Raw genomic sequence first — 68,046 nt, forward strand, 5'->3', positions numbered from 1 at the left:
CTCTCCCCATGCCTGCCCCGGTCGGAGGCTCCCTTCCTCCAGGCCTTTACTCAGGCCGACCCTGCACTTGAAGTGCCCTTTCGTTTCGTCACTGTCTGAAACATCAAGGTTCAGCTGTGACCCCACCCCTTTAACAGCTCTGTGAGCATCCGCCTTCCTGCAGATGGCTTCTTGTACACGTGCTCATGCAGGCTTGTGAGAGAGCTAGCCCTGTGCCCATTTCACAGATAGGAAGCAGACTCAGAGACATTCAAAGGCAAGTTCAAGTTCACACTGCTGATCAAATCCAGGGCCTGTGCTGTCTACATTTTACCAGTTGCCAGAGACATGGTCCTTCTCCCAGCCACATCTGAGGAACAAGCAGGAAGATTTGCATTTGATGGAATTTTTACTGACAGTAAAAGTTAACATTCAACCCAGGGCAGTGGCTGTTCCTGGGCAGAAGGTTCCTGCTCTGGCCCCTGAGGCCAGTGCTGGGAGCTCTCCCGGCTGGGCATTTATAGCTCTCTGTATTACAGGTCACAAAATGCTTCTTGAAAAGCTGGTTTTCTTCTTGGGAGAGGCTGACTCTACCCTTTGGGAGAATTCCAAGTCTGTTGGTGCCCTGCCCATTGGGAAAACCTCTCATCACTCTATAAATGTCCAAGGTGGCCTCAAGGGAGGACTTCTGCACACAGCTCCCTCCTCAGAACACGAGGTTCCAGATTCTGCCACCTTGCCATGAGGCTTCTAGTGCTTTCCAGCCTGCTCTGCATCCTGCTTCTCTGCTTCTCCGTCTTCTCCGCAGAAGGTAGGGCTTCCCCCGGGGTGTCGGGCCTGAGCAGGGATTCCAGCACCTGGGAAGGTTCCATTCCTGACCTGTGGGGGGACGGGTCCCTGTAGGCAGTGCTGGGCCCTGGAGAGACGGGGATCTTGTTCCCGAACTTCCGTAGCATCTCTAACCACAGCGGCAGCTCCAGCGGGTGGCTCGGGGGCGTTAGGCCCCACAGTCTCCATCCACAGCCCCTGCTCCGCCAAACACACTCACACACTAAGGAAAGCAGGGTGCTTACCACAGTGGCACACACACACACAACCAGCAGAAGTTTCCTGCTCTGACCATGGAGTCCGAGTCAGTGCTGGGAGTTCTCCAGGCCGGGCGTTTGCATCTGGGTTGCTATGCCTACGTCCTACCTGTCTAGAAATTCTGGATCCACTCTGTTGTGCTTGTACCATGCTTGGAACAGAGCACATTAGTGCTGGGTGACCATCCGAGTCTGAACATGCCCAAACCTCGTGCACAGAAAACAACCGCGGCAGGTGGGATGAGGGTGTCTGTGGTGGGGGGTGGAGTATCTTTGTGGGTGTTCCGAAGTGGGGGACATGGTCTTTTTACCTCTATGGATAGGAAGATTTAGTTCTCCGGCCTCTCTCGATTCAGATAGCTGAGTATTTTGAGCTTTTCCTTTTGCCTAACCCTCTAGAAACTGCCTACTTTTATTTTTTGTTGTAGTGGTTATGGTTATTTTAACATTTTTTGGAGCCAGGGATATAAAAATATATAAAGAGGGGAAACACCCATAGTTTCATGATTCAAGAATAGCCATGTTCAACACGGTGTTTATTCCTTTCCATCTTGCGTGCAGCATTTTAAAATTTAATTGGTGCATCTCTGTATGTTGACTATGTGTTCAACATGTCGTCTTTTTTAAATTTATCATTGTGTTATTGTAATCACCCAAAATACTTATGATTGAAGTTATTCTGGAAGCATTTATACCAGAATGTCAGCAGCTGCCATCTCTGAGCAGGGGGATTATAGGAGGTGTTTGTTTTCTAAAGTTTCTGCAATGAAAATGTGCCACGTATATAATAAGAAAAACAGTGCATAGAATTCCTCAGAAACACAGCCCGTGGCATGCATTTTATCAGACCCATATATTTGGACATGTTAGAGGTTGCCAATGTTTCCCTAATGACAATCCAGCGAGGATGAAGATTTTTGCCCATAAAGTTTCCTATCCATTCAGGACTATCTCTGGCACATTTCTGAAGTGGTGTCATTCAACTAATATTTTTTGGTATAACTTGCCATCCAGTGAGTGTGTTATCATAAATATACGTGCTTAGACATTTACATGGTTCGCACTTTGCACTATTTTAAGTATGTAGTAAAAGACAAATGTGTACATAAAATATTTTTCATATTCAGGCATATTTTCTTAGGCTAGGTCACCAAGGGGAGAATGACTGTGTCAAAGGGCATGGACATTTCCAAGTCACCCTGCTGAACTGTTTCGGGGACAGGAACATGAGGAGAATGTGTTCCGGGGACAGAAAATCTGCCAACGTTCTTATTTCTGAAAAGTAAATTACAACAAGGCTACCCCTTCCCCTGGGTCCGGACGCAACTGTAGCCTGGCTCAATCTGCATTTCCTTGAATAACTATTTCTGAGCCCTGGGCCTGAGGACTGGAAGCTCACTCAGGTCGTTCCTGCACAAACAAGCTTGCTAAGGGAGGGTCTCTGCTCCTTTGTGGCTACACTCAGGGAGAAGGCGTCCTGCCAAGCCCTGGAGAGTCAGGCCCTGCTGCCAGCGAGTTCCGAGCCACAACCTGACAGCCCTGAAAGGTAAGCACCCACCCTGCCCAGACTGGGCTTGGGAAGTTCTGTAGTGGCACGGGCAGGCCCCACATGCCAAGCAGCCCCCACTCGGACCTGAGATTGGGCACGAGCCCAGAGGGGGCCCCATCAGGTGTGCTCTCAGCCCCACGGAGCTTACAATCAATGGGGGAAATTAATCCCCCCAAAAGGGGCAACAAATTAGTCATTTTGAACTGGATATATCTGCCAAGGAAAAGAACAGGATGCAATTAGAATGGTGTGGGTGAGCGCCCCTACCTTGGGTGGAGGTATCAGAGGAGGGGGCATCTCTGAGAGCTGAGGAAAGGCCAGGAGCCCACCTGGGGATCACAGAGGTGGGAGTGCAGGTGGAACAGGCCACAGGGGCAAAGGCCCGGGTAGGCAAGAGGGGACATGGAAGACAGAGAGGACCTGGGTCGGAAGGTGCTCACAGGAGCCACAAACCAAAGCTGCCTGTGAGTCTCATGGGCCTGGAACACAGCCAGCAGCTCAGGTCACCAGCAGGTGGGGGGCACATGGGTCCAGAGGGCCCCAGCTTGGCAGGGGGGTGTTACAGCCCCCAGAGGTACAGCCAGGCGGCCTGCAGGCTCCACACCCAGGGGTGAGGCCCAGAAGAGCAAGGCCGTCCTCTCCCCCAAGGCCTGAGTGGCACCAGCAGTGAGGGGGACAGGCCCAGGCCCAGGGAGGGCTTTAGGCATCCAGCTCCCAGCGTGGGGGCTCCAGGCCTGGGGCAGACCAAGGCACTGCAGTCGCCTGGCCCAGGTGGGAGATTAGAGCTGTCGACCTCTGCTGCCTTTGGTAGGAGGGTCCCAGAGCTTGGGACAGACAGGGCTCCACTGGAGGCTGCAGAGCCTGAGCCAGACAGCCTGACACCAACCTAGGGCTGCTGTCTGGACTCTCCGCAGCCTCAGTGCCCTCCCAGGAGACCGAGAGAGCCCCTCCCCGCCCTACTCTCTGGGGCCATGGCAGCAGAGCCTCCAAGCCCTTCCCAGCCACCCACAGTCCTGTCCACAGAAGGGGGAGCTCAGATGTAAAGGAGGGGGTGGGTAGAGGGAGGGAGCGAGACAGGATGGCTCTAGCCGCAGACCTTTTCTCCCGGAGAAGCTGACAGCCCCTCCTTCCAAACTGGCATCACACCCAGCTGGCCAGGGTAAAAATAGCCAGTTCTCACACCCCCCCTCACTGAAGCGGAGTGTGAGGCACCCACCCAGGCGAGTGGGGGTGAGGCTGGCTGGCTGCAGCTCTGCTCCCCCAGGCCTGGTGGAGGAGGGCGGTTCTGTGAAAGAAGGTGAAAACCTTCCAAAGACAGAGATGGGGGAGGCTCCAGGGAGGGCTCATCCCCTCCCCTCTGCCCTTCCTCTCTGCAGCAGGGGTGCTCAGAGGAGGTAAAGAGAAGCAGAGAGGGTGTGTGCACCCACTATACACACAGAGACACACACACACACCCCACACGACTACACACAGGTGCACACTACACACACAAACACATACACAAACGCCACACACACATATATACCCATTACACACAGAGAGACACATGCACACAGCACGTACATACACACACACTCATGCACAAACAGTTCCTAGCAAACAGAGTCAGGTTAACTCCTTGTGCACAGTGCAAGGGTACTTAAGTAAACTGCTGTGGGAGAAGAATCTAGGTCTGTGGCTCCTGTGGCAAGACTGGATTTCTTTTCACGTGTATATTTAAAAAATTCCACTGTAGAGAGCTATAAACAACTTAGAACAGGAAGAGCGAAATAAATGTATTTATTGGCTCCTTACCCTGTGATTTCATTTAAATCCTTGGAACCACCCTAGAGAAGCCTTGTCACTATTGCACAGATTGAGAAACTGAGGCAGAGCCAGAAACCAGGATCTGTTCTCCTTTTTCCGCTACAACAAAGTGCCTCCCCCCGAGAAGGAAAGTTTCCCGCAGAATGTGTATGAAGACGGGGCGTGCCCAAGTGGGCGGAACGGCAGACTTCCCAGAAGGCAGTGCCATCTGGGCTGGATCCGAGCTCCACCACCCGCTAGCTGTGTGCCCTTGAGCAGGTCACCCAGCGCTGTTAAGCCTCAGCCCCCTTCTCTGTTAAAAGGATATGGAAAGGGGATGATGATAGAATTGACCTTAGCGGGCTGCAGTGATGAGTCAGTGGGGTCATGTCCGTATAGCACTTGGTACCCAGCCTGCCACATGGTGCCCTGTCATCATGCCCTGCTGTTGCTGTGGAGGGTGGCCGGGCCCTGCCAGGGCTGCTGGTGCGAGAGACCAGCAATTCCAGCACAGAAAACCAAAGCCTGTGCATTCTCGCCTGGGACTGATGGCTCCGCCTGCCATCTCATGGGGCTGACTCCCGGATTCAGAGAGAAGGAGGGGGAGACGAATCAGTGTTCCTAGCGTATTATCTAAGCAGCAGCAGGACTGCTGCTGTGCCGGGTTCCAGGATGGGCCTGTGCGCTCCAGTTCGCTGACACGGGAGAGTGCCCTGCGTCTGCCCACGGAAAGAGAAACACACCCTGGCAGCCTCGAGGATGTCCGTGAGCTGACGACCCCAGCTGTGACACACGCATGCCAAATAGCGACTGGTCCTTGTTCTGAAGTGTCTTCCTTGGACACTGCTCCATGCCGGGCCCATGGGGACAAGACGTGGAAGGGCCAGGGCTCTGGGTCAATGTGACAAAACCATCTTCAAAAATTAATGTGCTAAATGGCTGATTTGTTGAATTTATTACATTCGCCAATTTACTAAAAAAAAAACAAAAAAGGCTTTGTCTAAAGTATTTAGAAAGCTTATAGCAATCTGTGTAGCAGCATTGTCACAGCAGCAGTCATTCTAAAGGAATGTGCACTCTGCACACTCTGTTGGCTCTTGAGGGGCATCGGGCACTGCCCCAACTCCAGGCTGCTCAGCTTACGCTGGGGTCAGGCTGACGGCCATGTGGGCCCCTCCGGCCAGGAAGGCTGTGACCCAGGAGCCTTCGTCAGGCCTTTGGATGAGTTACGACAATTCAACTTCCTTTTTTTGGCGTGTAAGCTAGTGCTTACATATCAGTTACTAGGTGTAGCACTTATGTCTGCTAATTTATTTAATGCTCAGAATACTCCTGAGAGTTAGATACGGTTACCATCCTCATTCTCACAGATGAGGGACTAAAGCACAGAGAGGTTAAGTAACTTGTTGAAAGTCATTCAACTAGTAAGTGGCAGGGCTGCGTTCTAAATAATCTGGCTCCAGATTCTATGTTCTTAACTACCACACCATGTTGCATATAGTAAGAATTTGGAAAAACGAGGAGAAAAAAAGAATAATCTCATTATCATAACTTAGTAATCCTTCTCATTCATATATGCCCCTTTTTTTATACAAACATGTTTTTTTTTAAATATTTTAACAGCTTTATTGAGGTGTAACTGATATACAAAAAACTACACGTATTTAATGTTTACAATTTGATGGATTTGAACATAGGCACACAGCCATGAAACGAACACCACAAACAAAATAATAAACATGTCCATCACCTCCAAAAGTTTCCCCGCGCTACTTTGTGTGTGTGGGAGGGACAAGAACACTTAACTTGAAATCTGCTCTCTTAAATGTTTCAGTGTAAAATATAGTACTGTAAACTAAAGGTGCTGTGTTCAGAAGATCTCTAGGACTAATGAGTCTTGCATAACTGAAGGTTTCTACCAGTTGAACAACTCCCCATTTCTCCCTTCCCCCCAGTCCCAGGCAACCACCATTCTATTCTCTGTTTCTACGAGTCTGAGTATTTTAGAGACCTCATGTAAGTGGGATCATGCAGTATTTGTCCTTCTTATACAAACGTGTTTACCTGGTTTTATTTTTATTATACCCTGTTTTTTAATTTTTAATACTAGCATTAGGTCATAAGCATTTTTCTTTGTGCTGCTACACAGTCTTCACAACCATAGGGTTTTTGTCCCCATGAAACATTTCTAGCCCCATGAGGCATCATTACAAATTAAGGATTTCTCTATCATAGGATATTCAGATTGCTTCCAGAAGTTTTTTTCTGTAGTTAAAAACAAAACTATGAAGAATAGCTTAATGCATGCAGTTTTTCCTTTCCTGTGGATTATTCCTCCCATAAATGGGACTGGTTTATCAAAAGATGCAAATGTGGCTTTGGGGCGCACATTGCCCGGCACATGCTGTCTGGGAGGAGATAGCGGGGTGGGGGGAGTGTCTGAGGTTCTGCACATCCGGGTGGCACTGTCCACATGGCAGCCCCTCCTACCAAGGCCATCAGAAACAGGCCTCTCAGACCCCGGTCAACTCAGGCGGGTTCTGCTTAGAATGAGCCACCTTCTGTCCATCTTCTGCCAGGAAATTAGGTTTCCCCCCGCTGAGACTGAAATAGTCTGGGATGGTCGTGTTTGCCATGAAAGGCCCCTTCTGGGCCTCCAGGAAGGAGTGTAAGATCTAATTCTTCTTTTGATTTTTAAAAAATCTTTGTATTTGAAAATGAATCTTAATTGTGTTTTTCTCCCTCCCTCCACCCCCGGCTCTTGTCCGCCCCTCTGCCTTCCTGTCCTCGTCCCTCTTATCTGCCCATTGCTCTTCCCAGGACACCTCCCAGGACACCGCGCAAGGCTCTGCAGACTGTGCAAGCTCAACCCAGGGACCAGCTCATGGGTGGTTCCTGGGGCACTCCCGCAGGTTTAGCGCTCCCGAAGCCAGTCTCTGGACAGCCGAGACCCTCATGCCCAGCGCTTGAGCCACCCAGCAGCCTCAAGTTGCCCCTTTCAACTTTCAGGGCAATGAGCTGTGATGTTGGAGGGCTTCATCTCAGGCACAGGGGCCCTGGGAAGGTTCTAGAACTCCTGGTCCCAGTCCCCAGTCTCTGGTAGTTGAGGATTCCACCATGACCCGTGGCAGCTACCAATCCAGAGATACCACCACTGCCGGCTGGACTGCAGGGTGGCCAGCACCCAAGGGTGGCCAGCCAAGCCTGCAGAGCCTCGGCCGTCCTCCAGATCCATGTGACCTCCTGGCATTTAACCACCCAGCATGCAATGGCCCGTGAGGGACTCCCATCCTGACTTCCTGACATGAGTCTGCAGGAAAGAACATCCAATCCAAACACACAAATGATAAATAAATTATCCAACAAAATGCGGGGAGCATCCTTGTATGAGCAAGTCAATGATAGGGCCTGAGCCCAACTTTCTGCTAAAAGAAACGTGTCCCTGAAGCCTTCCCTGCAGACCCCTTCCTCACAGCACAGTCTGACCGTGTGGGGCAGGGAGAGGACCAAGGGGTCGGGTCCAACACGCCAGGACTCAATGCCCAGCCCTGCCCAGGATTTGCTGTGTGACCTGAGCAGGTCAGTTCCCTTTTCTATAAAATGGAGATTCAGGGCCTGTCCAGGGCGAGAGCAGACAGATGTAAAGTGCCCACAAAGGGCCTGGCACCAGAGGGGCTTGGTTCAAGGGAGTCCCTGCCTCCCCTGCCCCATCCTGGGGCAGCGATTATGCCTGCAGTGAGCACAGAGCGGCAGAGCTGAGGCTCTAAGGGGACAGATGGCTCGGGCCTAAGAGGTTTATCTCTCGGTAAAGCTCCCTTCTAATCCAGGGCTCACAGCAAGGTGAGAAGCTCCTTCTCGCACCATCCTCAGCCGTGCCTGAGAACACCAGGCCCGTGGGGCTGATGGGCGGAGGCTCCCGGTCCAGGGCTCTGGGGCGGCAGAGTCTTTATCTTGTCACAGGCCACACCCTTCACGTCCCTTCCAAGTGCTTCACTCCCCGCTCACTCACCCACCGCCCACTCGCTGTCGTCCACTCCGGGGCAGCAATTGCCAGACTCTGTGCTGGGTCCTGGGCTCAGAGATGAGCAAATGCGGCCCTTGGTGTCAGAGAGACAATCGCTGCTCCACAACACGGTGACCACGGAGGTAAGGACAGAGTGCCAGGGGTGAGGAGAGAGGCAGCTGCTCGAACCGAGTCAACGGAGGAGTTCCAGCCAGGGCAGGGGTGTGGTGTGTGTGGTGTGTGATGTGGGAGGGTGTGGTGTGTGTGTGTGTGTGTGTGTGTGTGGTGAATGTGGTCCTTGGTGTGTGTGGTGTGTATGGCATGTGTGGTTTGCATGTAGTGTATGGTGTGGTATGTGTGGAGTGTGATGTGTGTGAGGATTTGGGGTTTGCATGTGATGGTCTGCGTGGTGTGTCATGTGAGGGAATGTGGGGAGTGTGGGTGGTGCGGGGGTTGTGTGTGGTCTGTAATGTGTGTGTGTGATGCATGTGGTATCTGGTATGTGTTTGTGAGGTGTGTGCGTGTGCGAGGGTGTGGAGTTTGTGTGTGGTGTGTGGAGTTTGTGTGTGCTGTGTGGTGCATGTTCTTGTGATGTGTGCGTAATGTGGTGTGTGTGTGTGGTTTGTGTTCTTATGATGTGTGGTGTATGTGTGTGGTATGTGGAGTTTGTATGTGCTGTGTGGTTGCATGTTCTTGTGATGTGTGTGTAGTGTGTGGTGTGTGCGTGTGGTGTGTGGTGGGGGGATGTGTGTGCATAGTGTGTGTGTGGTGTGGTGTGTGTGTGTTGGGGTGAAGCAGGGGCACAGCGAGGGCCAGGCAGGAAGACTTTGGTATCTGAGGAGAACTCAGCAACTGGACAGACACAGCAGGGACTGAGGGAAAACAGAGGGTTCAGTGTGGGGCCATGGAAGGCCCTAGAACATCGTCAGGTATTTGGGGTCTTTCTTGAGAGCAGTGAAGAGCCAGAGGTGCGTATGAGCAGCAGAGAATGCCGGTGGAAAGGGCCATCCCGGGACAGAACGAACTCGGCCTGAGGCAGGGCGGAGGGCCGGGGGTTTCTGAACAACAGCGAGACAACTTAGCTGGAGGCCTGCGGGGGACACGCCCCGGTAACTGCTCCCGGCGCGGCAGACCCTCACCAGGAGCGCCCTTGGCGAGGTGGACGCCTCACCCACCAGCAGCGGGAGAGCCGGCTGCTCCTGTGTCCCTCTCCTCTCCCTTCTCCTCCCTCTCTGCACACCTCCCCCCAAAAAGGAAAAGAAAAAAACACAAAACTAAATGCATGTGCTTGCGAGTCACCAGGAGGAACAATTCAAAGGCCACGTGCTTGACCACTGCTCCTGCTGGGAACAGTGGAGAGCAAAGGACAGAACTAGACCCAGATGGCCTCCTCGGCTTTGAGGGGCGCGGGCGGGGAAGACCAGATGTTTAATGTACGCAAATAAAAGGAAGACACAGCCTGGCCCCTGGGAAAGGAGGAGCGGCGCCCTCTTCGAGGGCCAGGACTACAGGGCCACTGCCATGAGCTATTCGCAGTGAAATGGTGCAGCCGAGAGGCTGGCCTTGGGCAGCATGGACAGCAACCCCAAGGGGCCTCCCAGGGGCACCTGCCCCTCAGAGCAGCCCAGGCCAAAGGGAGCTGAGGACCCTGCCCCACCCTGTCCCATCTGCCCATCTGTCCTTCCTCTGTGGAGTGACGGAAAGCCTCAGACTGGTTCCCAAGCAAACAGAGATGCCCACACAGAGCTGGCGGCCCATGGACCCTTGGGAGGCAGGTGCCCCTTCTCACAAAGATGTCAAAAAACTTTCCTTCCCACTCTCACTGGCCGCCTCTGGAACTTGCAACGTGCACTTTTAAACTTTCTCAGTGGTGGGAGAACTTCACTCTAGAAGGGTAGGTTGAGTCTACAGGGAAAGTCTTGGGAATAAGGCTATTCAAGCTTGGGGAGAAAACTCAGACACCTGGAAGTGACTTAAAAATAATAAAACCGGGGTACTTGTGTTGCCCTAATTGACTCCTTGACGAACCTAGACACCTTTGCAGGTTACAGGTAGCGTCATTAAAGAAAGTGTACAGTCTCCATGGCAACTAAAGGTGCCCATACTCCCTGAAGGGGTGGGACATCTGTTGTAATTGATAGAGCATGAACTCTGAAGACAGATTTGGGTTTAAATGGTGGCTCTGTCATGCACCCACCGTGTGACATTGGGGAGGTCATGTGACCTCTCAGAGCTTCATGTTCCCCATCCACAAAATGAAGCTAGAACTGCCTGTCACACCTCCTAGCTCAGCTCTGGGCAAAGCGTCCAGGATAAACTGCCTTCTCGGGCCCTGCAGAGGCCATGCAGCTGGTTAATGATCACATGGTGACTCACCTGACCGATACCATAGCCGTTTTTCCTGCCTTGGAGGCATCATAAAACTAGGATATGATTGTGTCCCATGCTGGAGTCTGGTCTCCTCATTGGTGGCTGAATCTTGCCCATTTACTAGGAGCCTGGTAGCATGTAGACAGCTCCAGAAACATCTAGCAGACTCCCACTATCAACAGCTCCATCTCTGGAAAAGGTCTTTGGCACTCATCTGTAGTTTAACCTCAGTTAACCTGGACTGCCCCTCTGGACTTGCAAGTAGGAACCAGAAGGATGTCGGGGCTGGGGGTGTCCAATGACAAGATGTCTACTCTGACAAGTCCCTTTCCATGGCAAATGCAACCATTTTGTTTGTTCAGCTCAATATTTAAGTATGCTGTGGGTGTGCACACTTACACATGTGCCACGGTCTCCACCACTCCCTACTGTCTTTCACCCAGCCATTTCACACATTTCCATTTCCTGCCTGGCTCAGCAGGCATTTGCAGTTTATACTCCCTGGCTGCTCCACTCTGTCAATTTATGGATGGATGGGAAAGGAATGTGACAAAGGCCTTGACCAGAAACCAAGACTTATGACACTATTAGATGCTTCTCCATTCATTCATTTATTCCCTTAGACTCTCAGCCAGTCCACACCTACCCACAGAGGACCTATTGTGTGCCAGGCCCTGTGCAACCCATGATGGAAACACAGGCTCTTCCGTGAATGGTTCACAGTCCCCTGGGAGAGACACACAGACAGATTATAACACTAAAGTGTTTTAAGGACTTTGTCAAGGTTCCAGGTAAAGGCCAGTTCTGCTTGGAGGCAGAGGCATGTCAGGGAAAAGAACCTCTGGGGAGTAAGATATTCTTCGGTGTGTTCCTCTACCCATCCTGAGCCATGTGGCAGGCTAGACAGCAAAGGAGACTACTACAGGGTAGAAACAGGCAGAGTCAGAGCCAGAGATTCTGCCGCCCCCCCTCCAACCCCCACTATGTAAATGCCATATTGACAAGAGTCAGCATCCCAACCCCGGAGTCAGGGTCAGTGGGGAAAATGGTTACTGGGGGCCACTAACCCATTAGATGAGGGATCGGGTGACATCATAGAGTCCCTCAGTTAAACAAATAAGCATGGTCTCAGAGAGAAAGGAAAGAGATCCCATCCTCATGTCGAAGGAAACTGAGGCAGCCAGTCCACACCTGGCCTGGGTACAGCAAGGGAGCGGGGGAGGACACAGGTCACAGAAGGTGAGTATCTGGGGCTGCTCAGGCACACTGAGCCCACTGCTGTGGGGATGGACTGCCAACTTCCAGCCATGTGGGCACACCTTGGCCCAGCCCTGCAGAGGACAGTCCTCAGGACCTCACCTGTGCTGGGAGCGACAGTGCCTGACAGAATCGTATCACAGAGGGTACGCCCAGTGCAGGCGATGCATCCAGGCTCACTCAGATCCCCTGACAGTATTTTATCATGATCAGTACCAAACCCTGCATTGGACCAGGGCTTTCTTGTCATCAGCAGTCATTTTGTTGGGACTTGGCAGCTACACAGAGCAGTTCAGGATGCCAACATGCCAGGGCAGGGGTCACTCTGCCAGATGGTGTCACCCTTCCCATCCCAGACCACCAGGCAGAAGCAGGGCGCTGGACACCTGGGGCGACTGTGTACATGCACCTCTGACCTCTTTGGTCAGGGTCAATAGGAAGATGAGCCTGAATCACAGGCACCTGCTGCTCACCCCATCCCCAGCTCCAGACGTAGCCTGGAAAGCGCCTTGCCCACCCTCTCGGTGCAGGTGTGCACACGTGTGTACATGTGGAGACAAGATGTGTGTGAACTCACACATAGATGGATATGCGTGTGTGTGTGTGTGTGTGTACGAACAGGTCTGCAAGTGAGACTCGAACCTGTGTCTGTGTTTGTGGGCGGCTGTGTGAATGTGTCTGTGCACATGGGCAAGGGACTGTGGTTTAGCACACTCAGACACAGAGAAAGGCAAAGGAGTGGATGTGCACGAGAGCGTGTGTTGGTGTGCTGGCAGGCTGAGCTAGAACACACACGCACGCCCAGGCTGGCAGCTGAGAACTCAGATTCTCACTTATCCATAGCTGGATCAGCTGCCATAAATCTGCCAGAGGAAGAGCTGTCAGAACCTGACCTAAAGATGACCTGATTTAGTTCGGCACCACAGGTACCATGGTGGGGAGGCCCAGGCGAGGGAGCTTGCCCCTGCGCAGGGGTGGTGGGCACGTGGAGGACAGGGTGACTGGTGTACCCGAGGCTGCCCGGGGCCTGTGGGTGAGGGCCAAGCCCTATGTCCCATGGTAGGTGAGCCCTTCCCGGCTACAACAAGCCAAGCCCTCCAGGTAGCGTTCAGACCCTCCACACTGCAAGGTCACGATCAGGGCCCATGGTTAGAATCACCTTGAAGAGCTGCTGCTTTCCCAGGTTCTTAGGTGCTTTGAAGACAGGGCCATAACTAGGGTGACCACCCCATCCTAGGTTGCCCTCCACTTTTCTGACTTTAGCATTGAAAGTCCTACATCCCTGGAAACCCCTAAGTCCCAGGCAAACTGGGATAGCTGGTCACTCTAGCAGATCTGAACTCAATACAACTGAAGGGGAAGAAGGCTTTTTAAGAAAAAAAATATATATAAGCCAGGTGTGGTGGTGCCTACCTATAGTCCCAGCTACTCAGGAGGCTGAGACAGGAGGACCACTTGAGCCCAGGAGTCCAAGTGCAGCCTGGGCAACTTAGTGATATTCCATCCCTTTTTTTCAAAACAAATAAGTATCAAATACAAATATGAAATTAGGGCTATGGAAGGGGGGATATGTGTGTAAGGGGCCTGAAGCCTAAAACTTCAGCAGCTTCACAGTCATCTACCTTTGCCAGGGAAAGAGTTCCAACTTTGTTTGGAGCCAGCCCAAACTGGATGTGAATCCAGGCTCTGCCCCTTACTGGCTGTGCGAGCCTGGGCCAGTGACTTACCCTCTCTGAGCTTTAACTCCTTCCTCTGTAAAGCAGGGATGATCACACCAGGAGGGATGTGCAGGTTAAATGAGGTAATATGGGTGAGAATACAAGTGCACATGGCTGGCACATGGGCTACTCCTTCCCTGTCCCTCTCCAGTGCAAGTCTGTTGACCGAGTGAACTGAGGAGAGAGAAGTCACTCTTTGGTGAGGAGGATAGCTGACAGGGCCCAGGGAGAGCTGCCTCTACTCAGCACACTGACAAGACATCTGCTCCAGGAAACCCTGGCTCTGCCTGCAGCCCGCTGGGTGCCCCACAGCAAGCCTCAGCCTCCTCATCTCTACATAGGACTTGTAGAACGCTGGCCTTGGCTTTGTCCCACTATTTTGTGAAGCAAAGATGCAGAAACATCTGTGCAATTTAAAGTGCATCTTTTAAGGCCTAAGGGCCAGGCCTGAGGGGGATTCAAGCAAGAAGAGCTTTGGCTTGGGAAGTGTGAACAGCCTGGGACCACCGAGTCATCTTCTGCCTCCTTCGCTCCGAATCCCTGACTGTTGCTAACAGTTGGTCACGTCCTGGCCTGGGGCCGGGGGATTCTCTGCTCCCTTGAAGGCCCCTGGGCAGGAACGCTGAGGAGGCCAGCTGTGGAGGTCTCAAAGGGGTCTCCTCTGAGTGGGGACACACCCTCTCACGGGCATCCTGGGACGTGACCTGACTTGAGCTTGAAGTAACCACCCTGTGACCCCTATAAATGGCCCAACCAGGAGAAGGACAGACAGCATCTCCAAGCACACTCCAGCGTCAGAGCAGGAGAGTAAGGGTTCAGCCCAGGGAATCTTAGCAGCAACCAGGAAGCCTCATGGGCTTACTGCCTCTCCTGGTTAGCAGCCTCCCGGGACCCCACAGCAGAGCCTGGCTTTGCCTAATCCTCCTCCAGGGCTGGGCTGCTCAGCCCTCCTGTGCTGGCCAGCTCCGTGCAAGTCTGTCCCAAGATGGGGCTTAAATCTGCCTTCAAACCCTTCACCCTTTCTTGGAAATCTTGAAGAGCGGGTCTGCCACCCCTCTGTGGTCACCAGACCGGGCACTGACTGGGGATGGGGAGGGGAAGCTGGGCCTGCTGCCTGGGACCTTCTGCCTCCCCTCGGTGGAGCCCTGCAGGCCCTCCCTGCTGCCCAGCACACAGCTCAGAGCCTCTGGGAGGGCCAGCTTGGCCCGGGGGCAGCGAGGGAATGGGCTGAGACAGACAGGGGGTCCTCAGAACCCCTGGCCATCAGCTGCCCTCCCCACACCCCTCTTCTTTGTCTTTGGGTCTCATACTTCCTGGGACCTACTAGGATTGCTAAGGCAATACCCTCCCCCAAACCCCCACTCCCTGATCTCCCGCCTCTCATTTCTCCTTCAGGGGTCCCTCTCGTCCTCCGGGCTGTTCTGTTTTCCTGCTGTTTTACCTTCAGGAATGCTCGGCTCAGAGAGCGGGGTGAACCCCTGAAAGTCACACAGGAAGTTCATGAAAAAGGAAAACTCTAGAGGAGCCCGAGGTCCACCAGGACTTGGGGACACCGGGAAGCCCCAATTTTCCAGCGCCCCGCTCAGGACAACCTGGGGGAAAGACATTCCACCCCACTCCCCGGTGCTCCCATCCAGGGACCTGGGGCCCCCGGGCTCCCGCGCTCGTGGCCCCCGGGCAAAGGGGGCGTGGCAGGAGGAAGGAGGGGTCTCGCCGCGCCCTCCCGTCCCTGCCCAGGCTGGGAGCCCGTCCCCCAGCTCTGTGCCCACTAATTGGTCTCATTAGGCACCGGCAGAAGCCTCTAGCTACGCAGATCCGAGCCGTGTCATCCGCTTAGCGCCCTCGCACCACCCGGCGCTCCCGCCCCGCGCCCTCTCCCGCCACCGCCGCCAACCTCAGTGTCGTCTCTGTTCTCCTCGCGGGGCCAGGGCATGCTCCGTGCTCCCGCGGCCAGGCTGGGCGGCGGCAAGCGACACTACCCGCCGGCGACGACATGAGGCGCGGCCGGTGGGCTGCCCTGGTCCTGGGGCTGCTGCTCCTCTGCCTGGGTGAGCGGTCGCCGGGCGAGGGGGCGTGGGTGTCAGTGCTTACCCTGGTGGCAACAGGGACATGGTCCTGGGCTGTCCACTTCCAGAGTGGGACTCAGGCTGGGGCACGGAGCGGGGAAATCCTTCCAGCTGCCCGGGCCCTGGTACGGAGAGCTCCCCGGGCGCTTCTCCCGGCCCCGGCATCCCAGAGCCCTGGGGTTTGGCCCCGACGCCCGCTGCTCTCCGCCTGTCCAGAAGCAGGGCGGGCGGTTTGGTGGCTGCGGATGGCTGTGTGGGGCAGGGGAGGGTGCGCCGGCTCACGGTTTGTCCTTGGCTGGGGCACTGCTACTCTCTGAGCAGGGGTACCCAGTCCGTCCATTGATGGAGGCGGGCTTGGGCGCTACCTGGGTTCTAAGCTCCCAGAAGGTGTGTGTCCCTGACAAGCCCGAGCCCATCTGAGCCCACCACGGTGGAGGGGTTGGGGGGACTCTCTGGTTGGCCCCCAGTGGGGTCCCTCGGTGCCCCCGGGGCGAGAAGGTGGAGCACCCCTGCCCACCAGTGGGACCTGTCGCGACCGCGCTGGTACTCAGTCTCTCCGCTGCCGGTCTGTTCTGTCTCCGTTCTCAGCCCAGGCCAACTTTGCCCCCTACTTCTTTGACAATGGGGTGGGCAGCACCAACGGAAACATGGCCCTGTTCAGCCTCCCAGAGGACACCCCCGTGGGTGAGTAGCCCTGGCACCCGCCCCCCATAGGTCTCCCCGAGGGGTGGGTCGCCTTCTGCTGGACATAGGGACCAAACTGTGATTCGTTTGAGCCTATGAGGTTTAATGCACTTCCCAGGGCGTCCTGTTTGCTCTCTGAATTCCCCGGAGCAGTGGCGGGAAAGGAGGTCACCGCTGCCATGGCGACCTAAGCCTGGCCAGTACAGGAGACCAGGGTGTGGGCTCAGAGGCAGGGTCAGCCCTAAGCGGCAGGCGGTAGCTCGCAGCATGGCAGTAACGCTGCCCCTTACCCGCTGTGTGACCTTGAGGGAACGTATTTACCTCCCTGAGCCTCAGTTCTCTAGGCTTTAAAACGGCCCAAGAGCATCCAACTTGCTGAGATTTGCAGAGAGAAGGGAGAAGGAGAAAGAGGAGAGATTTCACACTCTCCCTGTGGGGCCGGGAACCCTGGGGAAAAGGAGGAGCAAGGAAAGCAAAACAGGCGCCTGCCTTCAGAAATCCCTGCAGAGCCAGTCCAGGCATTGCGGCACAGCCCTGCACCCCAGGTCACCTCTCCCACCTTAGTGGCTGCTCCCCTTTTCCCTGGGCCCCCCAAGCCCAGGAAGCCCCCAGTCTTGGCTACTGAGAGAGGAGGAAAACATAGGTTCCGCAGAGCAGACCTGCACCTCCTCTGTGACCTGCACTGTAGGGTACAATCTGGCAAGTAGCATCACACAGCTGTGAAGAACAAAGACAAAAAGTGAGAAGCAGCCAGCAGGGCTGGGGCCAGCAGCGAGCACCCAGGTCAGGACGGTGGCTTTGGCACTGAACTGAATAGTGACCTTATTAATATAAACAGTTGAATCTTTGGTCCTGAGCAGCTGCCACTTCTAGGAAGTTGGGTGCCAGGTTCTGGGTCTACCCGCTGTGTCTCCTTGCAGGCTCTCATGTCTACACTCTGAACGGAACAGACCCCGAGGGAGACCCTGTCTCCTACCACATCAGCTTTGACCCCAGCACTAGAAGCGTCTTTTCCATTGACCCTAACTTTGGAAACATCACTCTGGTTGAAGAGCTGGACAGAGAGGTACGGGGAGATGGGGGAGCGCCACGGGACTGCTGCCTGCAGACAGACCTCTGCCGGCTGGAAGGTCCTGGAGACACAGTGGTTAGAACCTCTCTGCAGGGTAAGGGGTGAGGGGGCTGCCACGGCACGCTCGCTCGCTCTGGGGGATCCTTAGGTTGCTCCCCAGAGGCAGAGGAGGCTTTACTCCCACGGAGCGAATAGCGGGGTTCCTCTAGTGAGGAATCTGCCAGCCCTGCTGATCTTTCAAGCATGTTCAATTAAGTCTGTTTGCATTTTGAAATTTCTAAAGGAAAGCTCATAACGTGATTTTTCAAGCCTGTCCTTGGAGAGGTCCTGTACACCCCAGGAAACTCTGAGCAGACCAGGGCTGGTAAGAGGGGCTGAGAGAGTGAGTGTGAGCTTGGCAGGACGCCTGCATTCGTCTCTGTACCCTCTGAACCTGTGGGTGACAGGGCTTGGGGTTTGTTTCCTTTGAGACCCCACACCAGGCTGGTCAGCCTAGGTGGCCTCTTGACTGGACCTTAGCTGTGGGGCTGCCGCCAGTTCTGGTTCGATGGCAGCGTCCAGTCGCCGCAGGCCAGGTAGAGAAAGGAAAGGGAGATTCCAGAGACTGCCGTGGGGACACAGATGGTGGCTGTTTCTGTGCTGCCAGCACCCCCTCCCATCACCCGTGGGACTGGGTGACCTCCCAACGCTCCTGCTCATCGACAGCCCTCGACCACCCTGTCCCACCATGTCCTAAAGCACTGAGAGACCATCTGTGTGGACCTCTGCAGAACCCTGGAATATGGAGAGACAAGGAGAGATAAGGGGGAGGAAAAGCAAAAGAAGAGAAAGGGAAAAAATCTTCCTCATGGGAACTTGAGCATGCCAGGGTGACTTCTCTCCTCGCTCGAGCAGGAGAGCATTTTCTGTTGGAGCCTCAAAGTCCCTCTGGGTTTATAAGAGCCCCTGACACAAAAATCCCTGAAATAAGGTCTCAAGATGGCAGGAGGCAGCTTTTGCCCATGACAGGCAGGCGGTCATCAGCCCCCTTCCTGCTCCAGGGCACCATGGACATGCCCAGGCCTCACGTTGGTGTGTGGAGCAGAGAGAGGTCTGGAGAGCTCGGGGGTCTCATGGCACGTCAGGCTCCCAGACACTCAGCCCTTGTGCTTTCTTACAGAGGGAGGATGAGATTGAAGTCATCATCAGCATTTCTGACAGCCTGAATCTGGTGAGTGCACCCCCAGGCCAGCCCTTAGCGGGATGCAGCCTTTGGGCCTGAGAAGGGTGAGGTTGGGGCCCCCAGAAAATTTAAGACAGGGTCCATCAAGACCTGCCCAGAGTGCCCACAGGAGAAGGCTGCTGGCAGGCCAGAGTGGAAAGAAAGGAGGGAGGAGAGACCAGGCTCTCTCAGGGGAACTTCTGATGGGTTTAACCCCAGTTCTGCAGCCCTCCCCATCTGCCTTCTCCAACCGGGGTCTTGGCCCCCTGCCCAGCCACCAGAGCTGAACACCTGGGCGTCCAGATGCTCTCCTCACCTGCTTCCCCACAGCCACCACTTCCTCCCAGCCCTCCTCTGACCCCCAGGATAACTGCAGCAGGCCCCAAGGGCTCCACGACTGCCTGGCTCCCTTGCCCCAATTGCCTCCAAAGCTGTCACTATGGATCATAGATTTGCCCACTCCCAGGCTCACAAAGCACTAACAGCTGGCCCCGCTACCCAAAGGATGAAAGCCACAGTTTGGTCTGGCATTCTGCGCCTCCCCGTCGGGCACCATCTGCCTCGCCACTTCTCCCACATCCACCCCACCAACCTCTAGCCATAAATCCACTTCTGTCCTCTGAACTCACCATGGAGTTCACTCTCTTCCTTTGCACACACAGCCTCTTCTTCCAGGCACACCTTTCCAATCCTCTCCTTCTGGCAAAGCTGCCGCAGGGCTTAATTCTCGCTCCTGCGAGAAGCCGTCCCACTCTCCACCACCACAGCCTGGGCCCCTGGGTACAGCGCTCACAACCCCCAGGGATGCATCTACACAGGGCACGGTGCACTTGGTGCCCCCAGAGTGGTGCAGGTCGGGGACCTCGCCCTCCGTGCCTGGCATAGCCCTGTTATCACCTTGATGGTACCACCACGTTCTTTTATATGCTGATCTTTGCCACCAAATTCCAGCCACCATGACCAGTGCAAAATAACACACCATCGGACTGTCTTCTGTCTCCAGGATGGAACACAGTGTTGGACGCCAAGTTGCTGCTTCATAATATTTGTTGAACGAATGAATAAGAGAAGGAAGGAAGGGGGAGAGAGAGAGAGGAGGGATGGGCAGGGATATCTACCTGGGGATGTTACAGTCCACTGGCCTTTGAGCCTCAAGAAGGTGACACTGCCTAGACTCCTGACTTTTCTGCCACTTCTCAGGTAGCAGAAAAAGTCGTGATCCTGGTGACCGATGCCAATGACGAGGCGCCCAGGTTCATCAAGGAGCCTTATGTTGTCCTGGTTCCTGAGGTGAGTGGGGGGCCACTAGGCAGGGCTGAAACTGCCACCCCAGGTCCCTGGGGCTGCTCTATGGCCTGGAGGGTAGGGCACCTGTCCCTCGACTATCGCCCTTGGCAGAGCCTCCCCTGTCACCCTCCCTGGCTTCCCACATTCATTTTTGTTCCAAAGTAACACTCATTTGCTATTTCCATTATAATCATAATGTATGTTTATTGTAGAAATGTGAAATACATAGAAAAGCAGGGGAAAAAAGAGTTTTAAAAATCACCCTTACTCTCTCCAACTTGAGAGATTTCAGTGCATTTCCGTCTAGTCTTTTTTGTGATTATGTACATTTTTTTTCTATTTCTTTGGCATAGTTGAGACTGTACTGAACAATGCTTTCCGTATCCTATTTTTCACTTAAGTGATAACACGCATTTTCTCATCCATTGTGAAGTCTGGGGCACTGTTGTTTTAACAGCTTCCATCGAGGGAACGTTCCATTTACAGAACCATTCCCTGATGTTTGGACATTTAAGGTGCTTTAAATTTTTCCTGTCATAAGTTTTATTTTTTTTTAATTAGGATTATTTCTTTAAGATACCATGCAAGGTTTGAAATGACTGGGTCACAAGCATGCACACCTGCGGGGTGTTGCCAGATTGCTCTTCCACAGGGGCAGCGGGTTGCTCCCTCCCCTGCAACACCGGGGAGGGTCGTCTCCTCTGCCCCTTGCCAACACTGGGATTCCCGACGTTTAACGTGTCAGCTGATTCTCTAGCAGAAAGATGTCTCATTCTTGTTTTAAACTGTAGGTGTGTGGTCCCCGGTGAGCCTAAATATGTCTGTGGTTCTGAACCGTTTCCTCCGTGCGAATTGCTGTTTCATATTTAGACCCTTTATCTGTTTGGGGTCTTCGTGTTTTCTTCTCACTCTCTCCCTGAGGACATCCCCAGCCCGGCTGCATCTTATTTTTTTTTTTTTTGAGACAGAGTCTTGCTCTGTTGCCCAGGCTAGAGTGCCCGTGGCATAAGCCTAGCTCACAGCAACCTCAAACTCCTGGGCTCAAGCAATCCTTCTGCCTCAGCCTCCCGAGTAGCTGGGACTACAGGCATGTGCCACCATGCCTGGCTAATTTTTTTTTTCTATATATATTTTTAGCTGTCCAGATCATTTCTTTCTATTTTTAGTAGAGACGGGGATCTCACTCTTGCTCAGGCTGGTCTCGAACTCCTGACCTCGAGCGATCCTCCCACCTCGACCTCCCAGAGTGCTAGGATTACAGGCATGAGCCACCGCGCCTGGCCCTGGCTGCATCTTGTTGAGCTCCCTTTTCTTTCCCTCCCTCCAGCACCCACTCTGCCTCCCCCTGGTGAGGGCTCACACACGTGTCCCCACCCCCTTGTCTCGTTCTAGCCCTTCACTGCCCTGACCCCACCACTCCAGGGCCCCCCAGCTCCCCGAGCATCCTGTCCCTGCCCCTGACCCTCTCCCGTGGCTGTGACCCCTCAGGACACACCTGCTGGGAGCAGCATCTTTAAGGTCCATGCGGTGGACAAGGACACTGGCTCTGGAGGGAGTGTCACCTACTTCCTGCAGGTAAGGTGGGACACACAGGAGGGGCTGGGTGGGAGGGATAGAAACCTTCTTCCCTTGATGGGCCTATCCTGGCTTCCTCTGAGTTGGCCTGTCCCCACCCTCTTCCCGGGTCCCCAGGACCTTCAGCCCTCCATGTCCCCAGCCCCTTCCCCAGGGGCTCCCACACAGGGCAGAAGAAGCCTGTCTGGGCCCAGAATGGTCAACAGGAAATAAAGACAGAAGGGACGACTCTCAAAAGAAGGAGGGTTACGACACCCCTGAAAACACAGGTTCTGGAGAAACCCCCTGGACTCGGAGGGTACTGGGGAGATCCCACCTCTTACCACTTGAGTGACCTTAAACACGTTATCTAACGTTTCCAGCTCAGCTTCCTCACGTGTAAGACGGGAGAGATAGAAGCACACCCTCACCGGGTTGTTGTGAGGTCTCCCTGAACATGAAGCTTCAGTGACAGCACCCGGCACAGGGTGCCTGACCCCCCCTAGCCAGAAGGCCCCCCAAGCACCGCACCAGGGGCAGGTGCTCCTTGCCGGCCTCCTTCGTTCTGCACATCGTCTCTTGTCCCGACCCTCGTGCTGCCTGGGACTGGCCCACCGCAGTCACTTGCTCGGTGTGGCTGAAAGGTTCCAGAGCTCCTCTCCTTCACTGTGACGTGTTGGCCTCTACCCTCTCTGGCTTAGAGTGCACGGCAGACATTCCTACAGGCCAGAGCTTAGCCCAGGGCTGAGCTCCTGTTTGTTTTCCATCTGAGCAGGGAGAAAATCGAAGGCCCTGGGTTTTGAAAGAGGTGTGGGAGGAAAAGCCTGGGACCCCCCCTATGGAGGGGAACCTAGGGCCAGAAAACCTGGGTGCCCTGAAGTTTGAACCTCAGCCCAAAGGCCAGACTTCCTGTGACAAAGGGCAGTGAGGATCCCCTTTAGGAAGCAGGGCAGGCATTCCCGGGGCTGGCCTGGGGTCCTCCCTGAGGCCCAGCCAGCCCCCCAACTTTCACAGAGCCTGCACTCCACCCTGTTTGCCGTGGACCGCCACAGCGGCGTGCTGCGCCTCCAGGCTGGGGCCACTCTGGACTATGAGAAGTCCCGGACCCACTACGTCACTGTGGTCGCCAAGGTAATGGTGGAGGGAGCATCTATTCTTCCCTCAGCCCCTGGGCTGGAACAGAGTTGGGGTCCATGATGGAGGAGGGGCCATTTGGAGAGCAGGAGACATGACGGGTGTGGGGAAATGGGGGGCAGCAGCTTGGAATCCATTCTGCCTGGATGTGTCCTCCGGGGGGGCTGCCCAGGGCACACTCCTTCTGGGGGAGGCATTTGCCCCTCAAAAGTGACAGTAAACTGACAGGCCAGGGTGCCCTGCGTAGGACCAGACGACTGGGTGTCCCCCTCCCATCCCCACAGGCACCCCCCTCTCTCTGGCCAGGCTTGCTCCCCCACCTCCTCCTCTCTGTGTGATCAGTTACCCTTTCTGAGCCTCGGTTTCCTCATCTGCCCGTCCCTGAAGCCTAGCTAAGCTCCTCACATGGCTGAAGCGCACGGTGTGGAACTGGAAATCAGCAGGGGCCCAGACAAAGAACACAAAAGCCTTGTTGTCCCTCTAGGCTGGGCGCTTGCCTTTCAGGAAGGCCCTTGCTGGCCACAGACAGGCTGCAGGCCAACCGGCTGCAGCCTGTTCCAGAAGGCCCGACACAGCCCACCTGCTGGGACTCTGTGAGGCTCAGCTCGGCCCACCTCCCTTACACAGGCTCAGGAGAGAGGCCTGCGTCATAGTCCTGTGGGCCCCATGGCACCCAGCACAGGCCGAGCACAGAGTAGGTCCTCAGTAGGTGTGTGAGGCCTGACTCCCGCTGGGAGGGGAGATTCAGCTCTGAGCAGCTCCTTCTTGCTCTCTGCCGGCCATGATTTCCCTGGAGAGAGAACTAACCCTGTTTCCAGCCTTCTGCACGCATCATCTCTTTGAACTTTCCCAACACTCCTCTGAGAGGAGACTCACCTCCAGGTGCCACAGGAGCAAACAGAAACTCAGAGAGGACAACTGGGCCCACAGCCAGTAGGGTGGGAGCCCTCAGGGTCTAACAGTGTGTTCGACCCCGGAGCCCAGCCTGTCTTCACTCTCCTCTGTGCCCCTGATTGTTCCCCAGGATGGTGGGGGGAGGCTTCGAGGGGCTGACGTGGTGTTCTCAGCCACCACCACTGTCACGGTCAACGTGGAGGACGTGCAGGACACAGCCCCTGTCTTCTTGGGCACACCTTACTACGGCTACGTGTATGAGGACACTCTTCCGGTGGGTGGCTGCACCCCTTACCCAGTATCCCCTCCCAGCGCCTCCTGCCCTGTCCCTCGTGACTCTTGGGACCCCCTGCCAGGAGTGGCTGGGGTCAGCCCAGGTCGCCCTCCACACAGAGCCCAGCTCTGAACTCACCCAGGCTCAGGCCATGAACTGACCCCAACCAGACCGTGAGCTCGCTGGGGGCAGAGATCGGGCCAGAGTCAGACCTCACTAGGCCTCGGCTCAAGAACCCTCCGTGGAACTGAACTGCATTTTCTGTTTGCACCTCCCTGTTTTCTGAGTGTTCTTGACTTGATAAAACAAGGAAAAACACCCATCAAGGACCTAGTGTGGAGACAAGCTGAGAGTGAGGGGGAGAGAGATGTTGGGCTGCCCTGGGCGGAGGCTCAGGACAGGGCAGGGGGAGGCCCAGGCCGTCCTGCTGAGGAGCTAGGGGCAGAAGGAGGTGTGGAGGGTCAGGGCTCCGGGAGAAGGGGCAGCCCTGGACAGGACAGGAAGTAGCCATGAGTAGGCCAGAGAGAATGGCCTGCACAGCGTGCCTAATTGGGGACGGCAGGCACAGGTGGAGCAAGACTTGTCTAGTCACAGCAGCCCTACCCCAAACCCTCCAACGCTGGCACCCAAGGCCCACAGGCTGGAGTCCTAATCCTGGGACTTCGCATTTGAGGCTGTCTGTGCCCAGCCCCCTCCCACCTGTCTCTCCCCTCTCCCTTGGTGCACGTCTGATGGAGGGGACTGTGGGGCGGTAGAGGCAGGGCTGAGGCCTGAGTGCAGCGTGTGGGCCAGGAGTTGGTGCGGGAGGCCCTGGGCCCTGGGAAGCCCCCTGCGCCGACCCCTGTGGGTGAGGAATCATCAGGGGCTCAGGCTGTGCCTCCAGCCCTGGGAGGCTGGGGATGCTGAGAGCCCCCAGCAAAGCAGGGCGGGGCCGTGCTCCAGGACCACGGGGAGGCCTGGCTCTTTTTCCAGGTGGGGGCGGCACTCCCCTCCGTGATGGGGCAGTGTCTGGGGAGGGGAGGCCCCCGTGTCACCCATCAGCCTTAGGCAGCTGCTTCTGCTCCTCCAAGGGCTCGGAGGTCCTGAAGGTGGTCGCCATGGATGGAGATCGGGGCAAACCCCACCGCGTTCTCTACAGCCTCGTGAACGGTGAGTCTGGGGCTTTGGGGCTGCAGCTCCGACTCTTTGGGTGACCAGGTTCCCCAACCTGGATCCCAGCTCCCTCATCGATAGGACCAGGGGGTCCTAGATGTGTGGAGAGAGGGGCTGGGTCCCCCAGGAGATGGCAAGTGTCCTGGGGCACGTGCTCCGGCCCCTGCATGTCATTATATGCAGCACTGGGGCGGGAGCACTGAAAGCAGCACGGGTGGCGCTGATCGTGCTCCCCTCACCCTGGGCACACGCTCGTTGGTGGGAACGGGTGGAGCATCTCTCACACTTCTTAAATTGCTTTGTATGTCTTCTCACTCTTTTTAATTTTTTAGCCTAGAGCACATAGCTGCATCAGGTGAATCAAATGCAGTGATAGTGTGGCATCTCCCTAGTGCTAGCCCTATATATGGAGGAGAAAACTGAGGCTCAGAGAAGCTAAGGGGGCATCCCAAGTTCCCGCCACTGGATTTGAACCTGAGTCTGCTGGCTCCAGAGTCTGTGCTCTTCCTACAACCGGGCAGCAACTGGGCAGGCCGAGCTGTCCCTGGGGTGGGCCAGGTCGTCTCGCCGGGCACCTGATCCCAATGTGCATGCGTCTGTACACCCCAACCCTGTCCCTCGGACACGCCTGGTGCACACTTGCTCTCCAGCGGCTCACACATGGACAGACGTGCCCATCACACACGGGCTTCTCTCTGCAAGCGCACAGACCCCCGACTGCCTTCCCTCCACGCTGCCACTGCAAACCTTCGCCCAGCTCAGAGCACCCACCCCACCCGTCTCCACACCGGCTCTCCTCCTCCTCCTCCAGCCTCCTCGCCCTCTCTCCTCTCTTTCGTCCTCCCCTCCCTTCGCTGCTTCCCCTTTCTTCCCTCTTTCTCTTTCCTTCACACACACACTATTATGCATAAGAGAAGGGGCACAGTGTGGAATCTGGGAGCTGAACAGAAGTGAGTACAAATCCCAGCTCTTGCACTTGCTGTGTAAACTCACACAAGTTACTTAGCTCCTCTGAGACTCAGTTTCCTCATTGGCGAGACGCAGGTGACAGGATTACGTTCTGTGGAGACTTCCCCCGAGGTAAGGCGACAGGAGCGTGTGGCACAGCTGCTTGCGCCCCACCGTGGCCGTGTGCGGAACTACAGGGCGCATCTTTTCTCCGACAGGGAGCGAGGGTGCCTTTGAAATTAACGAGACGTCTGGAGCCATCTCAGTCATGCAGAGCCCTGCCCAGCTCCAGAGAGAGGTGTATGAGCTGCACGTACAGGTACCTTCCCTCTAGCCTAGTCTTTCCCGCACGCCCTTCGGCCCTAGACAGCTACAAAGGCCCCGGAAGGCAAGAAAGGTGGTGAGACCCAGGCCCTTCCCCCAACCCCCTGCGGCTCACAGTCTGGGGAAGGAGCTAGATGTTGCTCCAAAGAGCACCCCCACCTGGCTGCAGCAGAGGCACAGGAAGCCCCCAGGGAGGGGCGGGGGGACATGAACTCACAAGCAGAGTCATGAAAAGACAGGAGGAGATAGCGCTGAAGCAACGATGCCTCGGCGCGTGGGTAGGATCTAGCAGGTGCATACTGGTGGCAGGGGGCAGTGGTTGGGTGGGGGCGGGGCGAGGGCATTCCAATCCAGGAAAGCCCAGAGAGAGCAGGCTGGAGGGGAGAGCACGTGATGTATTAGGGAAACAGGCAGGAGTCGGGGAGACCAGAGCAGAGACCCGCAGCAGCCTGGAGAAGGGAAGTTGGACTCCCAGGCTGGGGCCAGAGGAGCAGTGGCCCTGCATGTGGGGAATGAGTTTGTGCCCAAGGCAGGGCAGGTGACCTGCGCAGTCACACAGGGACCACGCTTAGAAGCATCCCAAGCTAAGCTTAATGCTCTACTGTTTGCTATCTTGAAATTCCTGATAATGTTTGAACAAGGGACCCTGCATTGTTATTTTTCAGCAGGCAAATTATTACTATCTAGCTGGTCCTGCCCATGAGCAATAAAGAGCCATTGAAGGTTCTGAGCAGGGTTACAGTCACTTGTTGGAAGCTCCCTCTGTCTGCTCACTGGACCAGTGGGGGTTTCCAAACTGGGAGAGTCTGGCCAACCAAGACTCCCAGGACCCTCTCCTGGGAATGGGAAGGACTCTGCCTGGTATGAGCAGCCGGGTGATTCTGGCCCCAGTCCCAGCCTAGAATTTGGGAATTCTGGTCTCTACTCAGGCTTGGAGGGAATTGGATGGGACGCAGGGAGGCAGAGCCATCGGACAGGGTGACGGACCAAGAGGGCCTGTGAGGAGGAGGAGAGGCAGATGGCAGGAAGGGACAAATTGAAATCATGAAGGAGTCACACGGCACAGAACGTGGCAGTTGGTGGGTGTGACAGGGATAGGGAGGTGCTGCCATCAGGAGCACCAGAGAGGAGGCAAGTGACGAAGGTGGGGAATGACGAATATGGGTGCCCAAGGGGCACGAAGGTTGAAGCACCCAAACTTGGGCATACAGGTTTGGAACTTGGGGGAGAGAGCGTCAACTTACAGGCAGCTGTGAGAGGCAGGGGGGTGGGGAATGAGAGAATGGCTGCAGGGAGAGAGGAGCAGTCGCCAAGCACTGCTGCGGGAGCCAGGCAGGGGGCCGAGAGTGAGCAGGAGGGCAGGGGCAGGGGAAGGAGACTCCCCAGGGAGGGACCAGAGAGGCTGAGGAGGACCTGCAGAAGGCCCAGCCACATTGGGCCAAGGGAGTAGAGCACTTGGGGAAAAAACAGTGACAGTGCCGGAGGCAGCATGGACGCCAGTGTGAACTGTCTATGCGGGGCAGGGGGTGAGAATGAGTGGGAAGTAGGGATGGAAAGCCAGGCTTGGGCTCTGAGGAGGGAGAGAGTTAGGACAGCACTGAGGGTGTGAAGGAGGGGGAGGGGAGGGCAGATAAGACCAGGCGTACTCATAGAACAAGGGAAAAGACACTTCGAAGAGGCTTATAGGGTATTTGCCACATGGTTCATGAGGTGCCTGTGGACCCTCAGACCTGGCTTTGCAGCCTGTATTCTTTATCCATTGCTGCAAAACAAGTTACCCCAAACTTAGCCGCTTAAAACAACACACATGCATATCTCACAGTTGCTGTGGGTTAGGAGTCCGGGGTCAGCTTGCCTGGGCCTCAGTTTTAAGGTCTCTCCTGTGACTGCAATAAGACTGTCAGCCAAGACCGGGGTCTCATCTGAAGGCTTGACTGGGGAAAGATCAGCTCCCACACTCACCTGGTTATTGGCAGGACTCAGTTCCTTTGGGTTGTTGGGCTGAGAGCCTCAGGTCCTGGCTGGCTGCAGGCTAGCAGTCACCATCAGTTCCTTGTCACATGGGCCTCTCTGGCATCACTGCCTGCTTCATCTGCTATCAAGATGAAGTTTTGATCTCTGGTGATATAATCATGAAGCGAGATCTCAGCATCTTTGCCATATGCTATCAGTTGGAAGGAAGTCGCCAGGCCAAGCCACACTTAAGGAGAGAGGATTATACAAGGGCATGAAGAGTAGGCTCACTGGGGGCATCTCAAGAGCCTGCCTGCCACACAGCCATAGCCACCTGTCCCCATCCCAGGTGACCGAGGTCAGCTCTGTGGGGAGCCCAGCTGCCCAGGCCATGGTCCCAGTAACCATCAGGATTGTGGACCTCAACAACCACCCGCCGACGTTCTACGGAGAGAGCGGGCCCCAGAACAGGTTTGAGCTGTCCATGAATGAGCATCCGCCCCAGGGAGAGATCCTGCGGGGCCTCAAGATCACCGTCAACGACTCCGACCAGGTGCGTGGTGCAGCCCTCCAGCCTGCCTTCCTGCAGACAGTGCGGCCCAGGTCCCAGAGCTAACTAGGTCTGCATCAGCCTCCACTGCGTATGTGGCAGAGCCGGGCAGGTCACAGAATGAATGAAACAGGGGGTGTAACCAAGAGGGAGAGGAGAGGGAGTAGCCAACCAAAAACTATCTGCTTAGCCAAAAGGCAATAACAGTCAGGTCAAAAGTAAAAGCCCGTCCAACAAAAGCAACTCTGCATCTGATCAGCCACATAGGCATTTGTCAATGTGACCTGCACAGGACTCGAGTTATATGTGTGTTACCTGGCTCAAGCCTCATAACCTGCTGAATCTTTCTGATCCTTGATCAATTCACCTATAGAGAGAAGTAATAATACGCACCCCCCAGGGTTAAGGGCATACGAAAGCTCCTTCTCTAGAGCATGAAATATATATTAATAAGATTCTATTCTCATTTATCTTCCCCTTTCCTATCTACAAACTCTATTGCTCAGGGAGCCAATGCCAAATTCAACTTGCGGCTGGTGGGACCCGGGGGCATCTTCCGAGTGGTCCCACAGACAGTCCTGAACGAAGCTCAAGTTACGATCATTGTGGAGAACTCAGCCGCCATTGACTTTGAAAAATCCAAAGTGTTAACCTTCAAGGTAGGTGGTGCTTTGCGCTGCCCTCAATGGTGGGGGGTGAGGGGGGGTCCCAGGAGCTCACATCAGCATCATGATTCATTCCTGAGGGGGTTCCCTTGTCACTCCTGGCCCTTCCTGGCCCCATTCTTTTCCTCCCTGACCGTCTGTCCCTGGCATGATGGGATATTGGGGAATGGGGATGGGGGAGGAAGAAGAGGGGAACACAGAGCCTTCTGCAGGCTACTCACAGCCTCAGAGTCCCTGAACTCCCATTTTCTAAACCACAACCAGTCCCAGGAATGTAAAGAAAAACTACCAGTATAATTTGCCATGTTAATAGATGGAGAGAGAAAAACTGTTTGATTACCAAGATAGATGCTTTCTCATAGGCCTTTGACATCTGTCACCTTCTTCTGATAACAACCTTAGCAGAAGGGGGAAAAAATACCTTTTTGATATCATTCATAATTATGTAAAATTACAAGTGTATAAAAATGCATTTTATATATTAACATATAACATATATTTTTAAAAAGGAAAAATAAATACTTCATGGATATTATTTAAATTGTTACCATTATTTATAATTATACACACATATGCATATTCACCTATCGCCAGCAATGTGCTTAAAAGTGAAATACAAAAAGCAGCCTAGGAGGTCAGGAACAAAGCATGAATACCTGCTAGCACCACTATTATTTAACAGTATTCCTATAATAACATTATTCCTGGATAAAGAAAGGAAATAAGAGGTACAAATATTAGAAAGGAACAAGAGACAAAATGATCATTATTTATAGGTGATGTGAGTGCTTAAAAAACAAATCTAAGAGAAAGGATTGAAAAACTATTAGAAATACAGCAAAATTACTAACGTGGTTGATTATAAAGTTAATACACAAAATCTAATAGTTTTTCTACATACAAAAAATAACAATAAGAAAATATATGGAGTCATACATACCATGCAAAGAAAAAAAATTAAAAAAAGAAAATATAATGAAACAAAAGATTTTCTTTAAAAATTCATAGGAATTACCGTAACAAGGAACATACAGCATCTAAATGTCAAAAAATGCGAAATTTCACAAAGGGATATCAAGAAGACAAGAAATGTAAACACATGCCGAGTTTAAAAAAATGCAAATTCTCCTTAAGTTATAAAGAATTCAGTGCCACCCCGATTAACTTTCCTTAGAATTTCCTTTGGAGAGGAAATTCTAAGCCTTGACAAAATTATACTGGTTTTTATCTGGAGAAATAAACTTATAAGAATAGTGAGGCAAATTGGAACTAGAAGGGAATGTGCAGCTCAGCAGAACAAAAGAAACTGGCCTCCTACCAATGGGAGCGATCAGAAAGCTGGCATGGCAAGGTGTGCAAGGGTGATGTCAGGCCTTAGAGGTGACCCTTACAGGCAGTGGCAGCTGTGAGTCACAACGGGAGACACGGCAGGTGGATGCTGGAGCAGCTCTGGGAGACAGAGGTGGCACAGTCTCCTCGGGGTGACTGTCCGACCAGTGAAGTCCCCGTTTTCCTTCCTTCCCAGCTCCTGGCCATCGAGGTGAACACCCCAGAGAAGTTCAGCTCCACCGCGGATATTGTGATCCAGCTCCTGGACACCAATGACAATGTCCCCAAGTTCACCTCCCCCTACTACATTGCCAGGATCCCCGAGAATGCCCCAGGGGGCTCCAATGTGGTGGCTGTCACGGTGGGTTGGGGACTGGCCTGGGGACCAGGGTGGGGTAAGGGGCCTTGTGAAGTGAGACCAGTCCAGGTTCCGCTTGAATGGCAAAGCCCACACTCATTAGCTGTCCTGGGACCAGGTACTTGCCCTCTCTTGTCCTCAGTTTCTTCATCCATGCAATGGGGACACCATCACCTCACAGGACTGCAGTGAGGACACACGTATGTGTAAATCCCAGGCACAGGGCACGGGACCCGTCTCCTTCTCCTTCCCCTTCCTCATTTCTGAGGGAGGAATGAATGCCTTCCAGATCTAAACCGTTTGGTTCCTTCAACACTTGAGAACTCCTTAGAGCAAAACTAGGGCTGCAGCACAGGCCTCCAGATCAGTTTCTCCCTAGTTGGGACAACCCCCAAATTCCCTTGCTTTGCCATTAAAAGCAACCCTCAGACACAAGAGCTGCCAACGTGCCCTGACAACAAGGCACACGTCACCATGCGCCACCAGGAGCTTTCTCTCTTCCAGGCTATGGATCCGGACACGGGACCCTGGGGCGAAGTCAAATACTCCATCTATGGGACTGGGGCAGAGCTGTAAGTCCTTCCAGAACCGGGGACAGGGCCTCAGGCAAGGGGCTTGGGAGCCTGAGGGTGGAGGGGCATAGGGAGTGGATAGGAGCCTGTGCTGGGGAGGCGAGCAGTAGAGAGCCTAAGGGACACATTTGGTGAGGAAGGTCATTGTCACGGCCTGGAGTCAGGGCTGGGCTGGGGCGGAGGGGGGTGGGGAAGGCCATGGGAAGAGAGGGAGGGACTGCCACCAGGGTTGTCAAGCTCGACAGTGATATTATAGATGGGTGAGTTCACAGGTGGGTCTGCCTCCGCCAGTCAGACTGCAAGGAGGGGAGGGAGCAGGTGGGACACCTGGGAGGAGCTGTGTGATGCCTCACTGCGCTCTGGAGGCAGCTCGTGTGCGTGTGTGTGTGTGTGTGTGTGTGCACACGTGTATGTACACATGCACACCCATGTCTGCACTCTGTGCCTGGCAGCTTCATGATCCACCCAACCACTGGGCTCATCTACACCCAGCCCTGGGCCAGCCTGGACGCTGAGGCCACCGCCAGGTACAACTTCTACGTGAAGGCGGAGGACGTGGAGGGCAAGTACAGCCTGGCCGAGGTGTTCATCACCCTGCTGGATGTCAACGACCACTACCCCCGGTTTAAAAAGAGCGTCCAGAAGGAGATGATGGTGCTGGGGGCACCGGTGAAAATCGAGGTGGGTTTCAGAGGCAGTCGTGCTGCCCTGAAAGCCTGGTTCCAGCAGCTGCAAAAGACACTGAGGCATAAGAGTTTAGTTTAAAATAAAATTTAGGGACGAGGCGGCCAAGTGGTCAAGGCGATGGACTGCTAAAATAAAATTTACTGGATTCCTACCATGGACAGGGGACTTTAAGGTATTCTGTGTATCCCTGTCCCCACCCCAACCTAGCAGTAACCTCTGAGAAGGAACCTGTTATCTGCACATTCCAAATGGGCAGGTCAAGGGCTGGCTTGCCTTAGTTCCCTAGCAGCTCTGCCCGCCCTCAGGGCACTGGCTTTCGCCCTGCACTTGGCTGTCTTCTCCACGTGGCAAAAAGCGTGAACTCTGACACCCAGCAGGCTTGACTTGGAATCCCAGGTCCCTTCCTTCTACCTCTATATCCTTGGACAAGTCACTTAGCACCTGTGGGGTGCAGGGGAAACCTCCCCTTAACCCCCCAAAAGGTTCCCCTTAAGATCAACTCACAGTAAGGCAGACTAATAAGAGAAAGAGACTTATTTACTGAGCACATGGGGCGATCACAGGTGATTGCCCAATATCCCAGTGGGGTCCAGAAGTTTATATACCCTCATGGTAGAGGGGAGGGAGAGATGAGGACTACAGGTAATTCTGCTGGGGGGCAATACATGGTTACTAGGGAGGATGAATAGATACTTGGAAGAATGAATGGATGGGAGAAACAGATTATGAATGATTCTCTTTGGAAATTAAATTAACCCAAGAGAAATGTCGGGCCAGGTCTGGTTGCATTCTTGTTATTTTTTACTGCAGTATATTGAGATAACAGGGAGGGGAAGGAAAGTTGATTGTTCTTTTTGATGGGCCTGTTTTTTTATGAAGAAAGAGGGAGAGCTGCTTCCAAGGCCTGTTGATCCCTAAGAGCCTTTCATTAAAAATACTCTTTTCACCAAGAAGTCCGATTTTGGGGTGAAATTTCATCAACCCAGCAAGCCCCATAGACCTCTGACTTAGCGAGTGTACACAGGTCTGGTCCCCAAAGCTCACCTCGGGTCTGTTTCTCCCCATGCACAGGCCACAGACGAGGACGCAGAAGAGCCCAACAACCTGGTGGACTATTCCATCACCCGCGCGGAGCCGGCCAACGTGTTCGACATCGACGCGCACACAGGGGAGATCTGGGTCAAGAACTCCATCCGTTCCCTGGATGCCCTGCACAACATCACGCACAGCGGGGACTGTACGTGGTCCCTAGAGGTGCAGGCCAAGGACCGCGGCTCCCCCTCCTTCAGCACCACGGCCTTACTCAAGATTGACATCACAGACACTGAGGTGGGTACAAAGCCACGGTCAGGAAACGGGGTCAGAGGGCCAGCTCAGGCCTCTGCAATGTGGGCAGAGGGGGAGAACCATCTCTAGGCTTCCTCCAAAAGACACTCAATGCTGTAAAGGCGCCTGTGCCAATCAGGTTGAAATTCTAGTTTCAATACTTATCAATAGTGTGACTTCGGGCTTTGCAGAGCCTCCATTTCCTTTCCTGTAAAATGGGAATAATGATGCCTCCTTCGCACGGGTGAAGGCAGAAGTAAAATCGTGATGTGTCGTTCTCAGCTCAGTGCTAGCAGAAAAGTAGTCACTTAAAGGATTCCTGATCCTGTGGGTGTGTAGGGCCCCCCACAATCAGAGGTAAGTGATATCATACTTTCTAAAGGACAGAGTCCAGTTCTGAGTCTGAAAGAGGTTGTTTGCATCACTTTTGTCTCTCTGTGCACATTTTCCCGGACGGAAGCCCATAGGTCTCATCAGATTCTCAAAGGGGTCCTGACCCCAGAAAGTTTAAAAGCCACCAGGCTTAAGGAAGCTCACGCCCTGCTCTGTCCTCCAGGGCCCAGGCAGGAACAGCTGAGTGCAGGGGTGGCTCTTTCTTCCAGACGCTGGCCCGGAGCCCCATGGCAGCCTTCCTGATACACACCAAGGACAACCCCATGAAGGCTGTGGGTGTGCTGGCCGGGATCATGGCCACCATTGTGGCCATCACCGTCCTCATCTCCACTGCCACCTTCTGGCGCAACAAGAAGTCCAACAAGGTCCTGCCTGTGCGGCGTGTGCTCCGCAAGCGGTCCAGCCCCACGCCCCGTGCCGTCCGCATGGAGTGGCTCAAGCCCAGGAGGGCCAAGGCTGCTACCAAGTTCATGCTCAAAGAGGATCTTCCCAATGAGAACTGCAACAACAACAGCCCAGAAAGTTCCCTGCCCCCCAGAGCCCCGGCCCTCCCTCCACCACCCAGCACGGCACCCAGCACGGGCACTGCCCACTGGACTGTGCCCACAGTCTCTGGGTCACTCACTCCCCAGCAGCACCAGCTGTCACCAAAACCCCAAACTGTGGGAAGCTCTACCCAGGCAACTCTGGTTTCTGAGCTCAAGCAAAAGTTTGAGAAGCACAACAAGGCTTACTTCTAAAGTGTGTCCTGTGGCCCTTCCTGTCCCCCTCACCCCGACCCCCACCACCCCACCACTTGGACCATGCTCCCCACCCTCTGCTCCATAAGGTCACCCATGTTTTGTAGAATGGTGTCACCCCCATACACAGGACTCTGCACAAGGCCTTGGGCAAGAGGTTTCTCAAGATATGGGATGCAATTGGCAAACACTTCCCCATGACCCAAATCCTTGACACAGCTACATTGCTCCCCACTCGCCAGGGCTGGCAATTGACAAGGAGCCAGCTCTATGCGTCACCAACCCCAGAGCTCATAGTCCCTTGGGTCCTACTGGGATCTCATCGTCTTAGTCAAGGAGCAGGGCCCTGGCCTCATGGAACAAGGCCAACTAGACACTGGATCCTGAAGCCTGCAGCTGGGAGCGGGAGCAGGAAAAGGGAGTTCACCCTGGCTCAGGCTGGAGGTCAGTGAACCTTGCACGCTGCGGGAGAGCAAATACAGGCGCGGGGAGGGCAAGGGTGCACTGGAAACTCACACTGGCTGTGGGGCTGTCCTGAGCACCACTGGAAAGAGGGAGCATGGCATCTGGGCAGAGTCTGGGGGCCCCTGCTGTGCCCATGAGGGACCAGGGACATGGAGGCGGAAGATGGGCCTTGCCAAGAGTGAGGGCAGATGTCCTCAGCTGGGACTGCCCTGGGCCCAGAAATGTCCAAGCTGGAGCCGCGATGGTCGCCCTAAAGGTGCCAAGTCCCCTCTCCTAAGAGCTGGCCCCCTAGTCATCCTTGAGGAGACAGTTCAGGGTGGTAGATGGGTGACAGAACTGAGGTCTGGGGAAACTTCTGTTTTTATCTGGCTCTTCTGCTTACATCGTGTGACCTTGGGAAAGCTGTTTAAATTCCCTGATCATCTTTTTCCTCAACTGTCAAATGAAGAAGGTAAGCCCTGTCTGCCGCACTTGCAGGTCTAGGGTGAGGAGCAAAGACGGTAGCAGTGATGAGGGCTTTAACTAAGTGCAGAGGGGCACGACTGCGCAGTATTTTTCTGTAGGGAAGTTCCGGAAAGTATTAGGAGTCTTGCAGCTACTCTGCTGAGTGTCCCAGGAGGGGCTGTCACTGGATGGTGGCATGACTCACACACCTCCGCTTCCGTTCTCCCATCACCCCATGCCCTGTGTGGCCCTGGTCAGCCGCCATCAGAGAGAACCAGAGCTGGGCAGCAACAGCCAGTCCAAGCCTTCATTTTGCCAAGATGAGACAAACCAGTTCCCAAGAGAGGAGTGATTTGCCCAAGGCCACACAGCAGGTCGGTAGCAGAGATCTGGTCTGAGGGCTCCCAGCTCCTTGGCATCTTCCTCGAGCTGGGGCACACCTCATCACCTCGTGACACCCTCCCCCAGGAGAGAAATCACACAAGGCCTTGATGGCTAATACAAAGAGGTTTAAGGAACCTGCTATAAGGAAACCTAGACGTATAGACAGGGACAGAAAAGTAAAACAGTTCTTTGCATATTGCTCCACTCACAAACAACCCCCCTAAAATACATCAGTGATTTTATTTAAACAGATTATATACACACGTGGTTCTCTTGATTTCTGAGTCTGTTTGGTTACTGAGATGTGCCAGTGTGCAGACCCTTGCTGGGGTTTCTGCAGCCCCCGACTCGGACAGTATTAAGTGCGAGGTGGTCTCTAGCAATCCAGCATCTCAGACTGAGCAGACACTCTACAGCCTGTGTTGCAGGGAGCACAGCATCCTTACAACTTGCATGCAACCCACCTCTTTTGTAAATGATAAATAAAATCTATTAATCGAAGGCCGAGCTGGCCTCCTGCTCCCTGCTTTCATCTGTGTTTGCTGACCCGTAGAGACCAGTCTTCCCAACACACTGCCAAGCTCAGCCTGCCTCCTGGCCCTTTGTGGGTGGATCTAGTCTTTGACTCCCAGATCTGACTCTGCGGGAGGCTGAAAAACTTAGTTCTGACAGTGGCACATTTGCAGACCTTGTCTACCTGGATTGGGATTTTCTTCCAAGCAGGATAAGCCCAGGTAGGGCTGCCTGGGGAGGAATGGGATCCGAGGCAAGGGTGGGAATTGGGAGGCCTGGCCTGGGCGTGGGAGCCTGGGAGGCAGTGTCATCTCTGGGACAGTGTTCATGGAGACATCTGGGCTGGAAGCTCAGGCCAGCATGTGGGCCCTGGGAGTGGGGTGGGCTCCTACACAAGCCAGGAACTTGAACCAAGGCAGAGCCAGTCTTGCAAACTGGCCATGGATGGGGAAGTGCTGTAACCAGCATGAGCCACACTGGGAAAAAGGAGGGCGTTGCAGACAAACCTAAGGGACCAGCAAATGTGGCCAACACTGGAGGAGCCCCCGCCAGTGGGATGAGATCAGCCAAGTCCCTGCACCAGGGAATGGAATGACGGGTCCGGGGGCTGCCTGCTCAGTCGCACTGGGTCAGGCCCAGACCTACAAGCTGGCACGATGTTAGGCCACCGAGTAGAGGGCTGGGGACAGGAACGGCACACTGCGCAGCTCAACCATTCCTGGCCTAAGCATGGAGCTTTAGGCTCATGGACAATCTACAGATGTGACTCAGGGAACTCCACAGAGTCATTTTCCTCCATGGCTGAGCCCAGCACCTCTAATCATATGGAATACCAAGTGCTTTACAGTTTGACGGCTGTAGGTCTGAATTCTAGTTCCACCACTTATGTGTGACTTTGGGCAAGAAACTAAGTCTCCCTGGGCTCCGCTTGCCTCATCACTACAGGGTGCAAAGAACGGTTGCTGTGAGGACGACGGGAGCTAATATGTGTAAAGCACCTGGCACTGGCTTCGTACCTACTGATATGAACTCGGTAGACACCTGCTGGGACTGTGGCCCACATACTGGAGCACCACGTCCTGGAGGAGGGGACCCCCTGCAAACATCCTCACCCCATCGACAGGCTCAGAGTCTTCACTTTGTGCTAGGAGAAGAGGAGGCAGTGGCCGGGCAGGGAAGTGGGGGAGGGCAGGGCAGAAGCCACAGCATCTGTGACCGAGAGGCCTGCAGCCTGCCTATGGGCATCCACACTCCAGGGGAGTGAGGAGAGATGAGCTGTCCCTCAGAGAACCCGAGGGCCTCTGTCCTGAAGCAGCTCTCCCTCCAAGTCCAGCTGCAAAGTGTGGCAAGAGCTAGGGAGGCGCCATCGTTCCCTGCTTCTCTAAGGACTTCAGTGGTTCTCTCTGTGAGGACTGGAGGCTTTGCGAGAACCTGGGGCCAGCACACCTGGCCTGGGTGCTGGCATCTGTCGGCAGGCAGTGATGCTTCTCTGACAGTCTTCAAGGGCCCTGGCCACGCAAGGGTGGACGGGGAGAATGGAGAAGATGCTGCCTGGGGACTAAGGCAGGCATACTGGTATGTGGGCACATGTAGGACCCCTTGGAAACTCAGAAATAACTTGAGGGGGATGCTCTGAAGGGCCTAGTTTCCAGAATGAGGTGCTCATGGCTTAAGCTATCATCATTGGATCAACGAAGTAGCATAGCAACAGGCTGATGTTGGGGACATCTGTGGGATATTATGAAATTGTGCAAATGCACCTTTTTGGCTGAATGAGGTCCAGTCATGTATTCATTACTCAATAATTCACTCCGGTGTTCCTATGGCAACACATGGTCAGAATATATCATCTGTGTTAGGCTGTCTTCTAGGTGATAGGTATACAAGCTCTAACAAGACAAAGAAAAGAAGAAAAGAGAAAAAGAATGACATTTTTCCCTTGAATTGCTAATAGCAGAGTCCTGGGACTAGTGATGGCTTCATTCTAAAAGCAAGTAGCCCTATTTACAAATGTCTCCTGAATCAAAGGCACTTGACTTACAATTACATGGTCTAAACTCTAAATAGATAAGCTTCCCAAGAATATGACAACTAAATCTAAAACTGTAACATCTTTTCACCATGAATTAAACAGAACATGTGAAGGATATTAGCATAGCTACCATGTCCTTACACATATATTTATAAATATATGCACATATATGTAGCCCTAATAAGATCTGATCTTACAAATGGCCCAAAATTTATGCTGCATCACGTTCAAAGAAAGCACAAACTGCCTTAAATGATGGTAGCATTTATTACTGTGACATTTATCAAGGGTTTGCTATGTACCAGACACTGTTATGAGAGCTTTACATGTAAAAAATCCATATAATCATCAGAACAACCCCAAGAAATAGATACTATTAGTATCCCCATTTTACAGCTAAGAACACTAAGGCACAGAAAAAGTAAGTAACTTCCCTGATGTCACAAAGCCAGTAAGAAGCAAAGCCAAAATTTAAGCTCAGGAAACTGGGTTCCAGAGTCCATTCTTTTATTCTTACTGTCAAATTGCCTACTTGATCTGAGGAATGTGAATCTTTACTCTAGGATTTTTAAAGGGGCAGCCCAAGGATCTTAAAAAGTATCAGATTCCCAGAAATCGTTTCTAGACTATATCCCCTCTCCCTAAATTTCCATGTTCACAGAAGCAGCTAAACCCCACCACGCCCACCGACACGCTCCTGACTCTTCCTGCTCTGCCCACTCCTCTCCTCCTGAGCCCTCTGTCCCATGGGTACCAGCCCGCTTCCCTCGCTGGAACTGAGGGTCAGAATGCCCACCCCACCTTCATGCTGCCCAGGCCACTTCATACTGCTGCACCCTCCCAGACCCGAAGACCACCCTTGACCCCTGTGGAAGGAAGCACACAGAGGCCAATGGAAGTGCAAGTTCTGGTCTTGCTCCAACCACCTTCCTTCACAAATTTCTCCTAAACAGATTCTCTACTACATTACATGTATGTGTGTGTGTTGTACACATGTGCATGTCTAAAAATATATGTGTTCATATAATTTAAAAATATATGTCCTTAAAAATGATAATAATATTGTAGTTATGTTTTTAAAAAACTTCTTCATCTGTTAGAGTTCAAACTAAAATATTAATACTTACAGGTAAACTGGTATAAAGCTTTGTATTTGTTTTACAATACTTTAGTTTAAAAAAAAATTGAGGGCAAGGACCAGATGAAATAAGACTGAAAATGTTAAAACTTGTTGAAGCTGACTGAAGGGGAAGATTGAGATTGTCTCTACTTTTGATATGACTAAAAATTTCCTCGACAAAGTGGTTTTTGTTCTCATGCACAGAAGGAAATAAATGAGTAGAATCTAAAGAAAGTCTAACTGTTGGTCAGAATATAAGAGCTATCTTCAATTTTTAAAAATTTATTGTATCCAACACTGATTATCAACACAGTCCAGGTACCGAGTGGGCTCATGGCCGTGGTGAGGAAGGGCAGCCTCCGCCCCCAAAGGGCTCACAACAGACGGAGACGCTGCGTGCACCTCCCTCGCCCAGAGATGCGCCATCAAGGAGGGCTCCCTGGAGGCCGTGGTATACACACTTGAAGGTTCTAGAAGGATGAGTAGGAACTGGTGAGGAGGGGGAATGAGGGAGGAAACACGAGTGGGGATGTCACAATGAGGTCAGCTCATACTTACGTCCTCAGGGGATTTCCCTGTGGCCAGCGGGAGAAACTGCAGGGAGGCAGAAGCAGGTCTAAATCCTGGGAAAGTTCTCCCCAGCAGGGCTGCCCAGAGAGACACTGAGCCGACTTGGGGGTTCTGGGGGCTCCTCCACTCCACCGGAGCCCAGCTGAGAGGAAATGGCTACCTCCCACGGATTCCGCAGGCAGTGCCTAGGGGAAAAGGGCAGCCTATTCCCTTATTCCTGTTAACAAACATTTGTTGTGTTTGTGATATGACACCAAGGGGTGGGGGACATGGGGCTGAAGAAAATAAACTCAAAGCTCAAAATCCTATGGGACTAGGTGAGAATCAGGATGAGGTACCCTACTCTTTGTTAAAAAAAAAAAAAAAACAGATTAGATAGATAGATAGAATCACGTGGTTTCACACGGATGCTCTTCCTTCTGGGCCTGCCTCGCAATTCTCTGCTTCCTGGCAGCCCCTGGAGCCTGAGGCCGGGGTTCAGCCAGTCCTCTGTCCTCGGTGCTCATGGCACCAGCCTGCTCGGCAGCCCCAGGGGCTGCTCACAGGGGCACAGACACCCACAAGAAGAGACATCACCCACCAGGGTCTCATCGCCCTGGAGGTCAGCTATTTGGAACATCAAACTTACATGGTCTCATCAGGAGTTTGTCATGAAGAGGCAGAGGCACACTTTCTGAACAGCGGGAGACACAAGAACGTGGCCAAGCAGACATCTGAGGAAACAACGGGACTAGAACCGCTGTTCGGTGGTGCTTCCTCCACCTGCCAGATGTTGGGCGAATCCCTGGGCTTCCCAGGCTGCAGTCTCCTCACTTATCAAAAGGGGTACAAGTCTACCTCCCTTTACAGGGCACCATATGTGAAATGTTATATGCAAATGTTACCTGCAAACATGAGTGTCACAGGGCTGTGTGTACGCAAAGAGTAACACTGATTAATTTCCAGTCACCACGAATAATAAAATGAGTAATTAGCTAGGACTCCACCAGTCTGAGCTCCATGAACATAAGGACTGTCTCCCTTTTCTCTGTTGAACCCTGTGCTGAGTTCAGTGCCTGGAGCACAGCAGGTACTCAATACACACTTGTAGAACAAGTGGATGGAGCCAAGCGAGCTTCCGTGGAGGGTTGGCACAGGGGCTAGAGGCCCACAGCATCTCCAGCCCATGGCCCGGCTGCTCAGCTGCTGTCTTCTTCTCCTTCTTTCTCCTCGTCCCCCTCGGGGTCCATGTGCCCCTCACTGTCCTCACAGACAGCTGGGAGGTCCCTGCAGTGCAGGGCTGCAGGGGGGTACCTGGGGGCTTTCCTGCGATGAGGACAGCAGCGCAGGCCCCACTCGCTGCAGCTGCAGGGGCTCTGGGCCGCCCAGGCGTAGGCGCCCACGGGCACCGCGAGCAGCACAGCGCACAGGACCACGGTGACGTGCAGTAGGCGCTCGCGGGCCTCCAGCCCACCGCTGTCTCGGCCTGTCACAAAGACCACACACTGGCCCTGGTGTGGGGGCTGGCCCCCCAGGCTGAGGCAGGCCTTGTACTTCGTGCCAGGAAGGAGGCCGTCCACCGCGTAGGTGTTGATCCCGGGGCCGATGTGGACCACCTCTTTCCTGAGGGCTTCGTCAGACGCAATGTAGAGGGTGAACCACTCCTCCTGGGGGGTATCGGCCACGGCGAGCCACTCCAGCAAGATCCCGTGCACCGTCTGCTTGGCCACCCGCAGGTCAACGTAGGCACTGCCCTCGGAGGGGACGGCCAGAGAATGAGGTGCAGGCAGGGCTGGGGCAGGCCGGACGTGGAGGGAGATGACAAGGGTGCTCCTGCCGATGGCATTGGAGGCCGCGCAGGTGTAATTGCCGCTGTCTACCAGGTGGGCAGCAGGTATGGTCAGCTCCGACAGAGCAGCGTCCTCTGCGGTGGAGGAGGTCAACACTGGGTAAAGAGAAGAGCAAAACAGCTGTGCATTCCTCTGACAGAGTGCTGGAGAGTGTCCCGCGGTGCCAGTTTTTTGTTAAAAGGAGGTGGTACCCACTTATTAAGCTTGTACCTGCTGTAAGGTGTTTGCCTCCCAGCAACCCTGTTAGTAACTGATTTTTACACATAAGATGTTGAGGATTGGAGTAATCAGTCAACTTGCCCATAGTGAGAGTTCTTCAGAGGCGACAATTTATCTAGGACCCAGTCCTTCTACCTATAAGGACCACGTTCCGTCAACGTCACTGGCTGCTCCGACCAAGCCACCTTGGCCTTGCTGAACTGCAGCTTTCAGGAGATCTCTGGAAACTCTGCGAGTGTGCGGTATTGTGAGATTCAGGAAGTACATTCTTACTTTCCAGGTGTGTCACACAGCCCGGAGCCAAATGCCTGGACTTCTATTCCTTACTAAGTATATGGTCCTGGGCAAGTGGCTTAAATTCTCTTGGCATCAATTTGTCAGTGAAATGGGATGATAATAGCATTCGCCCCATAAGTCTGATAGGAAGCGTTCAGTAAGTCTAAGCTTCTGTCATTCCTGAGAGAATGGATACAGCAGTGCTAAAGAGTGATTCCAGAGCATCAGAACAAACAGCGTCTGGATTCATTTCCCAGTTTTCAAAGAGGCTGCAACAATAAATTCTATGTTTCCCCTTTGTTGGTATTGAACCTCGAGCCAATAAGTATGACCAAAATGCTGGGGAAAAGTGAAAATTTCACTTAATTGGTTTTTTTTTTTTTCCATCCAAAGTTTTGTCACCATGTATAACAAATATCCGGGCAACTGAGTGCATTTCTCAAGTTTTACACAGAGATTTCTAGTCCTCTAGGCAGAGCACAGGGGAAGATGTGGGAATCTACAAAGATCCTATCAGCTTCAAGGTACTCCTGAGGAGGCCATCTCTGGCTTTATGATATGTCCAACCCTACAGAGTGGCATTAAAGGTAATTCCAGCTGAGGAATGAAAACAGAGCAAGGAGCTCCAAGAAAGGAGAGACAGGTTTAAATCCCAGTCCTGGGTCCCACGAGGTCACTTTCTCTCCCAACGCCCCAGTATTACAGCTTCAAGCCAGTAAGATCTTATTAATCTTATTTCAAATGAGCACCCCAGGTGATTCCCCTCATGCAAGTATAGGAAATAACAAATCATCTCTTGAATTGATCCTAGTCAGAAATTCTAGAATTCTAAAATACACAGTATAGTGTTTTGCATTTAGAAGACTCTCAAAGAATATATTTGTTCATATACAATTTTATAATATTTATGCAAGATGTTGAATCAGCCCCAGTATATGTATTTACATATATTGCATTTACATATATCTCTAGGACATATGTATGTATGTCCTAGAGAGATCTGTACACAACCATTTAAAATAATGCCGTTAGTAAAACACTATCTTGGAATCTTTTCTGTTCTGGTGAGTATAATTCAGGCCTATCTCGATCTTACTTGAACCCATTGTTCATGACTGACCCAGTTTAGAACCTCTCTAATGAGGGTGGGGTTGCTACAGACCTCTCCATTCCGATAGCTGAGGGGGTGCACGTGGCTTACCATCAAATTCTCTCCACACGCTCAGGGGATAAGTCCATGCAATGGTTGGTGAGGGGCTGGCCTGTGCCAAGCATCGCAGGGTCACATTCTGCCCCACCCAGATGGTGACATTGGCACTGGGGGTTGAGATCTGTGGCTTCATGCAAGCACTGAGCTCAGTTTCATGAAAAAGCTGTCCTGCCTTGGAGGGAGGGCCCTGGCATATCAGGTAGCAATTCACCAGGATGACTGGGAGGGTCACGGACTTGACAAACTGGACGAGTCTCCTTAGGCGACAGTCACATACCCAGGGGTTGTTGTGCAGCGCCACCACCAGGCTGGAGAGAACCTCAGCCCCACACCCAGGCTGCCTGTGTTTCTGGTAGGCCGGCCAGTTCAGGAAGACGCTCTTGGACACAACTGTAAGTCTGTTGGAGGATAGGTCAAGGTAGGTCAGGTTGGCCAAGAACTGAAGAGCCAGCTCAGGGAGTACATCAATCTTGTTGTGTTTGAGATCCAGGACCCTCAGGAGCGGGGTGGCCCGGAACGCTGTCCACGGTACTGAACGCAGTTTGTTCCCCTCCAGCCTCAGCTCTCTCAGTTCTGGCAGGTGCTCCAGGGCTCCTAGGTGGATCACAGTGACATTGTTGAAGTTGAGCCAAAGGTATTCCAAGGTGCTCATGTTGATAAAACACCCTCGGGGCAGCTCAAATAAGGGTGAGTTTTCAATTCTCACTTGCTTGAACTCTTCAGGAAGTTTCCCTGAGATCTTTCCCAAAGATACAGACATGCACTGCAGAGTCCTGTACAAGAAACCAGAAAAAGCTTTAAGATGAACATCAGGGATTTGGAAAGTGGAATCAGGCTGATCCTGACATTAATGTGTGAATTAGAAGAAAAATATTATTCACTTGAAATAAAAGGGTTAGATCCATTTTGGTAAAAATGGACAGTTCAGCAAAGTACAGAACCAGCTAGAATGAGTCTCATAGAGATTTTGCTGATTTCCTGCCAATTCCAGGCCTGCTTCTACTCCACATAATCCCCAAAGAAGGCCCATCCTCTGCAACCCTCTGACATTTTGCCAGCTGAGCGCACCTGCCAAAACTCTCCTCTGAGCAGGTACATCCTGGCAGGCAGAAAGACTGAGCTGAGTATGTATCCAGAAAGGCCAGAACTAATAGGAAATAGTGAAAAACTGAAGCCATATTCCTCTGCAAGAAAATACCTTGTGTGTTTTGAATAAGTATAGTCCCTGCTTCCGAGTGGCAAATCCTATTATCGGTAATCCTTGATGATGTAGGTCGGCACAGCAGCAGCAAAGCCCCTGGGGGCTCTGAGGTCTGTTGCAGCCTAGATCACAGGCTCAGTCAGAACCCACAAGGAGCAAACAATGTCTCTTAACTAAGGTCAGAGAATTTACTATTTGTCTGGTTCTTGAGTCTGGAAAGCAAACTCTAAGTCAAGTGTCCAATTCCATACAGGTATTTCCTCAGTCTCTTATAAAGAATTCTAAGAAACAAGGAGGTAATGCAATTCTGAGCTTCACTGTTCAGGAGATTTGGCCCAAATCCATCTAATACTTCACTACATTCACAATTCGTTCCTGAAACCTAGAATTTCCAACCATTTTCTCAAAGTGAAAGTAGCTATTAGTAACAAAGTAATTCTGTGCTCACTCCTATAGTTTGTTCTTTCCCCAGCACACTGGGTGGTGTGGTCATACCTCTACTGCATCGAGACAGCTGCATCTGCAGCTCGGATGACTACAGTCAGAGAAGCATCACGGTGCAGTTTCAAACACAAGGTGGTGTTTTCTGATTATACCAAAGTTTTTTCTTTCCTTGGACCTCACAATTTTTCCTGAATTCTGGGTATTTTGCATATCAAAATGAAAGAGATATATGTGATTTTAGATACTTGCTCTTCCCCTCTTCATTCATTCCACAAATATTTATTGGTCATTAGCTCTAAGCTACACCCTTGCTAAATGAAATGAATGGGGGAGGGGGGCAAAACTGTTGTAGACCCTGTCCTGTGGAGTCTTCTCTTTTGCTTATGCTTTTGAGTCTTGAGATCTTTGGAATGTCACTTAATCTCTGCAAAGTGAGAATATTAATAAATACCTCATAGTGTGTTCAGGAAATTTTGAGATTATGTTAAATACAGCACTTTGCATGTAGTTGGTGCCCAATAATTTACCTCCCACCAATAGACTCTTGAAGAGCAGACAAGTCTACATCCCTATTAATTGGGGCACTTCTAGATGAATATTGAAATTCCATGGGTTCCTGTAAGACACATGGTATACATTGTACCCTACAAAAGGCCTCAGCAACGAAAATCCTCTTAGTAGCTAACCAGTGATGGGGAAAATGGGTCACCAACTAAGCTGATTACACTCCAGGCTTTCCATTCAAGCCAGATATATTTGATGGAATTTTCAGACAGGCTAATTAAAATCTGGCTAGGTCTCTGGAGCTCCTCTCAACGTAAAAATCCAAAGCAAGGAGAGTGCTGTGGGTACAAAGTTTGTGGTAGACAAGGAGACATGCCACCTAGATCATTCTTCAAGGGATGAGCTGATGCTGAGCTGCAAGGAGGGCCTGCCCTAGGTCATGCCCTTCCCAAGGAAGCCCAGGCCCAGTGACCGAAGGTGGTGAGGGCCTGGACAATTTGGCCTGATGGGGTCTACTCTAGAGAGCAATTCTCACTCCAGAGTACCCTGCCAGGTGTGCCAAGACTTTGTCATACTTGCTTTGCGGAAGGATATGATTCAATACAGGGGTGTCCTAAACCATTAGTGGATTTCTTTCTCTCCCCTTACCCAAAATATAAAGGCCTAAAGAGCCTCCATTCCCTACAATTTCCTCTCTGTCCATCCCATGCCAGCCTTTTCAAATGAATGTAGCTCCACCCAACTGTCCAGAAGTTTGCTAAAAGCCCGTGAAGAGCACCCACTGACGTGCCATCTCTGAGATCATCTAGGCCACACCTCTACTGTCCCTTCTCCTCTCCTGACCTCATCATCCTCTGGCTGCCGTATTTGGCAGATGAACATAGAGAGTAGCTCTGTTGAGAGTTCAGACAGGACACTAGGACAATTAAATTTAGCTTGGGTCATGTTATTTATCCTAACCTGTGGTTAAGTGTAGTCCCGAAACTCTAGAGACTCTGACACCCAAGGAGAGGGGGTCTGGACATATTACAAGCCCATGTCCCCTCCTGCAGGATGCTTTCTGGAACTTGGAGTTCTTTGTTGAGACAGACTTACAGGATGTGGAGTTACTCTGTGCTTATAAAATAGTTAGATATAAATAGCTATGGGGCAGCAACTCCCTGGCTTGTCCTTATAGGATCTTAATAAGAGAGTGTCCTATCTATTCAATTGGGAAACCCCACTTGCTTCCCCAGTATTAGTGGAAGTTTGGGACAGCTCAGACAGAGAATTAGGCAACGTACCAGGTAGCAGCCATGCTGTCCTCCTTTCTCTCAAGCTAAAGGCTCTTCCCCACTCCGTCCGTCTGCACCCAGCCACATCTGAGACGGCCTCCTTGGCTACCTGCGCCAGACGCACGTAAGACTACATTTCCAACCTCCTGAAAATAGGTGGGCCATATGACTCATGTTCTAATGCAGTGTTAGAGGAAATGATGTTTGAAAAGCCCCGACATGATCTTCCAGTTTCTCTTGATCCTCATTGTAACAACTGTTGACATTCCAGGTGGTGGAGCCCTCGCCAGCCTGAGTGGCTAAGTAGGTGAGGCAGAGCCCTCCTCCATGTGCATTTCCCACTGCCGCAAGCAGACTCTGTGGGAACAGGATACATGTTTATGTGTTAAGCCACTGAAATTTGGGAATGGATACCATAGCCTAAGCCCAACCTACCCTGACTACAGGGCCCTTGTAGCTAGCAAAACATACGGAAGTGTATGAAAATTGATTTTTGTCTTTGCCAGATTATATGTGAGTTAAAACTTTCTAGCTCAGTCCTGTGGAAAAATGGCTCCTGGAGTAGCTTGACTGACAGCCTAGGTTTGATAACGCATGTCCACTCGCCAGGATACAACTTCTGCTATTTGTCTTTTTGTACCCTGCAGCTTAGACAGGAAACCACAGAAAAGTGACCTTGAACATACTCTCTGTCTGGCTAAGGGGACTATACCCAAGTTTAAGTGAGAAAAGGACAAGCTGGACATGCCACGATTCCAACCAACCTCCAAACCAGGCTTCCAAGGCCAGCACCCTGCAGGGTCACCGCAGCACAAGCTGATCTTTGGCACTGGAAGGCCAGAAATTCTTTTTCCAGGACACTTAGAGAGAATTCCATCTTCAGGGACTGACTCACACTAACCAGATTCTTATATTAAAAGATTAATATATAAGCCAGACTCCATTTTATTTTTTACAGTGGGAATTTGTTTTTTCCAGTGACTTGAGTATTCATGAGCACAATTCAGGATGATTCTTCCCTTCAACAGCAGACCAGGGAAGACAGAACACACAAAGGAAGGTTGGGTATTGGTAAGCTAATCATCTTGGAGGCCTTTCCATTTAGATCATGAGGATAGGCCCTAATGAATCATTAGAAAGTTTGAATTTTCTCTCTCTCTCTCTTTCTGTCAATAAACACTAACAAATGCTCACTTTCAAATTCCTTGTTTTTCTTCAAACAAGGTTCAATAAAACTGGCTGAAGGTTAGCCGTCTTTAGACCAATAATTATTCAATCTTGATTAGCTCAGTCATCAAAGACAACATCTTGATTGTTTCAACACATGGCTATTTTCCTGTACTGCACTTACGGTTGTTCTAATTTGGGGGAGTAACCGTAGATACTCATAGATCAAACACTCAGAATTGAGTCTTGGGTCTCCACGGAAACACTTTTAGAAATCTAAATAAGGGGCTGGCAAACTATAGCCTGAGGGCCAAATCCAGCCCGTCACTTGTTTTTGTAAATAACATTTTATGTGAAGCACATCCACTTCCATTAACTTACATAATGTCTACAGCTGCTCTTGCACTCCGTCAGCAGATGAGTAGTAGCGACAGAACCTAAAGTATTTACTATGTGGCTTTCTTTACAGAAGTTTGCTGACCCCTGATGTAGACAGTGTCTTCGTCATCTTCTGACCAAGTACTTTCTCTTACCAATGGCTGTGGCCCGCAAGATAGTCAGATGCACTCTCCAGGTGACGGGAACGCCATGCTCACGTGCACAGGTGCTCTTGTGGTTCTGATCCCAGGTTTGGTGGCTCAGAAAAGAAATCCATTTCCATAGTTACCCTGTTGTGAACCGCACTGCAGGGAATGATACTGAATACAGACCCTCTGCCTGGCCAGAAAGTTGTCAAAGAACTGGATTCCAAAAGAAAATCCATCACTCCCCTGTATAAATCATCCAACTCTTTGGTCCTCAGGGTTTCTCATCTGTAAAATCAACAGCCCAGCCTCCACAGTGGGTATCATGAGTATCCAATGTGAGGAGACTGGGGGAAATATTCATATATGGTAAGGCTTTTGTAAATGTGAGGGGAGTGACTTTAGAAATCATGGCATCACACTGGTTTATATACAGAAAATATCCAACATGGTATGGAGTCTCTTGCATGATACCAGCAAAATAATTTTCTTAGATCACTTGGTATCCCCAAATTCCCTCAGTTGTTACCCAAAAGCTTGGCACAGGCACCCTGGATGCTCTCCTCACCAGCGCTCAGCCCTGTAAACAAGAAACAAATTGCGCCTTCTGTTGAGAACATTGACAACCCAATCCACTCCAGTGCACAGAGACAGCAAACATCTAGGTGGTTTCCCAGCTTTAAGAAAAACTGAACAGAAATCCTCTTTGAAGTGGCTTGCTGAGCAACCAGGAAGGCTTCGAGACACCCTTGGGAACCCAGGTGAGTTTCGGTAAGAGTCACAAATGCTGCTACCCAGGGGCAGAGGTGGGCTGTGTGCCAGGCAGCTTTGGGTGGGAGAGGGTCTCTCAGATCCCTCCAGTCGGACATTCTGAAAGCAAATGAGCAGTGATCTCTTGGGCATCATCCAAAACTCTAGAATTTATTGGAAATCAAATGATTGCCTCTAGGCAGAATAGCACCCAGAGAACAAATGTTAGAATTCAGTGAGGAAACAGCATATTCGAGTGTTGGGGTGTGCATACGTGTGTGTTAGTGCAAATGAGTGACTACAAATATGACGAATGCATAGAGAGACTGTGTGTGAGTGAGTGACTACACGCTAGCACACGTGTAATCAAGATGCAGTACAGGAGGGTGGGAAGGACTGTTGACCATGGAGCCCAGCTGCCTGGTCCAAATTCCAGAGCTACCGCTGCCTAGCTATGTAACTGTGGGCAATACGGTAGATTACATCAGAGTTCAGCAAATACTGCCTTTCCCCACCGTCACCTTCATGGAAGAAATGTCCTTATTTGCCCCATTAAAATTGGGTTTGGCCCTGAGACTTGGTTTGGCAGATAAAATATGGTCAGAAGTGGCAGTGCTCCAGTTTAAAGAACTTAAGAGGCATTGCATGATTTTGCTCGTTCCTCTGATACTGTCTGACCTCACCAGGAAAGAAGCCACTGCTCCTCTCCAGCCCGGGCTCCAAATGAGACACACAGAGCAGAACCACCTCAGTCAACCCACAGACCTGTGAATGTGAAAATAAGTGTTTGTCATTGTATACCACTGAGATTTTGCTTTTATTTGTTAATCGCCCCAGGAAATTGGAGAGAATAGTGCTGCCTGCTGCAAACGGTTGTTATAAGAATCCAATGAGTTAATGCATATTAAGCACTTACAACACTTCCTGGCACATAGTAAGTGCTTAATAAGTATTAGCTGTTGTTGCTGCTGCTGCTGTTGTGTGTAAGTGTCTGAGTAGGCAGGTACTGAAGCGGATAAGAGTGGGTGAGCATGCACTCAGGTGTCACAGTGAGCGTGTAAGAGGCAAAGAAGGAGAGTGGACGGGGCAGGTGTGTGAGTGGCAGGCGCTCGCCCCTCAGCAGAAGTACTCGTTCATCCGTCTGCCCCCCCTGGCCCCCAAGGCCTGGGAGTCCAGGCTGGAACGGGCCGAGAGGAGCCTGTCGGCCTCGCTGAGACTGTGCCGGGACAGCTCCTCCAAGCCGTCATCGCTGTGGCCCAGCCTCTCCAGGTTGACGTAGGTGCCCGTGGCCTCGGTGGAGCCCCTGGTGCGGCACTTGCGGCAGCGTCTCTGGAGAGCACCGCAGCAGACCAGCAGCGTGAGAGGCACAGCGATGACCGCAGCCACACTGATCACTACCACGTTGATGAGCCGCTGGGTGCCCTCGGCGTCCACCACCTCGTTGGTTGAGAAGATGATGCACTGCTCCTTCCGGGGCACCAGGCCCCGCACGCAGACACATGCCACGTACTTAGTCTTGGGCATCAGCCCATGGATGGTGACAGTGGTCTTCCCAGGCTGCACAGCCACCCGCTGCATGTTGTGCTGCCCAAAGACGGCATAGAGAACGCTGAAGGCAGTTGTGTTTTTAGCCTGGGGGGCCTTCCACACCAAGGACACGCTGTGGTAAGAGTGCCCCACCACCTTGAGAGACCTCACCATGCGGGCCTCCTGGGGTTCCGCCTGCCCGGCGGGGGGCTGTCCTGGGGCAGCCATCTGCAAGTGCTGGAGGGTCAGTTCCTCCTTCATGCTGGGCACAGAGGGCCCAGTGGCCAGGACAGCAGGTTCTGGGATATGGGGGACATGCCTGGCCACCAGCTTGTTGTTGTAGATGGCAGCTTCCGCCCCCTCGCCTGTCCTTGCCCACAGCGCCCCTGGGCTCCCACTGTGTTCTGGCAAAGTCTGGGGGTCAGTGACAATCAGGGAGATGACAGTCTCGGAAGCCCCCAGGAAGTTCTTGGCCTGGCAGACGTAGTCTCCAGAGTCAAGGTAGGACACCGCAGGCAGGCCCAGCAGACTCCAGCTTGTGCCATCACTGGAGACTTCCTGGCGCACTGGGAGAAAAGAGGCACAAAAGGGAGAATGAATGAGCCCATCTGCTCCATGCTCCCTTCCAGGGCCAAGTTCACAGCCCCCGGGGTGCGAACAGCCTGCTAAGACCCTGTCACCCTGAGAAAACACTGGCTGTCATTCAACTTTTCTTAGACCAGCCAAGGGTATCAAGATTATATTGAGCTTAAATTTGGGGAGCCCCTGGAGCCCCAAGCTAAGGCAGAGCCTAGGAATGATATCCCTTCCAAATCTGACATGTTCAGATTGTGTGCAGCAGGGCCCTGGAGTCCTGCAGAGGTGACACCTCGGGGCGGCAGGCAGGTGCACTGGGGGAAAGGTGGATCTCGGCGAACGTGGGCCAGACCAGCTGGACATGCCCTGCCCACCCTGCCCGGCCCCTCTGCTGCTTCAACTGGAGTGTCTTCATCCTCCTGTTTTACGTAGTGGAGTCCCTCGTACAATTGTGCTTATAAATTGATTTCAAACCCACTGTCCTAGAGTAGCAGTCACCACCCTTGTTGAGGGAGACACAAAAGAAAACTGGGAGGGATAGAAGGTCAAGTGTTAAGAAATCTTTCCTCCTCAACTTTCTTTCTGCCTGCGGGTGGCCAGGACTTGCAAACGACCCCCACCCCCTGCCATGACAGAGACAAGCCGTCTCTGCCCACACAGCACCGCAGAAAGAGCACACCCTGTGCAGTCAGCTAGACTGTACGTGCTGTGTGACGCAGGCCACGCATTTAGCCTCCCAGAGCCCCTGTTTACTTATATACAGCATAAGAAGGATACTCGGGCTGCTCTTTACAGTTCGATGACAGTGTGAGCATAACACACTCAGCGCAGTGCTAGACCCACACCAGGAGCTCAATAGATGGTAATACTTATCATTAATTACTCCAGGTGATTTTGGCTTAATATTTACAGCTGAGAATATTACTGTAAATATTAAATACACTAAGAGGGTGTCTTCTACCAAAAAGCCAGCTTTTTGCTCCTCTCAGAATGGGCCCCAAGTCCCCAGTAGAGTGGCTGGTTGGAATGACAAGAAAGGCTGGGAGCCACCAGCATCACCGAACCTGTTGCCCCCATTCCCTGCCCCTGGGCAGATCCTGTCCAACCCCCCTCAGACAGATGGGAGCCCAGCCTTGCTCAGACAACCTCCCTCTGGCCCCGCCCACTCCCCATTTGAGACCCCCTGCCCGCCCCCGTCTGGGTCTTGGAGCGACATCCCTGTCACTCACACACCTGTGCCGTTGAGGGGGCTGCCACTGGCCCTCCTCCAGCTCATCTCAGGCCCAGGGACCCCAGTGGCTCCACAACGTAGCAATACTGTGGTGCCCACAGAGGACTTGACACTGGCCAGCCCCGGACGGAGCTCTGGGCCCTGGCACTTCCTCAGTTCCAGCTGGCTGAAGGCCACTCCAGCCAGGCTGCGCGGACTGGCACACCTCACCCGGGTCTCAATGAAGGCCAGGTTTGGGGCCCAGCCATCCAAGAAATGGACCAGGTCATAGAGTCGGCAGTCACACACCCAGGGGTTGTCCTGCAGCCCTGCAGGGGTGAAAGAGAAGACAAGATATTCAGATAGATCCGCAGGCCCCGCTCCTCTTCCCCCAGGGAGGACAAGGCACGTTCTCAGCTCAGAGTCAGCAGCACTGGCCCCTGGGCCCAGCTCCCTGCCTTGCTAGTTTTATGACTGAAATCTGATTCTTCATCTTGAATGACAGCGTTACTTCCCTTTCAGGGTTTCTGTAAGCATAAACAAAGATAAATCATATTAAGCCCTGGGTAGGCCATACAGCATACTGACAAAATTGGCAATTACTGTTGCCATTCTTGGACTGAACTTTTCAGTCCACTGGCCAGGCAATATTTCTGTAATAATTATAATATGCCAAATTCCAATTCCAGAAATGCTTCACTGGCCCCTTGATCCCCAACCTCCTAGGATAAGTGACACTTTCAGCATCACCCCAGCAATGAAGGTGGCTGCTCTGAGCCATGGTCCCTTTGACATAGGCTCAAATGGGGGTAAATAGTGGAGTGAAGAGGCCAGAAAATCAAATCCTAGGGTATATCCCCAGCCTATTTACTCTAAAATTGAACATTTTTATAGAGCTAAAAGCAGGTAGCTGCACCCACCCTGTCAAAGAACCTTGTAAAGATAGAGTGGTACCATGTCTCCTTAATTCTAAGGCACAATTTCTTCTTATAGATTTGCATTTCTGAAATGCAAGATAAATGCATTTGATGTGATGTCCCTTTTCTCCTCCAAAGACTTATTAAATTTGATAGTCTAATAATAAAGGACATCGTGTACATTTACGTACATATATTTGATATATTTGGAAGGGGGAATGTCAAAGAGTTGGGGAGGGTTAACTCAGACCTGATTGTATATTCGTGACTCCCAGGCCCCTTTCAGCACTAACTAAGGGTGCCAGTTTCTTCTCCCATCTCCCCTTCACCCATCTTACCAGTGGCTGCTGCCTTGTGTCACTGGTTAAATGCATTTAATGATACATCTGCAACCCAAGATTCATCGGTGCCCAGCTCTGGTGGTGAGCTACCCGGCTGTCACTTTATCACCACAGGGTCGAAAAGAATCAATGCAAAAAGCAAAGTTAGAGGACAGTGAAATTTTCACCTGTCAGATTGCAAAAGTTAAACATTTTGGCCATTTTAATTGTTGGCTCCATGAATGAATAGATTTTCATCCATTTTGTTCTCTGCTGTGTCCCCAGCACCTAGAATTGGAACACACTAAAAAATACTTGCTGGGTGACAAATGCCCATCAATACATGATTGGATTAGTAAGCTGTGGTATATGTATACCATGGAATATTACTCAGCTATAAGGAATAATGAAGATACGACATCTCTGTGGTTCTCCTGGAGAGAGTTGGAACCCATTATATTAAGTGAAGTATCCCAAGAATGGAAAAACAAGCATCACATGTACTCACCAGAAAATTGGTTTCCCTGATCATCACCTAAATACACATCTGGGAACGACACCAATCGGATATCAGACTGAGGTGGGGGGTGGGGGAGGGGATGGGGGTATGCCTACACAATGAGTGCATTGCGCACCGTTTGGGGAATGGTAACGCTTGAAGGTGCTGACTCGGGAAGGAGGGGTGGGGAAGGGAGCGATATATACCTACATGATGGGTGCAACGCGCACTGTCTGGGGAACAGACACGCCTGGAGCTCTGACTTGGGGGGAAAGGCGGTACATGGGCAACGTATGTAACCTGCAATTCTGTATCCCCCATAACAATAAGATGAAATAATAAAAAAAAATACTTGCTGGGTGAAAACATGAAGCAGTGGTCTCACATATCTACTGGGTGGAGTGAGAATTGCCCTCCCCCTCCCCTTTAGAAATTATCAGATTGATTTTTAAATGTCTAATATGCACACTGTGTGACCTAGCACTTCGGCTTCTCCGCTCCTGTCCTAGAGAAACATTTGTAGGTGTGCACAAGGATGCGTTGCCAAGAGCGTTCTCTGTGCCATCGCAGGTTTTAACAAAATAATGGAAACAATCTAAAAGTCCACTGAACAGGGAATGGCTAGAGAAATTATAGCATATTATGTTTAACCTATAAACAAAGTATACTGTGGAATATGGTACAGTAGTTTAAACAAATGAACTTGATCCACTTGTATTAATTTAGAAAGATCTACAAGATACATTGTTGTGCCAAAAAGTTACTGATTAATGCAAATAATATGACAAAATTTTATGTAAAACACACACATAACTTTTCTGTGTACATGTATCTATATGTGTATATATGTATATCCGTATGCATATGTAAATATATCTTAAAAGATATGCAAACAAGTATAATAGTATCTACCTTTGGGGAAGGGGTTAGAATAGGAAGAGAGGGCAAGAGGGTCTTTAGCATTTTCTGTGATGTTTTAAATGTTTATGTATATTCATGGATGAGTTGTATAATTCAAATTAATTGTCCAGAGTGAGTTACGCCTCCATCTGTTATCCTCAGGGTCAGGCAGGTGCCTCGGGCAGGAGAGGAGGCCCTGGTTCACCCGGTAAGCCACGGGTTTGTTACGAACAGGAAAGAATCGGGGAAATGCAGCGCCAGCTGGTGTACATGCTAAACCATTCAACTCTGAGCTGGGAAGTTGAGTCTCTGGGGACCTCCTGTGTGACCCAGCTGTGTGACCCAGAAGACCTCTCCTGTCACACTGGGATTTGAACTGTCACAGTCTGGCTTGGGTCTTGAGCTCTAAACCTGCTACTCTCGTGGATCTCACTCAGTTTTCACACAGGCCGGAAAGCAGGTATGGTGTCAGTGTTCCAGATAAAGAATGGAAACTCAGAGGGGCTTGGTAACTTGCCGAAGACCCCAGGGAAAGGATGCCGCCCCTTACCTAGGACCAGTCTGGTGTGGTGGCCGGGGAGGAAGAGGCCTGTCTTCAGGTGAGCCCAGGTGCCCAGCAGCTCCTGCGGGAGCCGCAGCAGCTGGTTGCTGGAGAGGTCGAGGAAGGTGAGGTTGCCCAGGAAGCGCGCGGCCTCGGGCGGCACGGCCGACAGCCGGTTGGCCTGCAGGTCCAGCAGCCGCAGCTGGGGGGCGTCCCTGAGCGCCGCCCAGGGGAAGGCGGCCAGGCGGTTCCCCGGCAGCCGCAGCTCCCGCAGGCGGCGCAGGCCCCGCAGCATGAGCGCGCTCAGCTCGCCCAGGGCGTTGTAGGGCAGCCACAGCTGCTCCAGGCGGCCCAGGGGCCTGAAGGCCTCGCCCGGCACCTTGCGTATGGCCGTCCGCTCCAGGCGCAGTCTGGAGGTGTCCGGAGGGATGGACGCTGGGGGCAGGGTCATGTCGGGGTCGTTGCACACCACCGTCCTGGTCACAGAAATGGGGGATATTTGAGCGAGGGTCCCGGGGCTGGGATCGCCCACCACCTCCTCCATTCACGAGGCCCTCCGGGTCTGCCTGTCACCACAGGACACCAACACCAACACCGGGGCCCAAGGCCTGGGGAGCTCTGGGGAGGGACCCGGAACAAGCAGCCTGGCTTTTTCCCTTTGGGAGCGGGGGGTCTTGCTTCCAGAGCCTTTCACAGGGGTCCCAGGAGGGCCATTTGGTCTACACCGGCCTGCAAGACCTCACTCTTGCTGTCACAACTGTTAGGGCCCACGACAGCCCACAGCACCTGCAGTGCACCGAGAATGAGTCGTACTAATAAATCCTGTGATCACCTTGTGCAGTGCTACACTGCATATGTGCTAAAAGTGTTTGCTAAATTATACCTCAATTTTTGTAACTGTTTTGGCTTTTCATCATTTTTTTAAAAAATATGCCAGAAGCATCAAAAATGGAAGCGGCCCAAGTCTCTCCTGACTCTGAGGGGCCACAAGAGGACCAAGGTGCGTGAAAGCTGGAACTTGGCAGCCACACAGCTGGGTCCACATCTGGGCTCTTTGCTTGCTGGCTGTGTGTCCTTGAGTACATTAAGCAACCTCTCTTTTCCTTAGTTTTGCCATCCTGAAAGACCCCACCTCACTGAGCGGTTATGGAGTTTAAATGAGATAATGCATGTACAGGCCCAGCATGCTGCCTGTCACCCCAAACAAGGTCAAGGCTGCTGATCACTGTCATAAATTCTGCATCTCAGTCCTGCAAGTAGGTTGGGTCAGTCGTGTCAGCTCCTTCTGCCCAAACCATGACTTCTGAAACCTTGTTCTATTATGTTTGAGACTAAAGCTAAAGACAGCGAGATAACAGGAAGCAGTCCCTGCCCTCGAGGAACCAACTCTGCAGGGCTGTGTTTTATGGCATCAATGTCAGCTGCACACTCCTATAAGGCAGGATGGAAAGGGAACAATTGCCAGGAGGGTAAAACTTGGAGGCTGGGCTTCGAGGACAAGTCCTTGAGCAGCCCCAGTTTCATCTGGAGTGGAGGGCTCTTCTGCTCACACTGGAGGGGACGGGGGAGGTCGTGTTTTGTTTTGCTAAGGGAGGTTGTTCTCTTGGAATAACATGACATATTGCTCACGCCAGGCCTTCCTGATGTCACACACACACCCCACAGGCATCCGTCTTCTTCACTCGCACTCTCTACTTAAAGGCGGCTGGGCTGGCTTGTTTTTCCTTGGAAATGGTGCCCACAAAAGGCACAGACATTCCCACCCACTCATGTTGCTCACATATACGTGGAATTCCTACTAAGTGATGGGAGATTCAGAAGAGAATCAGACTCACAGCCCCTGTCTCTGTATAGCTTATAATCTAGCTCAGGAAGAGCATTTAAGGCAATGGTATTTTCGGCTAATAATGCAATTTGGGTATTGCAGGGAGGAAGGTATGGATGTAGGTGGGAAGAAGGGAGTTGATGGGAAAACACATCTTGGATGGGAGAGAAAACGGTCAAGAGAGAAATTAAGGGAAACCAATAAGAATCCAACATGGTGGGTGTGGTGGCTGAAGCCTGTAATACCAGCTACTAGGGAGGCTGAGGCAGGAGGATGGCTTGAGCCCAGGAGTTTGAGGCTACACTGAGCTATGATTGTGCCACTGCACTTCAGCCAGGATGACAGAGTGAGACTCCACCTCTAAGAAAGAAAAAAGAAAAAGAATAGCCCAATGTAAGCCTACAGCACAATTCCTCCTCCACAAAGAGGATAGGGACACATCTGTCCGGGTACTCAGCCTGGGCTCTCCCACAGGTACACACACTCTATTCATGACTCAGGAATGTGGAGGTGGGCAGGTTGCCCAGGCTGCTCAGACATAAAGGCTAGGCTCCCTGAGAGGCCCTGGTTAGGGTCTGAGGAAGGCATCTGAGATGCAGAAGGAAGTCTTGGTTTAACTACACAATCCGTAGCCCTGGCCACTGGGACCTCAGCAACCCTTGCAGTCTTTCATAGCTTCATTCCCCTCACAGGACACTCCATGCAGATGGGCTGGTGCACATCAGTCGTGGGATAGTCGGACAGGCAGAACCAGTTGTAAAAGCTCTGACTTCAGAGGCGGAAATGGCCACTGACTGACATTAGAGGCCTTAGAAACTGTCCTTGGAATTTCATCTTCCATCCTAAGACTGACTCTACTGCCTGGAACTCTCCCCGGTTCCCCACTCACAGCAGCATGACAGATGGGAAGAGTTCTAGAAATGGAATCAGAATGCCTGGGTTGCAGGACCAATTCCATCAGTGATGCTGGGTGACTTTGAGCCTTATGCTCTCTGTGGGTCGTAGGGAAGGCTCTTAGTCACTCTGGTCACACTTCCCTTGGCCATGGGCTCTTTCTCAGCCTTCTCAGGGCTCAGCTTGGCTTCCCCTGGGGAGAGCATGCTTGCCCTCCATATGGGTTGGAGCCTCAGACACTTGGCCCAAATGGAGCTCTTCCTCTTCCTCAGACCACACAGGGTGTCCTTTCCTGGTGGTCTTTCTCCATCCTCTGGTCCCTTCATCTCCCAATCAACTCAACACCCATTGCCTAGACCCTTGGAAGGGTAGCATTGTTTCCCTGATCAGAGACCATCAGTGGCTCCCACTAGTTATTTAAGACAACGGAGAAAGAAAGTATGAAATTCCAGAAGGTTGGAAAGATGATAGGAGGGGCTAAAATCTCTGGGCAAGTTAGGAAATGCAGAGGTCATTAATGGATAAGCTGAAGAAGTTGGAGAAAAGATGGTTTAAAGACTGCTAAAGAGAAGAAGAAAATGCACCACAGAGGAAGAGCAAGGGTACACAAAGCACAGTGGGTTTGGATCGTCCCATGGAAAGGGATGAGGAGAGCACAGAGGTGTTCTGAAGGAGGAGACGGAGGCTGAGTGGAAGTCAGGAGGAGGCTGGGGTGGAGAGGGCACACTTGCCACGGGGTGGGCACTCTTGGCCTTTCAGAGTGTCTGTGGAAAGGGGTCGAGGCTGAGGCTCCCAGAGTGGCCAGAGGGGAGGAGCGAGAGGAGACAGGTGGTCCCATCATGGATGGGGTGGTAGGAAACACCTGCGATGTGACTGGGTATCCCTGGGAGGCCAGGAAGGAGAATGGAAGAGGCCTGGATAAGAAGGGGCTGGGGAATTACAGAAAGGAAGATGGAACGGCAGGAAGCAAGGGGAGGAAAAGAAAGAGGTCTTTAGGGAGGGCTCCTCTCAATTGGGAGCCTGGAAGAGGACTCAGGAAGGACTTCCTGGAACTGGTACACCTATGCCCCACCCCCGCCCCATGTGTAAGGTACCTGGTACCTCGTGGACAGAGCCCCTTGCTTGCTGGAAGAGAATGCAGCGTGGACCACCCCATAGGACCCTGGGATCTCACCCGGCCTCAGTCTGAGGGCCCTGCCTCCAGCCCCTCCCAACACAGCCTAGCTGGAAACGCAAAGGGGGCTGAGCCACCCACCCCACACACCCGGTGCCCTACCTGGCCTTGCTGCCATCGCCCAGAATATGGAGGCTGCAGCTGCACAGAGATGGGCAGGAGCCCCGGGCCTGGGGGGGCCACCCAAGGGCCAGGAGCCAGAGCATGCCCACTGCCAGCCTCATGACTCCCAGCTCCTTTCTGGTCCGGGCAGGGACCTGTCCCTGGACTGCTCCGTCCTGCCAGCCCAGCAAGCCCAGCAGCAGCCCACTTGCTCATCGGCCCCCGACACCCGCCCCTGAGGCCATGGGATAAACACGGACAGGCTGGGGATTAGAGGGGAGTCCCAGCCACAGCACTCAGCAGCTTATTGCTTTCTGCATCACCCAGTCCTGAGGGGGAGGGGGATGGGGACCCCCTTCCATAGCAAAAGCCTCAGGCCCAGAGAGGCCAGGGCTCAGCCAGGCGGGGACAGGTGAGCAGCTGCCCAGAGACAAGCGGCTACTGGACTGGCCACCTGTAAACGCCCCTTGCCAACCATGCTGTGGACAACACAGACCCCACCGGGGTGCCTGGGCTCAGGGAAGATGGAGACAGAACCCTGGCTTCTAATAAAGGTCTTTGGAAATTGGTACTGGGGGTTGAGATCTGTGGCTTCATGCCCCCAGTCCCTCATGCCCATGGGCCCAGGCAGCTCTAGACCAGTGAGGTATGACCTAGGGAGACACCCAGGCCCCAGTGCACACCTAAAATGCCCAGCTCTGTGCCAGGCCTGTTCTAACACTGGCTTCCAGGAGCTGTTGGTTTTCATCCCTCACTCTCTTCCAATCTAGCCAATAGGATTTTCCCAATGCTTTCCACCTCCCGGAACCCAGCGACCAGCATGTCCATTCCTTCATCTCTGCCTCTTCCTCCCACTCTCTTCGCCTAGCTGAACTCTACCCTCTGTTCCTGGCTGTGTCGTGCTTCCCGTCTTCTGTGATCTTGCAGGCATGGAAAAAGGACTGACATATGTATTAACCAACAACCTAAGATAGAAACTAGGAAAGGCAGAAATAGAATGAGTTGATCCACCAGAGTGAATCAGAAGATGCCAATGACAAGTGCCTGAGTCCAGGGGTGATCGGGCTTTGGTTCTAGCTCCGTGTATGAATCATTGCGTTACCTCAGGCTGGTTCTTAACTGCTCTTAGCCTCAGTTTTCTCATCTGAAATGGATAATGATATCTAATTCATGGGGTTGTTTGTAGACTTGTTAGAAGGTTCTTTGGCACAGTGCCTGGCCTCAATAAACATTAGCTGTATTGCCAGTAGTGCTCTGGGGTTTGGCTTCTTCACGTGATAATGAGTTAAGTTGCCCTAGATCAGTGTTTCCTGATTTATATCTTACCTCAAGCCAGCACAGAACAGGGCATAATGCGCCAGCATTCCAAGAAGTCATTTGGAGAAGCCAAAGCTCTTAGCCTGGGGCCTGGGGCCACTCACCACAGAGAGCAGCTGTCTATTCCGAGCCAGCATCCTGGGAGTCTTTCTGTGCTTGTCTGGCTCCAGTGCTTGGTGGGAGACAGGAAATGCACCCTGAGGTCCATATCCACAATGCTTCCTTCTAACTAGGACTTAGACAGGCTATGGGCAAAAGACACTTAATATTGCAGACGGGTTCAGATCCAGAACCCCAGTCTCTAGTCTCAGTTGGGGTTCCTCCTCTGACAGCAGGTGACTTCCCAAACCTCATCCTTTCCCCAGTGCTTGTGAGCACACGCATGTGAGACCATGGGCACACACAAATGCACACACATGCACACACATGCACACAGGCGCTCAGCTTGTCAGCGCTACAAACATGGAAGGGCCTGGCCCCTCTCCAATTCTCAGGAACAGCTGCGGCTCAAATCCTTCCTTTGGCTCCCTTCCCTTGGTTATGCAACTCTCTTCCAATTCAGCTCTCAGCCACACGCCATTTGGATTCCCCAACCTTAATCCTGCTCAGTGGGGCTGGAATGAATGAAACGGCTCCGTCCGGGCTTCACAAAGGCTATACTGTCCAACTGGTGAAGCGGTTCCTTCTGCTGGGGCCAAGAGGATCATTAGAAGGGGGAGGCCGCAAGAAGGAGCCCAATGTCTAGCATAATAACCTGCATGTGCCCTCACGAGGGATGGCCCTTTAAAAGGGAGGGGCCTGGCTGTGGGGAGCCAGAGACAGCTGGGCCACAGCGGGGAGGGACAGTGAGGATGGCAGAGCCCGGCACCCTACCCACCGGCTTCAGGGAGCTCGAGGTGCTGGCTGTGGGGATCGTGCTGCTGGTGGAAGGTGAGCCAGGCAGGGCCTGGGGTGCAGCAGGGGCCTGGTGGGTTCTCAGGATCCAAGCTGCCGCTGTGCAGCTGGCAACAAAAGGTCCCAAACCCAGCAGGGTGTCAGGTCCTCTCCTTTGCCTGCTCCTCGGTGCCTGGACCCAGAGGGTCTTCTGCCGCTACACGCCAGCTGGGAGCCAAGACAGAGAAGCCAAGCAAGGTCAGGGAGGCAGGGACTTTGAGAGGGGGACATCTGCCCAGGAGATGACCAAGAAGCAGGCTTTAAGATTTTTTTATATCCTTTCGGCTGGGAGAACATTTAATCCACTCTCTGGAAATCCCGATAAGAATCCCGCGTAAGATCAAGCCCCTGAAAGGCTCTGGAGACAGACAGCTCTGCCACCTGCTCTTGTCTAATTGTAACCAAGTCCCTTTCGCTCTCTGCCTTCAATGACTTGACATTCCAAACGGGTGGTCGTGAGTGGGAAAGTGGGTACAAAGTGGTAGCCTAGACAGACACCAGGGCCATTTAAGTTCACTCACTCCCATCCTTTCCAGCCCCATCACCACTTCCACTGTGACCCTAACATTTCCCCTCTAGGGGCACTTGGGTCCCTGAGGGGCCTGCCTCAACCTGGAATCCCCAAGGTGCTCACTGCGGCTGGAGCTAGAGGCAGTGTCGATCCTGGAGTGGAGCCGGCCCGAGCTGGACTGCTGGGGAACGCAGCCCTTGTTCAAAGCAGATCAGAGAGTAATCAGCGCATTTTCTCACCTGAGAACTGACAGCGGAGAGGGAATGATAGCCACTAGGCTGCTCTTCTAGGCCCTGGACACAATTGTCTGGTGATGCTAGCCTGTTTCTCCCTTTTCTGAGAGCCCTACAATCTAGCACCCCTTCGGGTCCTCAAACATCCCATGAAATTTGATCACTTTATGTATTTGCACATGCTATTCCCTCTTTCTGGAATGCCCTTCCATGCACTGTCCTCCAGGTAAATGCTTACAGTTTTGAAGGCAGGATTCCTTCCTGTTCCTCACTGTGGATGGGGGAAGCCGAGGCTCAAAGAGCTTAAAGGGCAGCGAGTGAGTGACCAAGCTGAAATTCAAGGACAGGTCTCTCTGCCTCCTGAGAACTCTCCCCTCAAGTTCACCTCCCTGCCTGGCATCCCAGGCAGCTCCCAGCTCTAATATCAATTCCTCCTCTCTGAGGCTCTCCCTATCATTGCTCCACAGCCCTTGGAGGAGGCATTTTGGAATCCAAAAGACCTGAGTTTGAGTTCCAACTCCACTGCTTACTAGCTGTGTACTTAGGCAAGTTAGCTAGCATCTCTGAGGCTCAGGCTCCCTGTAAATGGAAGACAGTATCTGAGTGAAGAATGAATGAGATGAAGCTGTGCAAAGTGCTCGTTGTGGTGCCTGGTGTGTGATAAGTGCTTGGCGGGTGTCCCTGGTGGTGACTGTTAACAGCACGGATGTGCTGCGCTGTGTGGATCGTCCTCCTTGTTGGTCTGGGAGGGTGCTGTGGCTCTACTCGCCTCACGGGTCCTGTTCTGACCCCAGCTGGGCCTCAGCGCCCCCAATGCCAGCCCTGCTCTTCCTTTCAGCTCTCTCTGGTCTCAGCCTCAATGGGCTGACCATCTTCTCCTTCTGCAAGACCCCGGAGCTGCGCACTCCCAGCCACCTGCTGGTGCTGAGCTTGGCTATTGCGGACAGCGGGATCAGCCTGAACGCCCTCATTGCAGCCACGTCCAGCCTCCTCCGGTACCAGCCCCTTTCCCGGTCCACAGGCTCCGGGGCCCTGCCTGGGGCCTCACCTCTGGGTCCTGGGCAGCCAGGCCCGAGGGTTCCTTCAACCTATAGAAAACTGACCGAGGGCAGAGGGGACAGGCTGAACTAGGCTAAATCCGAATTCCAGCTTATCCCTGAAGAACCATGGCCAGTTTCTGGGAGACAAAGAGATGGCAGGCTGTAACCAGGCAGCCTGGGTTTGAGACCTATTTGGCTTCGTCATTTCTAGTTCTCAGCTTCTTTTGTAAATTGGATATTATTGCCTCAATCATAGGGGTGGGTAGAAGTATTGACTTTTATTATTAGTAAATAACTTAAAACAATGCTTAGCAGGGTGCCATGAATAAGTGTTTGTGAAAGCAAACAGGATTCAGACTGGTGTGCAAACCAGGATCTTCCAGCTCAGCCTGGGAAGGTGTTTAAAGATTGTTTTCCTAAGCAGACTGAACATTCCTTTCTGGTTTGGGGCACGGCGCATGGAAGCTGGAGCCCCCCGCATGTGAGTGCTCAGGGCTGGCCAGCCTGGGGCTCTGAGTCAGTGAGGATTCCTCCGCCCACAGTGAACTGAAGCTTCGGCCTTTACTTGGCCCATGGGGCTGAGAGCAGGGAGGCCTGGGGTCTACCCTCTGCCTGCGCCTTCACCTGCTGTGTGACTTTGGCTTCAGTACCTTTTCCTCTTTGAGCCTCAGTTTCTCCACCTGTAGAATGAAGGCATGAGCTCTCCTGCAACAGAGGCATCCGAGCACTCAGAGAGACCCTCCGGCCCAGCCCTGGTGCAGTCAGAGTCACTAAACCTGGAGAGGGTGCGTTGGGCTCCACGCCTTTGCCTGGTGACTTAAGCCCTAAGGTCTCAGTTTCCTCGTAGGAAAAACACAGAAAATAAGGCCCTCTTTGGAGGGGTGGGCACAACGCTCAGGAACACGCCCGCCAAGCTGTGCTGGGCAGGTGTGGGAGCCGGGAGGGACAGAGGGAAGGGGTCACTGGTGCCCCGGTGTCTCCCACAGGCACTGGCCCTACGGCTCGGATGGCTGCCAGGCTCACGGCTTCCAGGGCTCCTTGACAGTGTTTGCCAGCATCTGCGGCAGCGCGGCCATCGCCTGGGGGCGCTATCACCACTACTGCACCCGTATGTCTCTGGGCTCCCCAAGTGGCTTTCCGGGAGGATAAGGGGCAGGCGGGGGTGGTAGGAACAAGGGCTGCTCCGAGTTTCCCAGGGCAGGGGAGCACGGGTGGTGTGAGTGTGCAGGAGGCCTATCGACACTGTCCCTTGCAGTCGAGACAGTCAGGCAAGTCAGGAATCCTCTCTTAGTCTCTTCCTCTGTGAGATGATTTTAGTAACCAACCTCAGTTTTATTTTGAAAATCAAATGAGATCATGGATACAGGAAATGCCCTTGCAGACGGGCACTTCTGGGGGCAGAAAGGCCGTGTGAACGTGTGTGCAGACGGGCACGTGCCCTGGCACCGAACGCTTCCACGGGGCCTCTGCTGGGGATTCACAAAGACTGGTCCAGGCCTAGATTCCCCAAGCTGCAGTGCCAAACACCATGCTCACAACTGGCCATAGCAGTGTACCACCTGCTCTGTTTTTACTTGATATTTTTTTTCTTAAAGATGACTTACTTGCAAAAATTTAAACACCTGCTTTAATTTCATTCTAAACAATATCTGTGATATCACAGGTTTAATGTTCTTATCATGTTAGCACACATCAAAATAAAAGCATGTTCATCCAGAGATTGTCTAGGATCCAGCGCTCCACCAGGGGTGTGTAAACAGGCTTCAGGGAGCTGTGGCTCAGCTAAGTCTCACAGCAAATCCGCAGCTTGCAGCCTAGGATGCAGAGGCACAGAGAAGTTTAGGAGCTTGTCCAGGGTCACACAGTTAGTAAGAGCAGAGCTGTAACTGGGCATGGCCTGGATACTTCCAAGTCCTGAGCGATATGGATTTGCCCAGCACGGAGGGTGTTGTGGGGTCCATGGCCAGCACAGCCTCAAGCCCTGGGCATGGCCCCTTGGGAATCCACAGACCTGCCCTGGCCACTGTCACATGCACACCCCGCCCTCAGCAAAGCCATAACCCTCGCAGGTTTCTCCTATCACATGCCTCTCTCCAGGCCAAAAAAGCTGCCTTCATTTTTATCATTTCTAGTGAGGCTAGGACAGCCCTTCCTGCCCACCGGGCCTTGGAGTGCCTCTCCCATTACTCCTGTCCCAGCCCTTGCCCACAAATCTCCCTCAGACTATCACACACACACACACACACACACACACACACACACACCCCACACCTTCTCAAACAACAACAGGCTTCTCTGCCTCAGCATAGAACAGTTCATCCCTGTGCTGGGGCCTCAGATCAAAGCCCTTCCTGTCCTGGAGGGCACAGCAGAGCACTCTGAAGACAAGAGAGGGGGGAGCAGGTGGTCTGAGCTCACCTATTCCATCACTGGGTGGCCGTGGGCTTGTCACCTTGGTCATCTCTTTCTAAAGCCAAAGAGCTGATGCAACACATGGATCCAGGTACATATTAATTGTTGTGTCCACAATTGCGATTGGGAGTTTCTTAGTCTACCTCAGCTATTATAACAAAATACCATAGACTGGGAGGCTTAAACAACAGAAATTTATTTCTCACAGTTCTGGAGGCTGGGAAGTCCAAATTCAAGGGCCAGCATGGTCAGGTTCTGGTGAGGGCTCGCCTCTAGGTTTGTAGATGGCCACCTTCTTACTGCATCCTCACTTGGAGAGAGAGATTATCACTCTTGTGCCCCTTCCCATAAGGGCACTAATCTCATCATGATTGCCCTACCCTCATGACCTCCCAAAAGCTCTACCTACAAATGCCATCACATTGGGAATTAGGGTTTCGACATATAAATTTGGGGGGAACACAAACATTCATTTCATATTAGAGGGTCACATCTAAGCAAACTCTATCTGGAGCCATGTCAGTAGAAGCAAAATGTCAGATGTAAGAGGTTGTAGACATGCTCTTCTCTTCTGATCAAACCCCACCAGGAGTCCTGTCCTCTGTCCTGGGGTCTGGTCTACAAAGGAGTGTGACAAATAAACCACAGACAGAGGAGGGCATGGGAGAGGCATCCTGAAACCAGGTCCAGGGGGAATCACTGCATGGAAAGGGCTGAATGACACTGCAGCAGCAGGAAATGAGTATGGGGGAGAGGACAGAAAAGGTTAGGCTAGTGGAGCTGGATCACACCAAAAGAGGCTGCTGGGACTCAGACTCTGCCACTGGCACTGAGGTAGGGCCCCAAGCCCAAGTCAAGAGTTCTCAGGGGGTATCCTGGAAGCAGAGACAGTGACCCACTTCTGAGCAAGAGCCAGGATGGTGGAAAGTCCAGACTTCCACCTCCCTCACCTACCACTCTCACCTGCACCCCTGCCCATGCCTCTTCCCCAACTTTGGCTTTGGGAAACCCATCTGCCTCTTTGCCATCCCCTCCTTCTCTCTGTCCTCTGAAGAAGATGGTATAGTGTCTACTCAGAGACCTTCACCTTCCGTTATCTCTTTTATTCTTCATAACAATACTCTAAGGCAGAGATCATTACCACCGTGGGAGGGAAAACTGAGGCCCCAAGCCATTAAGCATAGAGCTGGGATTTAGGGACACTCTTCGTGACCATGAAGTCCATTCTTTTTCACTCTGCCAAGCAACCTCCTTGTCACAACCTCCCCTTTCTCCTCTGT

At 52.5% G+C, this 68,046-nt stretch overlaps 5 protein-coding genes across 8 annotated transcripts in view; 3 read left to right on the forward strand and 2 right to left on the reverse strand.

Annotated features, from left to right (window-relative positions):
• The first annotated feature begins 720 nt into the window (after positions 1-720).
• GPR15LG (G protein-coupled receptor 15 ligand) lies at positions 721-7,316 on the forward strand. The gene is made up of 3 exons (XM_069460247.1): positions 721-790; positions 2,530-2,610; positions 7,231-7,316. The coding sequence occupies exons 1-3, from the start codon at positions 721-723 to the stop codon at positions 7,314-7,316; spliced, it is 237 nt and encodes a 78-aa protein (XP_069316348.1).
• An 8,423-nt stretch (positions 7,317-15,739) lies between these two features.
• Positions 15,740-34,909, forward strand: CDHR1 (cadherin related family member 1). The gene is made up of 17 exons (XM_069460694.1): positions 15,740-15,794; positions 16,401-16,496; positions 17,417-17,562; positions 18,728-18,778; positions 19,970-20,059; positions 21,545-21,631; positions 22,625-22,741; positions 23,769-23,912; positions 24,983-25,061; positions 26,231-26,331; positions 28,639-28,842; positions 29,346-29,498; positions 31,030-31,194; positions 31,696-31,763; positions 32,216-32,444; positions 33,522-33,779; positions 34,379-34,909. Exons 1-17 carry the CDS (start codon positions 15,740-15,742, stop codon positions 34,907-34,909), a joined length of 2,574 nt encoding a protein of 857 aa, XP_069316795.1.
• Positions 34,910-41,615: 6,706 nt separating this feature from the next.
• LRIT2 (leucine rich repeat, Ig-like and transmembrane domains 2) lies at positions 41,616-45,149 on the reverse strand. Of its 2 annotated transcripts, XM_069460983.1 has the most exons (4): positions 45,040-45,149; positions 43,963-44,744; positions 42,477-42,506; positions 41,616-42,361 (listed from the first exon to the last, which is right to left on the reverse strand). In XM_069460983.1, the coding sequence occupies exons 1-4, from the start codon at positions 45,147-45,149 to the stop codon at positions 41,616-41,618; spliced, it is 1,668 nt and encodes a 555-aa protein (XP_069317084.1). The 2 variants fall into 2 exon arrangements, with proteins under 2 accessions (XP_069317084.1, XP_069317085.1); XM_069460984.1 differs by lacking the exon at positions 42,477-42,506.
• Positions 45,150-50,951: 5,802 nt separating this feature from the next.
• Positions 50,952-60,565, reverse strand: LRIT1 (leucine rich repeat, Ig-like and transmembrane domains 1). Its single transcript, XM_069460895.1, has 4 exons — positions 60,321-60,565; positions 56,335-56,801; positions 53,172-53,477; positions 50,952-51,928 (listed from the first exon to the last, which is right to left on the reverse strand). The coding sequence occupies exons 1-4, from the start codon at positions 60,440-60,442 to the stop codon at positions 50,952-50,954; spliced, it is 1,872 nt and encodes a 623-aa protein (XP_069316996.1). The 5' UTR covers positions 60,443-60,565.
• Positions 60,566-62,451: 1,886 nt separating this feature from the next.
• The window catches only part of RGR (retinal G protein coupled receptor), a 9,363-nt gene continuing 3,768 nt past the window's right edge, over positions 62,452-68,046 (forward strand). For 2 of the 3 annotated variants that reach the window (XM_069460706.1, XM_069460707.1), the window contains exons 1-3: positions 62,452-62,567; positions 64,153-64,309; positions 65,341-65,462. In XM_069460706.1, the coding sequence (XP_069316807.1) occupies positions 62,489-62,567; positions 64,153-64,309; positions 65,341-65,462 (358 nt within the window). In that variant the 5' untranslated portion in view covers positions 62,452-62,488. Of the gene's footprint in view, positions 62,568-64,152; positions 64,310-65,310; positions 65,463-68,046 lie in introns of all 3 variants that reach the window. The other variant, XM_069460705.1, reaches the window with a different exon arrangement.

Source organism: Eulemur rufifrons, chromosome 28, assembly GCF_041146395.1.
Source record: "Eulemur rufifrons isolate Redbay chromosome 28, OSU_ERuf_1, whole genome shotgun sequence".
Taxonomy (NCBI): domain Eukaryota; kingdom Metazoa; phylum Chordata; class Mammalia; order Primates; family Lemuridae; genus Eulemur; species Eulemur rufifrons.

What these genes read in the sequence shown, in the direction of transcription:
- GPR15LG (XM_069460247.1), top strand. Translation starts at nt 721, where the DNA reads ATGAGGCTTCTAGTGCTTTCCAGCCTGCTCTGCATCCTGCTTCTCTGC. An exon ending in CTCCGTCTTCTCCGCAGAAG is followed by an intron (nt 791 to 2,529) that starts GTAGGGCTTCCC and finishes GGCTACACTCAG; the next exon opens with GGAGAAGGCGTCCTGCCAAG. An exon ending in CAACCTGACAGCCCTGAAAG is followed by an intron (nt 2,611 to 7,230) that starts GTAAGCACCCAC and finishes GACACCTCCCAG; the next exon opens with GACACCGCGCAAGGCTCTGC.
- CDHR1 (XM_069460694.1), top strand. Translation starts at nt 15,740, where the DNA reads ATGAGGCGCGGCCGGTGGGCTGCCCTGGTCCTGGGGCTGCTGCTCCTC. An exon ending in TTTCTGACAGCCTGAATCTG is followed by an intron (nt 18,779 to 19,969) that starts GTGAGTGCACCC and finishes GCCACTTCTCAG; the next exon opens with GTAGCAGAAAAAGTCGTGAT. An exon ending in CCGTCAACGACTCCGACCAG is followed by an intron (nt 28,843 to 29,345) that starts GTGCGTGGTGCA and finishes TCTATTGCTCAG; the next exon opens with GGAGCCAATGCCAAATTCAA.
- LRIT2 (XM_069460983.1), bottom strand. Translation starts at nt 45,149, where the DNA reads ATGGCTTCAGTTTTTCACTATTTCCTATTAGTTCTGGCCTTTCTGGAT. An exon ending in TCAGAGGAGAGTTTTGGCAG is followed by an intron (nt 44,745 to 45,039) that starts GTGCGCTCAGCT and finishes TTTCTTGTACAG; the next exon opens with GACTCTGCAGTGCATGTCTG. An exon ending in AGGCAAACACCTTACAGCAG is followed by an intron (nt 42,362 to 42,476) that starts GTACAAGCTTAA and finishes CTCTTTACCCAG; the next exon opens with TGTTGACCTCCTCCACCGCA.
- LRIT1 (XM_069460895.1), bottom strand. Translation starts at nt 60,442, where the DNA reads ATGAGGCTGGCAGTGGGCATGCTCTGGCTCCTGGCCCTTGGGTGGCCC. An exon ending in GGCGATGGCAGCAAGGCCAG is followed by an intron (nt 56,802 to 60,320) that starts GTAGGGCACCGG and finishes TTCTGTGACCAG; the next exon opens with GACGGTGGTGTGCAACGACC. An exon ending in CCACACCAGACTGGTCCTAG is followed by an intron (nt 53,478 to 56,334) that starts GTAAGGGGCGGC and finishes TCACCCCTGCAG; the next exon opens with GGCTGCAGGACAACCCCTGG.